Here is a 72,089-nt window from a genome sequence, read left to right as displayed (position 1 = left end):
AAAACGTAAGCTAGTATCTAGTTTAGTCGGGTCGAGCTCGGTCGCGTAAAGTAAAAGTCTAACGAATCTATATATAAAGTTTAACGCATTGTTAAAACTTTACCGGGTCTTCTATGACCAGTTGACCATCCTTGACTTCTGTTGATCGGTGTTGACCCGTGTTGACCAGTTGACCGAACCCGAAACCAAGAGCTGCTGATTTTGACCGAACCAAACTGACTTGTTTGATCTAGAGTAAAACTGACCGACGTGTACCCGAACCACTATCGGAGTCGTGTGCCTGACCCGACACCGAACTGAGTCGCGAACCCGAACCATTCTGTCGACTGTTTTGAACCGTTGACCGAGTCGAAGCTGAGTTGACCCGGTTCGACTGTGTTGACCTGAACTAAACTGACTCGAACCACCCTAAAGTTGATCTGAATCGGACCGTTCACGAACCCAAATCCGTCGTCAAGGGAACCTGAGAGTCGCCGGAAACTGTTCACGGTGACCGGACGTCACCTCCGCCGCCACTATTGCCGTTGATATCCACCAAATCGTCGGCCACACGGTGTTTTATCGAGGACCCGCGGCTGCTGTGACTCGAGAGAGAGTTACCGGAACCACCGCCGTCGTCGACAACGGCACCGGCTCCGCCGGTTCTCCCTCCTTCTTCCGTATCCTCTTCTGCTCGGCCTCTCTCTGTTTCTCTATTAAATCTACCAGGTGTGGAGGGGGGGGGTGTCAGGTGGTTGGACTGAAGCAAAAAGGGTGGGGTTTCACCGGAGAATCGACGCCGGTTTCTTCGATTTAGAGAGAGATCAGAGCTGGGGGTTTTTGGAGAGGAGCTAAAGGTGGGTGTTTGTGTATTTAGGAGTGAATCAACAAAGGATAAGGTTAGGTGCCTGTATGCTTCAATAGAAACCACATTGGTATGGCCCTTGTATTATTTAAATAACTATGCACATTACTTGTACGCATGAACAATATGATGGCCTTTTGTCATGTATTTCTTTTCTTTTTACTATGTGGGATGAAGAAAATGTCTAGAAATTTGTTGACCAAGTAGCTTGATAAAAACTAATGTAATAATACTACACATATTTAAAAAAAATATGAGGATAACATGTGTTAGGAAAGTGGCTGATAAAACCAATCCAACGATTTTTCTTTCTGTGTAAATGAGTATAAGAACTAAAAAGCATGAATAAATTAATTGGTTGGTTGTCCAAATTGTTCACTAGCGAAGACAACTTGTTTTTGTTTTTTTCTTTTTTTTTTGTTTATATTTGCGCCTTATGACATTCAAAAGCACGATAAATTCGCAAAAACCAAATCCGTATGCTTAAATTATACGTATAAAATTCGTTTTTCTTTGCGTTGTCAGTATTCTGTACGGTGTCAGTTCGTTTCCGTTTATCGTTCAGCATATTTCCCCAAAATCACTGTACTCGCATTGTAACGTCGGATAAGCGTCCCTAGGCATTCCAGTAGCCTAATTTACTTAATCCGTGTCTTAAACACTGTTTCTTATCATCTTAAACCTTTGTTAATCGCGTAACTAGAAGCCGTTAATTACCGGTTGTCACAAGATAACCTTTACATAACTTAGAAATAAGTTTTGAAGGCTTTGGTATAGCAAAAACAAGTTAATTCGCTTACAGGGACTAAAATTGACAAACTGCGAAAGTATGCCAATTTGAACTGTAACGAACATTCCGGAACATGTCCATAAGTTAAACATACCATAAATATCCTTTATATAGCTTAGAAATAGGCTTTAAGGGTTTGGTATGCTAAAACAAACTTTTAGGTCATTCAGGGACTAAAAGTGTCAAAAAGTGCACAAGTTTGCACTTTCGCGCACAACTTACGTTCTGAATACATCCGGACATCCAAAAATTTACGTAAGCATCCTAATATTATGCCTTAGTTTTTGGCATGAGAAAATCCATTCGTCGCGTCATTTGGATCGTCTTTCGCGCTTATGCGCATTCCGTCGTAATTAAGCGAACATCGCGATCGTACGGCCAAACGAACCAACATCCGGAACATTTTTGAGCATGTTTCATGTCCACAATGTTTAGGCATCATTTTAGGGCCTTAAAGTTGGCTTTACGGGCCTTAGAAGTGTCGGAAATGGCTTAAACACGCAACAGGGACCAAAACTGCCAATTCTGAAAATATGTGCAGATCAGACGGGGCCAGGCGGCCCGCGTGAGTTTGGCCTGCATATTGAGGCGGGCCGCGTGGGACTGTCAGACAGATTCAATGTATGCATTTAATGCAGTTGGCCTTTCGTTCGATCAAGGGGCAATGCCCTTTCACCCAATCAAGAGCCAAGGGCCATTTTCTGACTTACCACAACATTGTGACACATGTACGCACAAGATCGTGGCACGATATTCGATAAACGACCCTAACGGTTATGCTTTTCCTATAAATACCCCCCCCTTTGTTCCAAAAACTCACAAGAATCTGATCTAAGCTCTAAGTTGGAACCTTTGTTTCATACCTGAGCCATTTTGATCTAGATTAGCATTCGGGGACCCTCCGTAAGTATTCTTTCGCTCTTTTATTCGCTTTTCAAGTCCGAAAGTCAACGTTTTGTTGACTTTCTGCATTGACCAGCCTATGGTCAACACGAAGTTCATGAAACTTCATAACGTGAGCGTGATCACGATGGTTATAGTCCATGGCGACTATACCTACTGATCACCACGTTATCTAGGCTTAGTGACGAGTCGTAGTTTCGGCCAAAATGTGCATTCTTGCATATTTTGTAACCAAACTACTCGTGAGCATCAAAGCCGTTTGTTTTGATGCCAAACCTGTTTTCTAAACTTAGTTAAGCATGTTCTAACATGCTTAGCTCGTCACTTTTAGTTTAGTGCTTATATAGGGTCGTAAGGTAAGCGATCTAAACCATCGCTTATACTTTCGAACCCGACCCATTTGGTCGATCATTAGGATCTGACCAAACACATTAGGTGACCATAGCTATAACCTTCCGAGGTTATACCTTGTGGTCACGATGTTAGGCGTTCCAGACGCGTTCTACGCGAACGACGCGTTAAGGTGGCATAAGCTACCTAAACGGGTCGTAATGGGTCGCAAGCACTTAGTTTAGGTTTCATTTTAGTATGTAGGCTTTGTTAAACCATATTACACGAGTCTCCATACTCGTTTGGTTTACGAACCCGCATACTATCCGATCCTTCCGATTTGGTCCGGTATATTAACATAGCTACCTATTAGGTGCCATTTGATATCCCGTGATCTTTAGCATTATCTGGTTAATATACAAGAACTCAAAGCAATCTCAGGTGAGTACATAGAACCCCATTTTCTACTGTTTTACAAACTGTTTTGGGGTGAAACACATGTGCCTATCTGTTACATTCATGCTTTCCATGTTTTCACATCATATGCCTGCTATGTTGTTAGTACATTATAGTACACGATTTCATTACATTTTATGCTATGTATGCCCATTGTGTGCGTACTTAGTACATTGATTTACATTACATTTCTGTTGCATATGTTTACTCAGCATATGGACACATTGATTTACATGAACATTTCTGTTGCATATGTTTACTCAGCATATGGACACATTGATTTACATGAACATTTCTGTTGCATATGTTTACTCAGCGTATGGACACATTGATTTACATGAACATTTCTGCTTCGTATGTTTACTTAGCATACTTAGTACAATTGTTTACATCACATGTCTTCATTTTGTTATGACATTTGGTTTGTTTAACATGGGACAATACATTCATTAACATTAGCTACGCCATTCATTAGTAGGTAGTGGTACCATAGGAATTGACAACTCCCGTTTCTGAAATCCTGGGTTTGATAGGATTGGAAGGAATGACCGAATTCGATATACATAACTTAGATAAACCTTTAATTCGTTTGAGGGTTTATCGCCACAGTCTCAAGGCTTGGATGTATGCATAGTTTACAATACCGCATAAATGTTAATATCAATAGAGCATGCATTTTTCCACAGAACATAACGTTGATTTAAACCACGTTTTACTTCAACGACTTGTTTTGTGCATCTTACATATGGTTTAAGTTGATACATTTCGCTTACCATACATGATACATTTTGGTATACACATTACATGATTTACATTGAACATAAACACGTTGACATTGACATACACATTTGGTGATTTACATTGAACATAGACATTTGACATGGTTTACACAATAAACAATTGAGTTATACAAGAACAATCTTACATGGTGGATGGTTTGGATAAATGATTAAGTAACGAGGCGTGTGTAATATGATACAAGCATGGTGGATACGCCGCTGGTACTTCCTATATATAAGTGTTTGTATGGTATTACATATCGTAGCGTTATTTGAATCATTTCAATTTGAGACATATGACATTTTATACAAATAATACACTTTTTACGAGACATTGTTTTACAAACGACTTATTTTATACAAACACATTTTACATGGTTATCCGTTTAACCATACAGTGTCTTCTTATTTATACATATCATCTGATTTTATCGTTTTTTTTAAATGATTTACAAGATAAAGCAAATTACAAGGTTCATGACTAAACATTTTCTCAAACATAAGTCATGAATTCCGTTTTCACAAAACCAATGTATCTCGCAGGCATTTTTATGCTGACGTACCTATTTTCACATGTGTTTTCAGGAGATGATGCATAGGACTTATCAAGATATACTTAGGCGGACCTGTGCCTTAGTGACTTAAAACGAGACAAGAACTAGTTAATTTATGTTATGTACTATTTGGTTCTTGTTTGAACAATGTAAACTTTCATGTTTGATCAATAAAACGGAACTTCAATTGCCATGGATTTGAAACAATTAATTCTGTTACAACACTCCCCGACATTTGCGCCACGTTTTGTATGTTCTACGTGGTCGGGGTGTGACAGAAAAGTTGGTATCAGAGCCAATGGTTATAGGGAATTAGGTTATTAGTAATGCTTTGGCCTAGTCTATAACCTTCCTAGGACCCTAACGCGAGTTCACTTGCGTTTAGTCATAAAACAATACCGTCACCTATCCTTAGGCGACGACCACAACAAGAGCGTAAATTTCAAAACCGCTTTAAAAACCAATCATCTGTTCTAGGATGATTTATTACAAGGTTTTGAACCCTCTGTTATAAGGTTTTGAACCCCTTTGAATTTTCAAAACTCTCGTCAAAGTTTTGGGTCCTAAATAGTGTGAACACGTGCGAACTGGAAGAGTGAATGCCTGTACCCTGGGTTTTCTGTCCAAGGTTAGAGTGTTCGTACAAATCCACATAATCGGACCAGTCACTCTTACCTGGGAACTCTTGGGGTGAGTGTCCACTTATAGGCGAGCATGTCTTCGCGATACACTATGAGGATCTATTTACTTTGATTCAACCTTGGTGTTGTTTGTTTGATTCATGATTCAAACAAATGACCATCAACCGTGATTACGGTCGGTGATTGTAACATCTTATTCTTACCCAATACCATTTTATTTGTTTCCTTTCATGTTTTCCTCTTTTAGAATGCCTCCTCGACGCGAACACCAGATAGCAACTGCCGAGCTGGCAGAAATTATTGCGCAGCAGATGGCTGCTCAATTCCCAAATCTCTTTGCTCAATGGAACCAAGCCAACAACAACAACAATGGTACATGCAATTTCAAGAACTTTAACTCGGCTAAACCACTCAAGTTTAGTGGTTCTGAGGGAGCAACTGGGCTTCTTCAATGGTTCGAGAGCATCGAGAATACTTTTCGCCACGTGCAGTGTCCGGATAATCGCAAGGTCGAGTTTTCTTCGAGTGTGTTTCAGAAGAGGGCTCTTACATGGTGGAACGGGGTAATGAGAGACCGTGGTGCAGATGTTGCTCTAGCACAAACATGGGCTGAACTGAGAGCTCTTATGATGAGGGAGTTTTGTCCTCGTCATGAACAACGAGCATTGGAGAAGTAGTTTGATGATTTGAAACAAGATAGTGGCGAACACAGGGCATATACTGATAGGTTTGAGGAGTTGAGTCTACTTTGCCCAACTATGGTCGCCCCACTCGACAAGGCTATCGAAAGGTACATCGACGGCCTGCCTGACTCGATACAAGACATTGTCACTGGTAGCAACCCTACCACACTCCGTCAGGCCATTGAGCTATCTGCAACCTTGACTGAATCGCAGATCAGAAAGCATAAACTTTTTCGAAAGGGTGACAAGAAGCCAATCGAGGAATCAAATACCATGGATGAACAGACTGGATCCCCTGAGAAGTCTAAGAAGCGTAAGGCTTCGCAGAATTTTGCGATTGCTGCTCAACCCAACCAAAACACCCGCAACCAACCAACTCAACCTCCTGCAAAGAAACCTTATGCCGGTACTGCACCGATATGCGACAGATGTAATGCACACCACTTAGCTCACTTACAGTGTCGTTTATGTGCATCGTGTGGGCGACTCGGTCACCTGGCAAATGCTTGTCGATTTACCCCAAACCAAGGTGGTCCAAACCAACCTCAAGTAAATCCTGCTCAAGCTCGTCTTCCACTAGGTCCTTGCTTCAACTGTAACGAAATGGGCCATTTCCGGAGAAATTGCCCAAAGATTGCTAATGCGAATCCAGCGCAAGGATGAGCATCGGACCAACTGGAAGACAATGTTGTTTAGAGATAATCAAACCTTATGTATTATTTTCTTTTGTAGTCAAGGTCCATGAAACAGTTGTTGTTGTTTATAAATAAATATTTTATTCTACATTGCAATGTACAAATGTGATGTCATGTATAGACAACGTATCCTCTACAATACCAACAATCAAGGAACCGTATTCCTTGAAGAACAGACTACCCCGTAATTTCTTCCATTTTATTATCTCTTGTGTTTCCCACGAATACCCAAAGTACCACTATAAATTCTTAATAGGGTACCTAAGGGTATTTCCGTATATTCAAAAATTACTGTACCTTAATTCGAAAATTTGCGTTTTCTTGAAAACGAAATCGAATTTATAGGAGATCTTTCTATCTTCATAGTTAGATTCTTGCTAACGTTTAAAGTACCGAATGAAATCCATGAAATGGATTCCTAGTGTGCTTTAAATGCATGTACGTAATCAACAAAACAAATTAACAAATTTGAGATCTAGATAAACAATTTTGTGTTTATGTGACTATGTGTTTATACATCTTGTCTCTCCATATATGCATTTGTGTTTCTGTATACTCTGGATATTCGTTATCCAAATCCTCGTGGAATCTTTCATATCTTCATACGAGGGATTCGTAGTAGGATATTCAAAAAGGTACTACCTTAAATCCTTAATGGACTTCTACGTTGTAGTTAAGTCCCTTGGATTATAAAGTACTATTCCAAAGTTTAAGGACAATACGCGTCGATATAGTTGAAGAGATTGGTTCGACAATCTAGTTAAAGACATCCTACATCGATGTAGTTAAATATTCCCCGTGGGTAGTTTAGTTAAATATTCCCCGTGGGTAGTTTAATTAAATATTCCCCGTGGGTAGTTTAATTAAATATTCCCCGTGGGTAGTTTAGTTAAATAGATTATTCGTTGATCTAAGTTAAAGAGATTGGTTTGACAATCTAGTTGAATATATCATGCGTTGATATAGTTAAAGAGGCCCTCGGGTGGTCTAGTTAAAGAGATCCTACGTCGATCTAAGTTAAAGAGATTGGTTTGACAATCTAGTTGAATATATCATGCGTTGATATAGAGGCCCTCGGGTGGTCTAGTTAAAGAGATCCTACGTCGATCTAAGTTAAATAGATTGGTTCGACAATCTAGTTAAAGACATCCTACGTTGATGTAGTTAAATATTTCTCTTGGGTAGTTTAGCTGAAGAGATTATTCGTTTGATATTTTTCCCCATACGCATTATGAAATGAACTGTGCGGACTGTGCAAGGAAGTACGTAATTATGGAGGCCTACATAATTATGGAATTCAGTGCACAGAAACCACAGGGAGTTTTGTCATGTGTTAAGACCTACAGTGACAAGAGTAATGATACGGGAAAAGTCTTGGATTTTGACCAATGTCATTTATCCTTACACTCCCCAATTCTGATTTCAAGCACGCACAAGTTTCCTCTAAAACTAAATTTCGGGACGAAATTTCCTAAAGTAGGGGAGACTGTGATACCTGTGTCACTTCAACCATCAAACAAACGCCAAACCAATGAAATATTGTATTTCATACTTTGGACTTGTATAAATATGTGTATCGTTTGCACATATCAACTCTTGATCGATTTCAAACTCTACATCGCTTTCTGGGGAATTATACGCAAACTGGTGCGTAAACGCACTCAGTTTAACGCGAAAAATACTCCGGAACAGCAACATATACTCAACATACCTTAGATAACCTTTACATAACTTAGAAATAAGTTTTGAAGGCTTTGGTATAGCAAAAATAAGTTAATTCGCTTACAGGGACTAAAATTGACAAACTGCGAAAGTATGCCAATTTGAACTGTAACGAACATTCCGGAACATGTCCATAAGTTAAACATACCATAAATATCCTTTATATAGCTTAGAAATAGGCTTTGAGGGGTTTGGTATGCTAAAACAAACTTTTAGGTCATTCAGGGACTAAAAGTGTCAAAAAGTGCACAAGTTTGCACTTTCGCGCACAACTTACGTTCTGAAAACATCCGGACATCCAAAAATTTATGTAAGCATCCTAATATTATGCCTTAGTTTTTGGCATGAGAAAAATCCATTCGTCGCGTCATTTGGATCGTCTTTCGCGCTTATGCGCATTCCGTCGTAATTAAGCGAACATCGCGATCGTACGGCCAAACGAACCAACATCCGGAACACTTTTGAGCATGTTTCATGTCCACAATGTTTAGGCATCATTTTAGGGCCTTAAAGTTGGCTTTACGGGCCTTAGAAGTGTCGGAAATGGCTTAAACACGCAACAGGGACCAAAACTGTCAATTCTGAAAATATGTGCAGATCAGACGGGGCCAGGCGGCCCGCGTGAGTTTGGCCTGCATATTGAGGCGGGCCGCGTGGGACTGTCAGACAGATTCAATGTATGCATTTAATGCAGTTGGCCTTTCGTTCGATCAAGGGGCAATGCCCTTTCACCCAATCAAGAGCCAAGGGCCATTTTCTGACTTACCACAACATTGTGACACATGTACGCACAAGATCGTGGCACGATATTCGATAAACGATCCTAACGGTTATGCTTTTCCTATAAATACCCCCCCCCCCCTTTGTTCCAAAAACTCACAAGAATCTGATCTAAGCTCTAAGTTGGAACCTTTGTTTCATACCTGAGCCATTTTGATCTAGATTAGCATTCGGGGACCCTCCGTAAGTATTCTTTCGCTCTTTTATTCGCTTTTCAAGTCCGAAAGTCAACGTTTTGTTGACTTTCTGCATTGACCAGCCTATGGTCAACACGAAGTTCATGAAACTTCATAACGTGGGCGTGATCACGATGGTTATAGTCCATGGCGACTATACCTACTGATCACCACGTTATCTAGGCTCAGTGACGAGTTGTAGTTTCGGCCAAAATGTGCATTCTTGCATATTTTGTAACCAAACTACTCGTGAGCATCAAAGCCCTTTGGTTTGATGCCAAACCTGTTTTCTAAACTTAGTTAAGCATGTTCTAACATGCTTAGCTCGTCACTTTTAGTTTAGTGCTTATATAGGGTCGTAAGGTAAGCGATCTAAACCATCGCTTATACTTTCGAACCCGACCCATTTGGTCGATCATTAGGATCTGACCAAACACATTAGGTGACCATAGCTATAACCTTCCGAGGTTATACCTTGTGGTCACGATGTTAGGCGTTCCAGACGCGTTCTACGCGAACGACGCGTTAAGGTGGCATAAGCTACCTAAACGGGTCGTAATGGGTCGCAAGCACTTAGGTTAGGTTTCATTTTAGTATGTAGGCTTTGTTAAACCATATTACACGAGTCTCCATACTCGTTTGGTTTACGAACCCGCATACTATCTGATCCTTCCGATTTGGTCCGGTATATTAACATAGCTACCTATTAGGTGCCGTTTGATATCCCGTGATCTTTAGCATTATCAGGTTATTATACAAGAACTCAAAGCAATCTCAGGTGAGTACATAGAACCCCATTTTCTACTGTTTTACAAACTGTTTTGGGGTGAAACACATGTGCCTATCTGTTACATTCATGCTTTCCATGTTTTCACATCATATGCCTGCTATGTTGTTAGTACATTATAGTACACGATTTCATTACATTTTATGCTATGTATGCCCATTGTGTGCGTACTTAGTACATTGATTTACATTACATTTCTGTTGCATATGTTTACTCAGCATATGGACACATTGATTTACATGAACATTTCTGTTGCATATGTTTACTCAGCATATGGACACATTGATTTACATGAACATTTCTGTTGCATATGTTTACTCAGCATATGGACACATTGATTTACATGAACATTTCTGCTTCGTATGTTTACTTAGCATACTTAGTACAATTGTTTACATCACATGTCTTCATTTTGTTATGACATTTGGTTTGTTTAACATGGGATAATACATTCATTAACATTATCTACGCCGTTCGTTAGTAGGTAGTGGTACCATAGGAATTGACAACTCCCGTTTCTGAAATCCTGGGTTTGATAGGATTGGAAGGAATGACCGAATTCGATATACATAACTTAGATAAACCTTTAATTCGTTTGAGGGTTTATCGCCACAGTCTCAAGGCTTGGATGTATGCATAGTTTACAATACCGCATAAATGTTAATATCAATAGAGCATGCATTTTTCCACAGAACATAACGTTGATTTAAACCACGTTTTACTTCAACGACTTGTTTTGTGCATCTTACATATGGTTTAAGTTGATACATTTCGCTTACCATACATGATACATTTTGGTATACACATTACATGATTTACATTGAACATAAACACGTTGACATTGACATACACATTTGGTGATTTACATTGAACATAGACATTTGACATGGTTTACACAATAAACAATTGAGTTATACAAGAACAATCTTACATGGTGGATGGTTTGGGTAAATGATTAAGTAACGAGGCGTGTGTAATATGATACAAGCATGGTGGATACGCCGCTGGTACTTCCTATATATAAGTGTTTGTATGGTATTACATATCGTAGCGTTATTTGAATCATTTCAATTTGAGACATATGACATTTTATACAAATAATACACTTTTTACGAGACATTGTTTTACAAACGACTTATCTTATACAAACACATTTTACATGGTTATCCGTTTAACCATACAGTGTCTTCTTATTTATACATATTATCTGATTTTATCGTTTTTTTTTAAAATGATTTACAAGATAAAGCAAATTACAAGGTTCATGACTAAACATTTTCTCAAACATAAGTCATGAATTCCGTTTTCACAAAACCAATGTATCTCGCAGGCATTTTTATGCTGACGTACCTATTTTCACATGTGTTTTCAGGAGATGATGCATAGGACTTATCAAGATATACTTAGGCGGACCTGTGCCTTAGTGACTTAAAACGAGACAAGAACTAGTTAATTTATGTTATGTACTATTTGGTTCTTGTTTGAACAATGTAAACTTTCATGTTTGATCAATAAAACGGAACTTCAATTGCCATGGATTTGAAACAATTAATTCTGTTACAACACTCCCCGACATTTCCGCCACGTTTTGTATGTTCTACGTGGTCGGGGTGTGACAACTTGGTACCGTACAGGTAGTGTCGCCATATCTTAAGCGCGAAAACAACAGCTCCCAGCTCTAAATCGTGCGTTGTGTAATTTCGTTCGTGAATCTTGAGTTGACGAGAAGCGTAGGCAATAACTTTATCCCGTTGCATCAATACACACCCAAGCCCCTGTATCGATGCGTCACAGTAGACCACAAAATCATCCGTGCCCTCTGGCAACGAGAGAATAGGTGCGCTGCAAAGCCTATCCTTCAAATACTGGAAAGCGGTTTCCTGGGAATCTCCCCAACGGTAGGTGACACCTTTCTGTGTCAGTAGTGTAAGCGGCTGTGCGATCTTCGAGAAGTCTTTGATGAATCGTCTGTAATAACCCGCCAAACCCAAGAATTGGCGTATTTCCGTTGGTGTACGCGGTGCAGGCCAGTTCCGGATCGAATCTACCTTGGATGGATCAACATGAATCTCATCCTTGTTCACCACGTGGCCTAGAAAGTGGACTTCACGAAGCCAGAAGTCGCATTTAGAAAACTTGGCGTACAATTGTTCCTTTCGAAGAAGTTCCAAAATCAATCGTAAGTGCTGCTCGTGCTCCTCCTGACTCTTGGAGTAAATCAGAATGTCGTCGATGAAGACAATCACAAACTTGTCTAAGTACGGCTTGCACACCATGTTCATCAGATCCATAAATACGGCAGGCGCGTTCGTTAACCCGAATGGCATAACAAGAAACTCGTAGTGACCATAGCGAGTTCTGAATGCGGTTTTGGAGACGTCCTCATCCCGGACTCTCAGCTGATGATACCCTCAGGTCTATCTTGGAGTAGTAACTCGACCCTTGCAACTGGTCGAATAAGTCGTATATATGCGGAAGAGGATAACGGTTCTTCACCGTCACCTTGTTGAGTTCCCGGTAATCAATGCACATCCTGAAGGTACCGTCCTTCTTTTTCACGAATAACGCTGGAGCTCCCCAAGGCGAAGAGCTTGAACGAATGAAGCCCTTTTCCAAGAGCTCTTGTAGTTGCTTTGACAGTTCTTCCAGTTCAGTTGGAGCTAAACGATATGGTGCTCGAGCTATGGGTGCTGCTCTAGGAGCTAACTCAATCTAGAATTCGACCTGGCGATGAGGCGGTAGCCCAGGTAAATCTTCAGGAAACACCTGAGGAAAGTCGCGTACTACTGGAATATCCTCCAACTTCTTTTCTTTCGCTGATGCATCAGTAACAAGTGCCAAAATGGCAGTGTGCCCCTTTCGTAAACATTTCTGAGCCTTCAAGAAAGAGATGATGCCAACCACAGTACCACTCTTGTCGCCTTGAACTTCGAGAGGTTCCTTGCCAGAACGAGGAATGCGAACTATCTTTTCCTTGCATAAAATCTCTGCGTGATGTTGGGATAACCAATCCATACCGATGACGATGTCGAAACTACCCAAAACTATGGGTATAAGATCAATCGAGAAGGTCTGACCAGCTAAAACGATGCTACAACCCTTGACTACATGTGCGGCTTCTACACTTTTACCATTTGCTAACTCTACGACATGTTTGGTGTTTAGGGGTGTTGGTGTACGTTTTAACGTTTTACTCACTTTTAACGATATATAACTTGTATCCGCACCCGAATCAAATAAGACAGTAACATAAATATCGTCGAGAAGAAACTTACCCATAACCACGTTGGGATCGTTCATTGCGTCACCTCGGCCCAGCACAAAAGCACGGCCCCGAGCTTCGTTGCCATTGTTGTTGTTGTTTCCCCCATTGTTGTTGTTCCCGTTGCCCTTGTTGTTGTTGTTGTTGCGATTCTGGTTCTGGTTCAATTGGGGGCAATCACGTTTGAAATGACCTTCTGCCCCACACTGGAAACACCCCTGGTTTCCACGCTGTGGCTGCTGCTATTGGTTCTGTGGAGCTGGTAGTTGTAGTTGCTGGTTCTGATTCGCAGGTCGCGCACTCCTGCAGTCTTTAGCTTCATGCCCTAACTTGAGGCATCTCTGACAACGTTCCTTGCGACACCGTCCGCTGTGGTGTCTGTTGCACCTATTACATAGTGGGTGAATTCCCCGATATCCACCCTGCCCCTGATTACCTGAAGAGTGCTGACTGGGACTCTGATAACTGTCAGTCTTTCGCTGCTGAACCTGTGACTGAACTAAAGCCGATCCCTTGCTGGAATCCCCATCCCATTTTCTTTTGTTTTCACTGGGAGTAGCAGAAGTAGTAACGGCAGTAGTGGTAGCACTGATGCGTTTTGGCAGCTTGCTCTGTTCCACTGCCTGATCCGTAATACGATGAGCAAGGCGCTGAATAGCTTGGATATTATCAAGATTAGCTGATGTCACATGGCTCTGAATCTCTAGCGCTAACCCCTTGAGATACAACTCAATGCGCTTGACTGGAGGGTCCACCATAGTTGGACACAGCACGGCCAGCTCGTTTGACCTTTTGGTATAAGCTTCAATTTCTGACCCAGTCATTTTCAAATGGTAAAATTCGTCTTCCAACTTGTGGATGTCTTCCCGTGTGCAGTATTCACGTTTAATCAGTTCCTTGAAATCATTCCAAGGGGTGGCGTTAGCAGCTGCCAACCCTAGGATCTGTACTTGCGCGTTCCACCAAGTTAACGCGATTCCTTCCAAAGTACCAGTGGCGTACTTGACCCTGCGAGCCTCAGGGCATTCACACATCTCGAATACCGACTCTAGCTTCTCAAACCAATGGAGGAGTCCCACTGCCCCCTCGGTGCCACTGAATGTGCTTGGACGACAGTCCATGAAGTTCTTGAATGTGCAGACAGGTTGTGGAGCGTTTTGACCTATTGTGCATAGAATAGGACAATATTAAATACAAAGGTTGATTTAGGAATGTAGGATTCAAAGATCCTAGTGTGTATCCCATCCGCAGGGTATACTACCTGCTTGTGCAGCTGCAAGTGCCGCAGCTACTTGTTCATTGATAAGAGCCGTCAACTGGGCTTGAGTCATGTTCACACGTCCAGACATGATCTTCATAGTAAAAGTAGAGTAAGTGAGAAAGTTTCGCGAGTAGTGCGATGACAGAAGAGTGTAAGCACATAGGTATTCTCAAGTAATAACGAATAGTAAGCAATGTAATCTAGCATACTACGAGCAAAGTTCTATGTAGTTCTAGCAAGCAGGTAATAAACATAAACCTTATTACCTAGGATGTTGAGTCTTGCACGTGGAGCGAAGCGTCGTTGTGGATCGTTGAGAGCACTGTTCTGGTTATAGTCTGGTTTTAATAAAAACGTTTTTCCCATATTAAAACCAAGTTCTCTATAACCAATGGCTCTGATACCAATTTGTCACACCCCCAAAATCCACATGCGGAGTATCACCGCTTGGGAGCGTGACTGACCAGGATCAAGCCACCAATCATATTGAACATGTAATTAATATCAAGTAAAAGTAATTGCAAACCAATCATTCAATACGATAGGTGTTCAAAACATAATTATAGTGTCAAAGTGTAGCGGAAGCATAAGTATGAAAACCCAATGTATAATATAAGTTCAAATGTTTTAAATGTTTTAACATGGCATCCACGATCCATGCTCCACAACGACCTGCTCCTCCCTGTGCAAGCTCCATATGTACCTAAGGTCCTGCAAGGCATGCAGCAGAGAGTCAATAACTAGTTGAGCGAGTTCACAGTTTATAGTTCAGTAATTGTAATAGTATAGTAAGCCTTGTGTTCGTTCATTAAGTTATGTATCGTATTAGTTCGTATCGCGGCCCTCTAGGCATGTATGCGAAGATTAAGGAAAATTCTCAAGTATTATAGACTAGGTATGTTTGTATCGCGGCCACCCTGGAATGTATGCGGAGTTTAGAGTATAGTTCGCGGCCTTCCTAGGCATGTGTGCGAAGATTAGTCATAATATCGCGGCCAACCCCTGGCGTGTGTGCGAAGATCAGTTCTATGAACATCACTAGTCTAGCCGTATCATATCAATAACCCCATCCTCACCCTAGGACCATATAACTAGTTTTCATAAGCTAGGTAGGTACAAGTAAAATATCCAAACCCATTCCCACCCTGGGAACCCCATGCCTTGGCTGTGTGAACTCACCTTGGTTTGCTCGGTATGCTAAGTATGTTCTCACAGTTTATCAATCAAGTCCTAGAGTACGCATGTGTACATGATCAGTTTATATCCAAATTGTTCACGTATAGGTATAATCACAGAAGTACCAAACATGTATTCAATATCATACAAGTCATGCATATCACTTAACAACAATTAATCTATCCAGTTAACTTCTAACAGAGTTAAGTCAGGTTACTGTGCAAAGTATTCAAGTCGGCGAAACACAGATTGGCGAAACATACTCTGTTTCGTCAACTACCCTTTGGCGAAACAGGATTCTGTCTCGTCGACTGCCCTTGGCGAAACACTATCCTGTTTCGTCAATTACCCCTTGGCGAAACACCCTAACTGTTTCGCCAACAAATTCCGTTTCGTGAACCAGTTTCAGTTACGTCTAACATCAGTTACAATATCACAGAAACCCTAATCATTCTAGCAGCCGTCATGCTATCATCGATCATCAATAATCACAGATCATTATTGTGACAACCCGAACTTTAGACTTACTTTGATGTAACGTTATGTGTTTGTGAGAACTGAATTATATGATTTAATGAATGTTTTGTTTTAGGTGTATTATGTGTGCATGTATGTATTGAACCGCACAACACTAGACAACTCGAATCGCACAACACCTTTCGGACCGCACAAGCCTTCTGGGCTCTACACCTTGCATTCGGATTAGTAAGCACCGAGTTGGGCTCGGCCCACTCTCCTTTCACGTGAACAAACAACCTTGGGGGGGGGGGGTTTGTTTCTCATTTGTTACCAAAAAGTCACAACACACAACAACCCTAGACCCTCTCTCTCTCTCTCGTCTTGCTTGGAAACCCGACGGCACACACACCTTTCTAACCGAAGATTCATACTACTCAGATCACCTTTGTTACCTCCTAATCGGTTAGTGTCTGTATTGTTTTGTTTAATTGAATGATTACATGATTTCATTGCTTAGACTTGAATGATTAGGGTTGATAATTGAATGGTGATTTTAGTATTGATGTATGGTTACATGTTCGGTTTGCATGATCGTGATGATGTTGGTATTCTTGTTAAATCGTAATGGTAGTACTCATGATAACCGGCCATGTGTGTGTCTAGATTTAATCGGATTATAGCTGGTTAATGAGCTAGGTAAATCGGGTTAATTGATGTTCTCGGCCATATGGTTATATGAATTGTTAGATGATAATATGATGTTAGGGTTCATGTGAATTGGTAATAAAAGTCCTGTTTGATCGATGGTTTGCTAGGCAGATAATAGGAATTGTGTTAATTGATAGAATGTTGAATTTGGAAACAATTGATTGTTGTAACTGATTGCTTAATTCACGGAAACTTGTAACTGATCGCACAAGACCTCTCAAGCGTACAAGAGGTCCAATCACACAAGTCTGGTCCGGTCGCACAAGGGGTATTGATCGCACAAGATCCCCTAAATCGCACAAGGTTAGCGGATCAGCTTAACTGTTGGGCCGAATGGCCCAAAACCATCCATCGTATAACAGGGCCGATCGCACAAGCCTTCATGGATCGCACAAAGTGTTATGTTCATAAACTGTTGGGCCGAATGACATGTTGGGCTGGGTATTAATCGGATCGCACAAGGCACACGTACACTACTTTATTTGGGCCGAGTATGTAATGTTATTTGTTATGTATTTGGGCCAAGTATGTTAGTGTGCAAGTTATTAAACTGTTGGGCCGGATGGTTTATTGGGCTGGGTTGCCCAATCGCACAACACCAATCCGAAGCGCACAAGACTATGTTAATTTTATTTGGGCCGAGATGTGTTACTTGTTTGTATGATGATGGGCCGGGTACATATGGGTTTATAGTTTGGATCGCACAAGAATGAATATGATATATTCTTGACTGTTAACGTACCCAACGTGTTGCCATGAACTATACGTGCTCGTGACTTGTTAGATTTTGTGTAAACATACGCGTATTACTTAAGTCAAAACCTGACTTGTGTGGTAACCCTGTTAGGACGTGGTTGACCACTTTAGTTCGAGAACCCTCTCTCTTTGTGTATCTGCCGAGCAAACCAAGGTGAGTTCACACAGCCAAGGCATGGGATTCCCGGGTTGGGAATTGGGTTAGAATGTTTGATATGGAATGATTACTCGTACTTACGCAATCACTAGACTATAGACCATCGTCCTCAGGATAGTCAGGACACTTACGTAAAACCTACGTAAACTAGTATCTACCATTGTCTCCCGGGTCGGGAGGACACTTACGTAAATCCTACGTAACCTAATACCCACTACTGTCTTCCGGGTCGGAAGGACACTTACGTAAATCCTACGTAAACCCCACGCGTACCACTGTCCTCGGGGAAGGGCACTCACGTAAATCCTACGTGACCTTGTACGTATTCCTGTTCTCGGATTAAGAAGAACACATGGTTGCAAATAGTCTAGTAAGTACCATAGTGGGAAGCCCCCATTATTAAGGGTAAATGTGGGAATCCCCCACCAGTAGTATATACTTGTATGGGAAGCCCCCACTAGATGAACATACGCATTATTATTACGAACTTACTTTCTGTGAACTCGCTCAACTAGTTGTTGATTGTTTGCTGCATGCCTTGCAGGACCTTAGGTACTTATGGAGCTTGCACAAGGAGGAGCAGGTCGTTGTGGGCAAATGGATCGTGATTACTTATGTTATTTCATACATTAATACTTATGATTGGGTTTTCACATTAATGCTTCCGCTACACTTAAATTATGTTGGTTTGATGAACACCTTTCGTATTGATGGATATTTATTACTATTTATTACATGTTCAATATGATTGGTGGCTTGATCCTGGTCATGTCACGCTCCCAAGCGGTGATACTCCGCGTGTGGATTTTGGGGGTGTGACAGATTGGTATCAGAGCCATTGGTTATAGAGAACTTGGTTTTAATATGGGAAAACGTTTTTATTAAAACCAGACTATAACCAGAACAGTGCTCTCAACGATCCACAACGACGCTTCGCTCCACGTGCAAGACTCGACATCCTAGGTAATAAGGTTTATGTTTATTGCCTGTTTGCTAGAACTGCTTAGAACTTTGCTCGCATTACGCTTAGATACACATGATGCTATTACATGAGAATACCTACGTGCTTACACTTTTCTGTCATCGCCCTACTCGCGAACCACTCTCACTTACGTTACTTTTACTATGAAGATCATGTCTGGACGAATTAACATGACTCAAGCCCAGCTAGAGGCTCTTGTTCAAGCTCAAGTTGCTGCGGCACTTGCAGCTGCTCAAGCAGGTAGTATACCCTGCAGTATAGCACACACTAGGATCTTTAGATCCTACATTCCTAAACTAGCCCTTGTATTTAAACTTTGCCCTATTCGTACACAATAGGTCAACCAGCGCAGCAAGTTTGCACCTTTAAGAACTTCATGGACTGTCGTCCAAGTACCTTCAGCGGCACAGAGGGGGCAGTGGGACTCCTCCACTGGTTCGAGAAGCTAGAGTCAGTTTTCGAAATGTGTGAATGCCCTGAGGCTCGCAGGGTGAAATACGCCACTGGCACGTTAGAAGGAATAGCACTAACTTGGTGGAACGCCCAAGTTCAGATTCTCGGGTTGGCAGCTGCTAACGCCACCCCATGGAATGATTTCAAGGAACTCATCAAGCGTGAGTACTGCACAAGGGATGATATTCACAAGTTGGAGAATGAGTTTTATCATTTGAAGATGACGGGGTCAGAAATAGAAGCATACACGAAGCGATCGAACGAACTGGCTATTTTGTGTCATACCATGGTAGACCCTCCGATCAAGCGCATCGAGTTGTACCTCAAGGGTCTAGCCTCAGAAATTCAGAGCCACGTTACGTCGGCTAACCTCGATAACATCCAAGACATTCAGCGTCTTGCTCATCGCCTCACGGATCAGGCGGTGGATCAAAACAAGTTGCCCAAACGCATCAATGCTACCACTTCAGCCGCTACTCCCACTACACCCAGTGACAACAAAAGAAAGTGGGATGGGGATTCAAGCAAAGGTTCAGCATCCGTTCAGTCTCAAGCTCAGCAACAGAAGACTGACCACTACCAGAGTCCTGGTCAGCAATCCTCTGGTGGTCATAGACAAAGAAGGTATCAAGGGTTTCACCCTAAGTGTCACAACTGCAACATGCATCACAGCGGCCAGTGCAACAAGGGTCGTTGTCAAAGATGTCTCAAGATGGGTCACGAGGCTAAAGACTGTAGGAGCCCACGGCCTGCAAATCAGAACCAGCAACCGCAACAACCAGCTCCACAGAACCCACAGCAGCAGCAGCCACAGCGTGGAAACCGGGGATGTTTCCAGTGTGGGCTGAAGGTCATTTCAAACGCGACTGTCCTCAACTGAACCAGAACCAGAATCGCAACAACAATAACCAGGGCAACGGGAACAACAACGGAGGGAACAACAACACTAATGGCAACGAGGCTAGGGGACGCGCTTTTATGCTAGGTCGAGGTGACGCAGTGAACGATCCCAATGTGGTTATGGGTAAGTTTCTCCTCGACAATATTTACGTTACTGTTTTGTTTGATTCGGGTGCGGATACAAGCTATATGTCTGTGAAAATGTGTCAACTGCTAAAACGTGCACCAACACTTTTACCCACCAAACACGTAGTAGAGTTAGCTAACGGTAAAAGTCTAGAAGCCACGCACGTAGTTCAGGGTTGTAATCTTATCTTAGCCGGTCAAGCTTTCTCTATCGATCTCATTCCCATAGTTTTGGGTAGCTTCGACGTCGTGATTGGGATGGATTGGTTGTCCCAACACCAGACAGAGATCATATGCAGTGAGAAGATCATTCGTATTCCACGTTCTGGTCAAGAACCTCTCGAAGTCCAAGGCGACAAGAGTGGTGCAGTGGTTGGCATCATCTCTTTCTTGAAGGCTCAGAAGTGTCTGCGGAAGGGTCACACCGCAATCTTGGCACTCGTTTCAGATGCATCTGTGAAAGAAAAGAAATTGGAGGATATTCCAATTGTACGTGACTACCCTCAGCTGTTTCCTGAAGACTTACCTGGCTTACCGCCTCACCGTCAGGTCGAATTTCAAATCGAGCTCGCTCCAAGAGCAGCACCCATAGCTCGCGCACCATATCGTCTAGCTCCATCAGAATTGGAGGAACTGTCAAAGCAGCTACAAGAGCTCTTGGAAAAGGGCTTCATTCGTCCAAGCTCTTCGCCTTGGGGAGCTCCAGTACTTTTCGTGAAAAAGAAAGACGGTACGTTCAGGATGTGCATCGACTACCGTGAACTCAACAAGGTGACGGTGAAGAACCGTTATCCTCTTCCGCGCATCGATGACTTATTCGACCTGTTGCAAGGGTCGTGTTACTATTCCAAGATAGATTTGAGGTCGGGGTACCATCAGCTGAGAGTCCGGGATGAGGACGTCTCCAAGACTGCATTCAGAACTCGTTATGGCCACTACGAGTTCCTTGTCATGCCGTTCGGGTTAACGAACGCGCCTGCCGTATTTATGGATCTTATGAACAGGGTGTGCAAACCCTATCTTGACAAGTTCGTCATTGTTTTCATCGACGACATTCTGATCTACTCCAAGAGTCAGGAGGAACACGAGCAGCACCTACGCCTTATTTTGGAACTCCTTCGGAAGGAGCAACTATACGCTAAGTTTTCGAAATGCGACTTCTGGCTTCGTGAAGTCCACTTCTTAGGCCACGTAGTGAACAAGGATAGGATCCATGTTGATCCATCCAAGGTAGACTCAATCAGAAACTGGCCTGCACCGCGTACGCCAACGGAAATACGCCAATTCTTGGGTTTGGCGGGTTATTACAGACGGTTTATCAAGGATTTCTCAAAGATTGCTCAGCCGCTTACGTTACTGACACAGAAGGGTGTCACCTACCGTTGGGGAGACCCCCAGGAGACTGCTTTTCAGCACCTAAAGGATAGGCTTTGCAGTGCACCTATTCTCTCATTGCCAGAGGGCACAGATGACTTCGTGGTTTATTGTGATGCATCCATTCGGGGACTTGGATGTGTGTTAATGCAGCGCGACAAGGTTATTGCTTACGCTTCTCGCCAACTTAAGATTCACGAACGGAACTACACGACGCACGATTTAGAGCTGGGAGCTGTTGTTTTCGCGCTTAAGATATGGCGACACTACCTGTACGGTACCAGGTGCACGATTTACACCGATCACAGGAGTCTCGAGCATATCCTTAAGCAGAAGGATTTGAATATGCGTCAACGGCGATGGGTCGAGTTACTGAACGATTATGAATGCGCTATCAAGTACCATCCAGGCAAAGCCAATGTTGTGGCTGACGCCCTCAGTCGGAAAGACACCTTACCACGGCGCGTGCGAGCGCTACAGCTTACGATTCAGTCTAGTCTTCCAACACAGATACGAAATGCTCAGGTAGAAGCATTGAAACCCGAAAATGTCAAAGCTGAAGCCTTACGCGGCTCACGACAACGAATGGAACAGAAGGCAGACGGCGCCTACTATGTAACGGGGCGTATTTGGGTCCCACTTTATGGCGGTCTACGCGAACTTGTGATGGACGAAGCACACAAGTCTCGCTACTCGGTACACCCAGGGTCGGATAAAATGTACCACGACCTCAGGACTACTTATTGGTGGCCTAGTATGAAGGCCCACATCGCTACTTACGTCGGCAAGTGTTTGACCTGTGCCAGAGTCAAGGTAGAATATCAGAAACCAGCTGGCCTACTTCAGCAGCCTAAGATACCTCAATGGAAATGGGAAGAAATTTCCATGGATTTCGTTACAGGCCTACCTAGATCTCAGCGTGGGAATGATACCATATGGGTGATCATGGATCGACTCACCAAGTCTGCACACTTCCTAGCTATAAAGGAAACGGATAAGTTCTCCACTCTCGCAGACATCTATCTTAAAGAAGTTGTTTCGAGGCACGGGGTGCCCACCTCCATCATTTCGGATCGGGATGCACGATTCACGTCAGAGCTATGGCAAGCGATGCATAAATCTTTCGGCTCACGGTTAGACATGAGCACAGCTTATCACCCTCAGACGGATGGGCAGTCTGAGCGAACGATTCAAACTCTTGAAGACATGCTTCGGGCATGCGTTATCGATTTCGGCAACGGCTGGGAAAAGCACCTCCCTTTGGTGGAGTTTTCATATAATAATAGTTATCACACCAGCATCCAAGCCGCTCCATTCGAGGCATTGTACGGGCGTAAATGCCGGTCACCTCTCTGTTAGGCAGAGGTGGGGGATAGTCAGATCACGGGTCCAGAGATTGTTGTGGACGCCACGGAAAAGATAGCACAGATACGACAACGCATGGCGGCAGCACGCGACCGTCAGAAAGCCTACGCGGACAAGCGTAGAAAGCCATTGGAATTTCAGGTCGGGGACCGGGTTTTACTTAAAGTCTCACCCTGGAAGGGTGTGGTTCGTTTTGGCAAACGGGGCAAACTAAATCCGCGATATGTCGGACCATTCGAGATCGTAGAGAAAATCGGCAAGGTAGCCTACAGATTGAACCTACCAGCTGAACTCGGGGCAGTTCACAATGTCTTTCATGTGTCGAACCTAAAGAAGTGCCTATCAGATGAAACCCTCATCATTCCTTTTAAGGAACTCACTATCGACGAGCGGTTGCAGTTCGTCGAGGAGCCAGTAGAAATCACGGACCGGGATGTGAAGGTCCTCAAAAACAAGAGAATCCCTCTTGTTCGAGTACGTTGGAACTCCAAACGTGGCCCAGAGTACACCTGGGAACGCGAAGACAGGATGACAGAAAAGTACCCCCAGTTATTCGGAACCAATGCAACCACTACTGAGACTGAAGCTACTACTTCGGAATTTCGGGACGAAATTCCAGATCAACGGGGGGAGGATGTGACACCCCAGGAAAACCAGTGAACGATTGAACTTACCTAGCTTCCTCAGTGAGTGCATACCAAATTTCGGGACAAAATTTCTATTTAGTTGGGGATAATGTGACAACCCGAACTTTAGACTTACTTTGATGTAACGTTATGTGTTTATGAGAACTGAATTATATGATTTAATGAATGTTTTGTTTTAGGTGTATTATGTGTGCATGTATGTATTGAACCGCACAACACTAGACAACTCGAATCGCACAACACCTTTCGGACCGCACAAGCCTTCTGGGCTCTACACCTTGCATTCGGATTAGTAAGCACCGAGTTGGGCTCGGCCCACTCTCCTTTCACGTGAACAAACAACCTTGGGGGGGGGTTTGTTTCTCATTTGTTACCAAAAACTCACAACACACAACAACCCTAGACCCTCTCTCTCTCTCTCGTCTTGCTTGGAAACCCGACGGCACACACACCTTTCTAACCGAAGATTCATACTACTCGGATCACCTTTGTTACCTCCTAATCGGTTAGTGTCTGTATTGTTTTGTTTAATTGAATGATTACATGATTTCATTGCTTAGACTTGAATGATTAGGGTTGATAATTGAATGGTGATTTTAGTATTGATGTATGGTTACATGTTCGGTTTGCATGATCGTGATGATGTTGGTATTCTTGTTAAATCGTAATGGTAGTACTCATGATAACCGGCCATGTGTGTGTCTAGATTTAATCGGATTATAGCTGGTTAATGAGCTAGGTAAATCGGGTTAATTGATGTTCTCGGCCATATGGTTATATGAATTGTTAGATGATAATATGATGTTAGGGTTCATGTGAATTGGTAATAAAAGTCCTGTTTGATCGATGGTTTGCTAGGCAGATAATAGGAATTGTGTTAATTGATAGAATGTTGAATTTGGAAACAATTGATTGTTGTAACTGATTTCTTAATTCACGGAAACTTGTAACTGATCGCACAAGACCTCTCAAGCGTACAAGAGGTCCAATCACACAAGTCTGGTCCGGTCGCACAAGGGGTATTGATCGCACAAGATCCCCTAAATCGCACAAGGTTAGCGGATCAGCTTAACTGTTGGGCCGAATGGCCCAAAACCATCCATCGTATAACAGGGCCGATCGCACAAGCCTTCATGGATCGCACAAAGTGTTATGTTCATAAACTGTTGGGCCGAATGACATGTTGGGCTGGGTATTAATCGGATCGCACAAGGCACACGTACACTACTTTATTTGGGCCGAGTATGTAATGTTATTTGTTATGTATTTGGGCCAAGTATGTTAGTGTGCAAGTTATTAAACTGTTGGGCCGGATGGTTTATTGGGCTGGGTTGCCCAATCGCACAACACCAATCCGAAGCGCACAAGACTATGTTAATTTTATTTGGGCCGAGATGTGTTACTTGTTTGTATGATGATGGGCCGGGTACATATGGGTTTATAGTTTGGATCGCACAAGAATGAATATGATATATTCTTGACTGTTAACGTACCCAACGTGTTGCCATGAACTATACGTGCTCGTGACTTGTTAGATTTTGTGTAAACATACGCGTATTACTTAAGTCAAAACCTGACTTGTGTGGTAACCCTGTTAGGACGTGGTTGACCACTTTAGTTCGAGAACCCTCTCTCTTTGTGTATCTGCCGAGCAAACCAAGGTGAGTTCACACAGCCAAGGCATGGGATTCCCGGGTTGGGAATTGGGTTAGAATGTTTGATATGGAATGATTACTCGTACTTACGCAATCACTAGACTATAGACCATCGTCCTCAGGATAGTCAGGACACTTACGTAAAACCTACGTAAACTAGTATCTACCATTGTCTCCCGGGTCGGGAGGACACTTACGTAAATCCTACGTAACCTAATACCCACTACTGTCTTCCGGGTCGGAAGGACACTTACGTAAATCCTACGTAAACCCCACGCGTACCACTGTCCTCGGGGAAGGGCACTCACGTAAATCCTACGTGACCTTGTACGTATTCCTGTTCTCGGATTAAGAAGAACACATGGTTGCAAATAGTCTAGTAAGTACCATAGTGGGAAGCCCCCATTATTAAGGGTAAATGTGGGAATCCCCCACCAGTAGTATATACTTGTATGGGAAGCCCCCACTAGATGAACATACGCATTATTATTACGAACTTACTTTCTGTGAACTCGCTCAACTAGTTGTTGATTGTTTGCTGCATGCCTTGCAGGACCTTAGGTACTTATGGAGCTTGCACAAGGAGGAGCAGGTCGTTGTGGGCAAATGGATCGTGATTACTTATGTTATTTCATACATTAATACTTATGATTGGGTTTTCACATTAATGCTTCCGCTACACTTAAATTATGTTGGTTTGATGAACACCTTTCGTATTGATGGATATTTATTACTATTTATTACATGTTCAATATGATTGGTGGCTTGATCCTGGTCATGTCACGCTCCCAAGCGGTGATACTCCGCGTGTGGATTTTGGGGGTGTGACAATTATGCAAGGATCATAGAGAAATCATTCAACAATAATTATCAAATCAATACAAAATCATCACGGTTCTTAAGTCTAGCATGTACCCTAGTTCTACGAATACCGCAACCCGGTTACCCAAAACACATCAGACCAACGAGTTCTATAAACATGCTAGTATGCATTCAGATTACGCTAGTAACATATACACAAGGCAGTTCCCGATCATAACTAATCCAACATACGAAAACCGTAACCAAATAATAGATTCCATAATACGAATTCATAATTCCACCATGAACACGACAATATTCAACATTGATCCTAATAAACTAGAATCAAAAACAGTTAACGATAGCAAGATCAACCATTCATACAAAGATTTAAACACTAACCACGGTGATCGGAATAGTAATTTGATCGGTTCAAGGCTTCGGGAACACAAGTTTGCCGTCAACAGAGAAGAGGGTGCTCTAGGGTTTTCTTATTTGCCAAAGATGTGAAACAGAAGTCGTTTCACGATAATATACACAAGTTAACGTTTTGGGCCCGTAATGGGCTTTGGCGAGACTGGGCTCGGCGAAACACATATGTTTCGTCGAGATTGGGATGGCGAAACAGGATGGCGAAACAGGCTTTGTTTCGTCGAGTTGGGTCATGGCGAATCACTTGATTCGTCGAGTCGTTTGATGGTGAATCAGTCTAAGTGTTTTATAATAATCCATGTTCTATTTTACAACAGCAATAAATCACATATATGCACAATCGTAACACGTTTCATTAAAACATAACATGTATGGTTACAAGTCAAACAAGTCAACTACTAAACGGTCAAAGTCAACGTGCAATAAATGCGAAAGTGAAAGTCGGAAACTCGAGTTGTCACAGATATGAAGGATCATGATGACCATGAAGGTCATGACCACACCCTATAGCCTAACGTTACAATCTTACTTCCAAATTATTCATCAAAAAATTGACAATGACTCCTGGATCAACTCATTAGGGAGGAGACACATCATGACCTTCTAATGTAGAAATTATGGATTCAAGTCCCATTTAATGTAATCAGGTGGGGCAGGTCTTTACCACATTGGGTCTTAGTACGATGGGTTTCCTCTACAATGATGAGCGAGTCAGGTTATCAGCGTTGTCTGTGTTCGTAGGGCGTTAATGGTCTTTTACCAATGAGTTTAACTGGCTGGCCAGAATTGTATAGTATTTTTGGCCCTTAAAAAATCAAGAAATTTAAATCCTCATTCTCATTTATTAACTTTACTATGTTATAACCTCGTGTATTACACGGGTTAAGTAAATAAAATATCAAATAGTTAATAACGAAGATTTAACAATTATAAAATGATATTTTAAGACACTTTTCCGATATCCGAACAAAATTTTGTTTTATATATGATCAAAACTTGTGATGTTTGTCAAGTTTATAAATATGAAAGCATTTGAACCATCGATTAGAAGACAAACTGTATCATTGACTTTCTCATAATGTGAACCCAAGTTTTATTTAAATAACAGTGGTCTTAATTTATTAGTTCTAAAAATATCATTAAAATGTTTAGATTAGACATATAGCAATTAGCCAATTAGATAAACTTATAGCTACAAAATAATATTTAAATTAATTATATAAGTATATATTATCGGTAATTATTAAGTTATATAACTTTAAAATTTAAATATATGAATTTGAGTTCCATCTTATTATTTATTTTAATTAGAATTTACCATCTTATTTCATATTAGAGCTCATTAACTATCGCAACACATTCAATACTATAATTTAGCAACATGTATGTGCAGTTGTGTGTTGTACGTTGGGCATGAATGGTATTCCGTGCTATAGTGGGTTGTATGGTTGCTTATTTAGTTGGTACGTGTTTCTGCTGTTGCCGCGTGTTTGCCACTAAGTCCATCACCGCCTCATCTCATCAAAAGCACCACCGCCTCCTGAGTTCACCCTTTTCTTCCTCTCTCTTAATAACCCACACCACAACTCAATACATAGATGTGCGATTCAAGATGACCGGACTGCTTGATAAGACGGTGCCGACATTAGATCGGTGGCAGTGGCCGGAGCTATTGTCAGCATACAGGAAAGCGTCAAAGTTGCGATGGGGTTCGTCGTCCAACGGCTATGGAATTGACGCACCGATTGAGTCTTCTTCCACCGATCCAATCCGATCCGATCCAGATGGGGTTCTCCACTTCTCACAACGGAGGCGTCACTTTCACGGATCTGATGGTTCTAATTCATCTTTTAATTTAAACCAATTTAATTCTTTAAAATAAGGTGACCTTTTTTTGCAATTATCTTGCGCAATTATCGATTAAACGTTGGATGCATAACAAAATTTGGTAATATTTTTTTTCTGCATAGTTTATACAGCTTGCTTATTGCTCCTTGCTACTATATTAAATTTCTTTTGGAATGTGTTATTCTGCAATGGAGTTAATGAGTTATGAAATTGGTGATGCACACATGTTGTTCGATCATTTGCCTCAATGAAATGTCGAAATTCAATGGTTGGAGGAAAATGCTTAAGAGCTATGGAAAAGTCTTTACAGATATGATGATTGTTGGAAGATGGTTACTAAAAGCAAATGATATGAAAGCCTTTAACAGAGGAAATTATAAAAGTTGTGTGTATGGTAGATCTATATGTTGTTTTCTTGATTCTTATAGTAAATTTTATGTATATAGGTTTTGGATTGGTTTCAAATAACAAGTACTATACTACCATGGATTCTTTGGTGTTGCAATAAATCTGCCACCAAGTTTTTACTTCAGGAGTAGTACTAGCTTTCTATGTAAGTTTATTTCCTATTCTTTTTCTTTTGCAGATTAATATGGGTTGTAATTTAAGTATGCATGTAAATTAGTACTTCGTATTTGAGTTCAACGACGTACCGTTGTTGCAATCTTGAAGAAATACATGAAACTACGAAGGACAGTGCAGCTAATAGTCGTTAATAGCGAATAGCGAATAGCGACAAGGGACCTATATGCTACATAGTGAATGGCAACAAATAGCGACCGCTATTTTATAAATAGCGATACACTAGAAAAAGAATTTTAAAAATTTTTATATGTATATTACATCAAAATACCCTGGTATATATGCTATTTTACATGTATAAATAACAAAAACCTATAAATCTAGCTATTTTATAGTTATATCTAATTGCTATTTACATAAAAAAAAAGTCGCTATTCACGCTATTGGTCACTATGACCCAAATAGCGACACTTGGTACAAAAGATCCGTGTACAAGTGTAAAATGTGTTTATGTATTTGTGCTTATGGCAGAGAGGTAATAGGATTGAATTAGGTCCTCAATGTTCACTCAAGTAGTAGTTTGAGAAAGATAAAGTATAAGTTTATTTATTTAAGTTTGATACTCAATTGTTGTTTTGATGATTAGTTTTATAGATTGTGGTGGTTGTTTGAGATATGTTTAGGATCAATAGTGTCTCCAGGGCGATCTGATATCATTCTTCCCATACTCGAGCATGGCAAACCCGAGAGCCGTTGGTTCATTCTAAAAGAAGGGTGTTATAACAGCCTCAAGTTCTTCTTTCAAGTTAGCCATAACATTGTTGCAGGCCTCAAATACACCAACAATGTCTGGAAAACCGGTGTGAGAGGTAAGTCAACGGGTTGAGTCATGATCCACTCACTTACTTAATTCCTAAAATAACCCTTTTTTGTATCCACTCACTTATGCAGGCCCAACACCAGTAGCACCCCCCTTTACAGCACCTCCTAATAGACCCCCGACATTTTCAACACAGGCTCAAGGCATGCCTCAACAACAAACTTCTCCTTTTGGGGCTCAACCATGGCAAGTGCAATTTCAACCAGTGAGTATCTTATTTTATTCCAAATTTGAAATTTCATATTTTAGTTGTCACGATATATCATTTTGAGATGTGACCTGTAATGCTTAGGTGTGTGACTCATTTTATGTATAAATTACAAATTATATTTTTTTGCCACATGAAGAAGTCATCAATGACACTTTATTAGAAATCACACATTTTTTTTTGGATTACTAAATTTATTGTTCCACTTAGCAGTTAAGGAATAAAAAATACCTCCAAGTTGTAGGAAATCGCTTTAAGAGCATAAGTTGAGAAAAGAGCCTTAATCTAATATTCTAATTATGCCAATGCTTAGACAGTAAAACATCCCGTTAAGTGGCCTTGACTAACGGACGCCTTATGGGGGTGTTCAATGCATAATGTCTAGGGCTTAGTGGGACGCTAATTTTGATTGTATGGTATACACATATCTTTTTAATTCACGTCATAGCCTAGGTTCCAAGAGTACAAGGGTTTTATCATCCTTAACAAACCCGAATATTAAATATCTGAATATCGATATTTGTGAAATTTTGAGTTGCATAATTGGTACTACGATATATCAGGTAATTTTTTTGTTCTTTATTCTTGAAACATAACTAATGTGTGAAAATAATCCAGCCTTTTTTCTTTCTTTGACAGTTTCAGCGCGTAAACGTCAAATCCCAAATCTCAAGCCGCTGATTCATTTGTAAGAAGATCATTGCTTGATTCCATGTCACCAAGGAAGCGATTAGCTCTTACAATAACACAAGTACATTTAGTTTCCTATGTTCTTTTTTCAGTTTATATTGAAGTTCTAGCACCTAAATTCCTGAAATTAAGTTTGAATAAGACAAACCATAGCACAAGGATTTTACCTGTATGGAAGAGATATAAACCCAAAATAATGTGCACTTATTGTAACAAAGTTTTGAGTACTTTGAAGGTAGACAAACCATTGGAGGGTACAAAGTAGATGTAAGCACATGTTCAGTTCAAGAAGGGTTGTTAATACCAAGGGATGATGAAAAAAAAGATGTAGAAGTTCAATGACATTTGTATTGTCGTAGGTTTTACATGGCTATTGTTTAATGTTATTTAACCTTCTCCGTTGCGATGCAGTTTGGCTTCTATCTAGCATTTGTAGACGTTACGCCTTAATTTGTAAGCCCCCGCCCGCAACGCGGCGGGAGTTCTATCTAGTTATCCTTATTTGGATTCATATATTACGGTAAAATAATGAATCATTCATTTTTCTAAGAGTAAATTGCCATTTAAGTATTTAAATTAAATAATAATTATCTATAATTAATTAATAGTAGATGGTCTAGAATAATGACAAGTGTTCTTTTATTGGTTTCTTTTATTATATAGTATAAATAGATATAGATATAGATAGCTAGACAAAAAACCCTAAAAATTTTAGGAAACTCTGGAAACTCACCCGATTTTTTTTTTTTAAATAACACATGTAATATACATGTTTTTAAGAGTTTTGGACCAAAAAAACAAAAAAGCGCCGAGTACTTTTTTTTTAAAAAAATAAACAAGTTCCAAAAACTTCGTTGACTAACATGTGTTAGACAAAAAATGCTGAAAGGTGCTGAAATTTGTTTTTTTTTTAAAAACCCTTCGTCGTTTTTTTGATTTTTTTTGGCCCAAAACTCTTAAAAACATGTATATTACATGTGTTATTTAAAAAAAAAAAGCCGGGAGCTTTGAGTTTCCCAAGTTTCTTAAATATTTAGGGTTTTCTATATAGCCCAAATATATAGTTTATATAAAAATGGATATATGTTTTTATCATTTCTTTTTCACTTGTCAATGTATTTACTTTTAATTTTAATATCTCCAAGCTCTTAAACACGTACACATAAACACGTGATCAGTTAGTTGTTGACAGATTTTTGATAGTGTTAGGGAAAAAGTTAGGTTTTGTTATCATTGATCCATATATATATTTTTTAATTTATTTATGTTTTAGCGTAAACTTCCGTTTTGCTTCCTGTGGTTTTGTCATTTTAACGGTTTTGCTTCAATAATTTAAAAATAGCCATTTTCGTCCCTGATCTTTCGAGTTTGTCGCCAGTTTCCTCCCTGATGGAGTTAGAGGCTGGGAGCAAAATGAAGATAAGTTTGAAAAATCAGGAAGGAAAATGGCTATTTTTAAACTATTGGAGCAAAACCATTAAAATGACCAAACCACGGGGAGCAAAACAGAAGTTTACTCTATGTTTTAAGTAGATACTTTAATTTTTAAATACTTAAACTTTTAATAATATGTCAAATTAAATGTTGCTTTCACTAAGAGCTATAATTAAATTGTGTAAGCTCCAGCCTCCAAGCACTAGAAAGTTATAACATGATTGTAATCACTAAACACAAGAAACAGATTTTAAGTCAAAGGTTTGTTTGATCAATAATTCATGATATATTTATAGAGGTAGAGGATCCTGTAAAAAGTCCAACTTTTGTGAGAAGTGTGAGAAATAATTTGGGAATGACAAGTGTCCCTTATCTTAATTAATTTAAAAGGGTATATTAGTAATTGTCCATTCTTATCAATTAATTGATTTCCAAAGATAACTGCCAAAAATATCAGGCGATATATTAGGGATGTGATTTGAATTCGATTTGTTCTATACATTTAATTGTTTACGGTAAGTTCTTGTTGTAATGTTATATTCCCGAGTCAATAGTGTTATATTATGTACAAGTATCTTTAATCTTCTTTTCATAGTGTTTTATCCCCATCAATAGTGTTTTATTCTGTATAGTTTCTTACAGTAAACAAATAGTGTTATATCTTTCTATAGTGTTTTATCATGTAATATACTGTTCCTTTTCATAGTGTTTTATCCTCATCAATAATGTTTTATTCTGTATAGTGTCTTACAGTAAACATATAGTATTATATCTTCCTATAGTGTTTTATCATGTAATATACTGTTCATTTTCAAAGTGTTTTATCCCCCATCAACAATGTTTTATTTATGTATAGTGTCTTACAGTAAATAGATAGTGTTATATCTTCCTATAGTGTTTTATCATGTAATATACTGTTCTTTATAGTGTTATAAAAAGTTGTTGTGAAGGAAATCGAAGAATTTATTTCAGTACGAGAAATTCGCTGATTTTTTAGGAGATTGATGGGGGTTTTGAAACGGTTACCATAAATTCGCTGATTTATAGGAGATTGATGGGGATTTTGAAACGGTTACCATATTTGAAACGTTGGAAAAGTCACTATTGCCCTTTAATTTTACATAAGGTCCTTCTAATTAAAACACAATTTACATTTTATACCCTATTGATCTCAACCATTAGATCAAATATCCAATGGTTTAAAACACTTCTTACCCTTCTCACATTTTAGACACTTTTTACCATATCCCTACCCTATTTATAGATCCAATTCAATTATTAACTTTTTATCATTAATTTTTTAATATCTTCATTTTTTAGATAAAGACCTATACAAATCAATTAGTTGGTCACAGAACTTTTATAGTGTTAAGGCAGAAATATTATTGGTTTTATACTTTTAATTTTGTTTGTATCAACCAATATATAGTAATTGGAAAGAATATTGAATAATCCAGTTGTTTAATACGTCTTCCTGAAAATACGAGGGACTCACTATTTGTTTAAATGTTAAACATTTTCTTTCTAATTCTTCAACCTTTAATCTTACTTTTCCCTCACAAACCCTTAAAAACGTTATTTCAACTATAATTCTTCACGTTCTTCGTGTTCATCTCCATTCAATTACTTAAACAAGAAATACTCATGATCTTGTGATCTACTGCTATGGACCTATGGTGTTTGTCTCCTATAAAAATTTTACAAATATAAAATTTAGTAATGTTTAGGTGTAAAAAAAATACTGAGAGAAAACTAAACCTAAAATATTTATTAAATTAAATAATATGTTTTTGTCCCTTTTGTCTTTTACACATTTGGCTCCCTAGCAACAGAAGCTATCCAATTTCTGACCAGGGTCTAACGGGTCATCCACTTGTTCAGCCTCAGGGGGCAGGGTTTCGTATTTGGTAGATTAGAGTTTGTAATTCAGAAAGGGGTGACGGCGCAACTTGTTGTCTGTCTACCTTCTGTTTTGATGTAATTTGGCAAGTATGAATGAGAAAAATAATCTATGACTTTAAAAATTAAACATGCGTTGAGCTATCTTACTCAGTCCTCTAATTATAGGTAACGTACAAAGACACAATGAATCGCAAATATAACACGTCGGAGAAAAAAGACACTATGAATCGCAAAAAATAAATAATGCTAAAAATAAAAAGGCACAATGCCAAATAAAAAGACACAATAAGCTCAAACAAAATTTTTTAAATCTATAAGCTAAAAATTAAAAAAAAAACGAAAAAATAAAATCTAAGATTGTAGAGTTTGACAAGACGGTTCCAATCCACTAAAATAAGTGCAGTCGACGTCATTCGATACCATTCTTACGACTTCCTAATTTACGAGACTATATATCTGAACCCAACCCGGAACAATATACCTATTTTACATTCTACAAAATACTAAATACTCCATAAAGCCCACGACATTATAGTGTAGTGACATCTTAGGGTTGAGATAATACTTAGAGACTATTAGATCATGTGTTCGATTTCTCAAGTCCTAAGGGGTTTTTCCCACATTTATTGTGTATTCTCTTGAATTAGTGTATAGACATTACTAGGTTACAACCCCGTGTATTACACGGGTTGAATAAATGTAATTTTATATATTAAATAATAAAAACTTATATCTTTATGAACCTTGTATATTGTACGGGTTAATTAAATGTAACTTTATATATCAAATAATAAAAAAGTTATATCTTTAAAAACCATGTGTATTACACAGATTAAATAAATGTAATTTTGTATACTAAATACTAAAAAGTCGTATCTTTAAAAAAAAACCCATGTATAATCGGGTTGAATAAATCTAACAAATAATAAAAAATTACATCCTTAAAAACCCCGCATATTCCACGTGTTGAATAGATATAAAAAAGAGTTATATCTTTAAAAACCATGTGTATTACACAGATTAAATAAATGTATTTTTGTATATTAAATACTAAAAACGTCGTATCTTTAAAAAACCCGTGTATAGTCGGGTTGAAAAATCTACCAAATAATAAAAACAATTATATCCTAAATAAATGTAAGTTTGTATATTAAATACTAAAAACGTCGTATCTTTAAAAAAACCCGTGCATAGTCGGGTTGAAAAATCCATCAAATAATAAAAAAATTATATCCTTGAAAACCTCACGTTTTACTCGAGTTGAATAAACATAATTTTGTATGCCAAATAATAAAAAAAAAGTTATGTTTTTAAATAATTAGGATAACATTTAATATTAATTTATTATTTATATATTTAATATAAGATAAGTAGATAAGAAAGGTATTTGTTTTAAAAATATATTAAATTAACAATTTAGATTTGAGGATAATATTTTATTAAAGTATGATAAGATTTAATATTAATTTATTTATTTATTTAGATAAATATAAATTTAAGGATACCTTCAATGAATGACACGTGTCCAAAAGTTGGTTTCTTTTATTATATTAGTTAGATTACCCAGTGGAGATGAATATGATCAGATGATCCCGCTAGTGTAACGATAATACTCTAATGATCCGTTAGTGATCCATGTTTACGATAAAAAAAGTATATAATTAATATCATAACTTTCTTCACGGATGATTCAATTTTATCAAAAAATTTCAATTTAAACTTATCCACAAGTCAACCATGACTTTTTTAAAACATCAATGATAAAAACAAATAAATAAAACCCCCAAAACTCGCAACAAACAACTTATAAATTCATTCAATTTCTATAATTTCATCAATCAAACCTCTAAATTTCACCAAACAAGAACAACAAAAAGATGGCTAAAACCGATGCATTCATTGGATCAATCGATCAAGGAACAACCAGTACCCGTTTCATCATCTATGACAAACACGCCAAAGCCGTTGGATCTCATCAAATCGAATTCACCCAATTCTGCCCCAAAGCAGGGTAAAAAAAAAAAAAAATCATTCAAATTCGTTGATTAATTGACCCAATTTGTTGATAGATTTAATATGTTTTTGTGGGTGTGCAGGTGGGTTGAACATGATCCGATGGAGATTATTGAGAGTGTGAAGGTGTGTATATCGAAGGCGATTGATAAAGCTACAGCGGATGGGTATAATGTGGATAAGGGTCTTAAAGGAATTGGGATTACGAATCAGAGGGAAACGACGGTTGTTTGGAGTAAATCTACTGGTCTTGCTCTTCATAATGCTATTGTTTGGATGGATGTACGGACCACTTCCATTTGCAGGTGAGGTGAATTTTACGTTATTTGTTGTTGATTTGTGTTTGTTGATCTAATTTTATGTTGTTTATGATCGGGATGATCGCTAGGGGCGTGAATTTATGACACACATGAGCCGTTGGGTTTAGTCTAAACAGGTTCGGGTCTGTTTTAGATTGAACCCGCGAAGCTGTTTAGCTAAACGGGTTGAGTTCGGATCAACCCGGTCGGGGTGGCTGGTTGGCCTTTTTTGAGTTAAATGCCATTTTAGTTCATGTGGTTTGGGTCATTTTGCTAGTTTAGTCCAAAGGTTTTATTTTTCGCTTGTGGGTCCAAAAATGTTTCACTGTTGCCATTTTAGTCCACTGGGTTAACTTCATCCATTTATCTGTTAACGAGAAGGGCAATTCGGTCATTTTATATGGCCGAATTGTCCTTCTAGTTAACAGAATTACATATAAAATGACCTAAACCACATGGACTAAAACGATATTTAACTCTTATTTTTTTTACAAGACGCTTTATGTTATAAATGAATTTGGGTGTGTATTTTATGCCATAATTATTATAACTTAAAAAGAGAATTTGACATGAGATTTTATTATTTAAAATAGTTGTAATATATACATTTGTAATTTTTTTTAGGAAGGTTTAATTTCAATATATTATTTTTTTTTTTTGGAAAAAAGGTAAATCAACCCACAAATTCAGATCGGGTTAAACCCGTCAACTCACAAACACGATCTGTTCAGCACCCCTATGATTGCCCCATTTTTAGGGTTAAATCTTGTTGGTAATTGGCTAAAAGTCATGATTTGACTTTCAATGTGCATTATCATAACAAGATCTTGATTTTAACGACTTAACTTTGTTATTGTCGACAAAGTGGGTCGGGCCATAAAGTTTGGTTGACATTAAAAAGATTTTGTATTTATATATTCGGTTTAAAGGGGTGTACATAGTTTGGTTTTTCTGATCGTGTAAACTTTAGCGACCCGTGTCGTTTTTTTTTATGTTCATATGTCGCCTAACTCGCCATCCAAATTTTTGTTTCGAGACGGATTGGGTCACATAACTAATAATAATTTGTTTTTTTAACCGATAAATCTAAAAGCTAAAAGCTAAAAATACTCTGGGTCAGTGTTCAAAAATCTCGAGGGCCACTTGACCCCGCAACCTATACAGTGGGTCCATCCATGATTATGTGTGTATATTGTTATATTTATTATGTACCATCTTTTATCATTTTATTTTTTTTTATTACAAAATAAAATAAAATTAAAAATAAAAATAAAAATAAAATGAAAATCTGTAAAAAAATATAAAATTTGGTTAGCCCGAAAAACGACAGTCAAATGCTAACGGCATCCACCCAACCAGACTAGTTTGGTTTGTCATTTCCCGAAACTATTATTAGTGGTACCCAAAATATTTGTAAAAAAAAATGGTTATAGCAGACTCTCAACAACGATAGAATTTAACACCAATCTGGGTAGGTGGGGTTCGGATAATCAAGTGGAGATGGATATGATCGGGTGGTTCCGCTCATAACAAGTCGTAAAGATTATTTTAAATACTTATTAGATCGTACTGGAAGGCCACCGCATTGTTCAACAACATATGATATTACCACATTTATAAAAAGAGCAAAGTATAAAGATGGTCCCTGTAGTTTACCGAAATTTTGGATTTGGTCCCTAGCTTTTCACAAGTACACGGATAGTCCGGTGGTTTGCACTTTCTAACACATTTAGTCCCCAACTTTGTTAAAAGTCACATTGATGGTCCCTGTGGTTTGCACTTTGTAACGCATTTAGTCCCTAACTTGGACATGCTGAAACTTTAAGATTTGTTGACTAGGGACTAAATACGTTAAAAAGTGCAAACCACAAGAACCATTCGTGTACTTTTGGAAAGCTAGGGACCAAATCCAAAATTTTGGTAAACCACAGGGACCATCCATGTAATTTACTCTATAAAAAAACAGATTGTTGATATGCATTAATCACAAATATATTCACTAACCCATCTTCATATTCTATATTGAGTTAATTACTGTTTTTGTCCCTGTGGTTTGTCAAAAATCACTATTTCGGTCCATTAGTTTAAAAATTGCGATTTCAGTCCCTATGGTTTCACTTTCGTAACCATTTCAGTCCACCTCGTAACCATTTCAGTCCCTGTACTTACAGAATAAATGGATTGAAATGGTTACGAAAGTGAAACCACATGGACTGAAATGGTTACGGAAGTGAAACCACAGGGACCGAAATCGCAATTTTTAAACTAATGGACTGAAATAGTGATTTTTGACAAACCACTGGAACAAAAACAGTAAGAGTAAACTTTCGTTTTGCTCCCTGTGGTTTGGTCACTTTAACGGTTTTGCCCCAAACCTTTAAAAATAGCAATTTTACTCCCTGATCTATGAAGTCCTTCATGATTTTACTCCCCGCCCCAAAACGTCATCCATTTTAAACGTTAGGGTTTTAAAAGGTAATTCATTAATAAGGGTCGGGAAAAGACATAATTGCCCATCAGGTGTTTTGCACGTGACAGGCTTTAACGTTTAAAATGGATGATGTTTAGGGCGGGGAGTAAAATCATGGATGGCTTCATAGATCAGGGAGTAAAATGGCTATTTTTAAAGGTTTGGGGCAAAACCGTTAAAGTGACTAAACCACAGGGAGTAAAACGGAAGTTTACTCAAACAGTAATTAACTCTTCTATATTTCATAGGAAACTAGAGAAAGAATTATCAGGAGGAAAAACTCATTTTCTTGAATCATGTGGGTTGCCAATAAGCACATATTTTAGTGCACTCAAGCTCTTATGGCTACTCGAAAACGTCGACGCCGTTAAACAAGCTGTAAACAAAGGGGATGCTCTTTTCGGAACCATAGACTCATGGCTAATCTGGAACTTAACCGGCGGTGTAAACAACGGTTTACACGTTACTGATGTTTCTAACGCGTCAAGAACCATGCTCATGAATCTAAAAACACTAAACTGGGACGAAAAAACGTTAGAAACGTTAAAGATTCCGAAAAACCTTCTTCCGAAAATCGTAAGCAATGCAGAAGTTATCGGGCATATTGCGAAAGGCTGGGTGATCCCAGGAGTCCCGATTTCGGGTTGTTTAGGTGATCAACACGCAGCCATGTTGGGTCAATCGTGTAAAAAAGGCGAAGCGAAAAGCACGTATGGAACGGGTGCGTTTATCCTGTTGAATACCGGCGAACAGGTGATCAAGTCAACGCATGGTTTGTTGACCACGTTAGCGTTTAAGCTTGGGAAAGACGCGCCTACGAATTACGCGCTCGAGGGGTCGATTGCGATTGCGGGTGCGGCGGTTCAATGGTTAAGGGATAGTTTAGGGATAATTAGTACGGCTAAGGAGATCGAGGAGTTAGCAAATAAGGTTGACTCGACGGGGGGTGTGTATTTTGTTCCCGCTTTTAATGGGCTGTTTGCGCCGTGGTGGCGTGATGACGCGCGTGGCGTGTTGATTGGGATTACGCGGTTTACGAACAAGTCGCATATCGCACGGGCTGTTCTTGAGAGTATGTGTTTTCAGGTGAAGGATGTGTTGGATTCGATGCATAAAGATGCCGGTGAAAAGGGGGAGAAGAAGAATGATAAGGGTCAGTTTTTGCTTAGGGTTGACGGTGGGGCTACTGCTAATAACACTCTTATGCAGATTCAGGTATGGTAAAATGGGCGGGTCGGGCAGGTTGGGTAACGGGTTGAAATGGGTCAGAAATGTTAGGTCTGGTTGGGTTGGGTTGGGTTGACCTGAATCACTTTTTGTATGAAAGTTATGTAAATGATAATCTATTTTTTTTTTTGAGTTAATTGCCCGGGTGGTCCCTGTGGTTTTATGTTTTTTTCACATTTAGTCCCCACCTTTTGAAAATAGCAGGTATGCTCCCTATGGTTTGTCTGGTTGGGTGATCCGAGTAATTACTTGTCAAACCACAGGGACTAAGAGTGTAATTTTGAAAAGTTGAGGACTAAAAGTGAAATTTCAACAAACCACAGGGACTATCCGTGCATTTTACTCTTTAGATGTAATATTAAAAAGATGTTTTTTTTTTCTGCAAAATATAATTAAAAGTCCTAGAACATAATGTTTCAGATACCAAAGACTCTAGACCAAACACATCTAAAAAAAAGACATTAAATATTCGGGTATTTTTTGGGTTTTTCGGGTCGGTTGCTCGGGTTTTTGGCTGGGAAAAAGTGACCCGATAACCGAATCATTTAAGGTTCCGGCTTTTCGGGTATTCTCTAATTCAGGTTAGGGTCGGGTTTCCGGTAAAAATGAAAAGGCCTACTGTCATCCAACGGCTGTAAATTATCTAACCGATGAAGTGATTCGCAGGCTGACTTGTTGGGTAACCCGGTGGTGAGACCAGCAGACATTGAAACCACGGCTCTGGGTGCCGCTTATGCAGCTGGTTTAGCGGTTGGAGTGTGGACAGAAGCCGAGATATTTGCGAACGGCGAGAGGCTGAAGAAAGACACTACTTTTAATCCTGTTTTGAATGAGGATCTGAGGAAGAAGAAGGTGGCATCATGGTGCAAAGCAGTTGAAAGAACTTTTGATTTGGCTGATTTATCACTCTAAACCTGAAACCTGATCAAGTGTTATAGGTTCTCATTTAAATTTCGGTTTCTTTGTTTTTATTTTGTGTAATAAACGTATTGTTCGATTCGTGTTTGTTTGTGTGGCATACGCGTTTTGAATTTGGACAAATGAATAATTTATGTTTATACGGGTTAATGTAAATATTTTGATCCATCGTGTTTTTAACACGACTCGTTTACAGTTACTCTGATAAAAATACAAATTTATGCCAACTTTACAATATATTACATGGTTTTATGATGTTACAATTAGGGTTGCTTGACAATCTGCTCGGGCTTGAAGTTAAACGAGTTTAGATTGATGTAAAACATGGATAAATAAATTAATTAAAAAAATTCAAAAGAAACAAAAAGACTATTTTTTATATATTAAGTTAAAATGTTAATAAAGAAAAATAAATAAATGGTTAAAGATGTTTAATCATTAGGTTATAAATATTAATTATTGAGCATGGGTGTCGCGTTATACCAAGTATTAGGCTAGTAGGTATGGTGATGGTCCATCCTTGGAGGATGATCCGCCACGTAGGCGACACGTCATAGTCCTCCCAAGGATGGATCATCCTCCAAAACTAGAGGGCATGGGAGGATGGTCCTAGCCATAGTCCTCCACCACTTTTATGTTTTTTTATTTTTTTTAATCTTCAACTTTATTTTAATATTTACCAAATAAAGTAACAAAATATTTTCATTAATATTAAAAAACATTACATAAACTTAAAAAAAAAATTAAACTTAAAAAAATAAATTTAAAAAAAAACAAAAACTTAAAAAAAATAAAGTTAAAAAAAATAAACTTAAAAATATCCTAATATATTAAAATAAGCTACTAGTCTTCGTCTTCCATGTCGTGGCCGGGTTCGTTTTGAGCGTTGTTTCAAATGTACTCCACCAAGTCCGCTTGTAGGTTATGATGTGTGTACTCGTTACGTAGAGCGAACATGTTCAAATCTTGTTGTTCCCCACTAACTGGAACAAAATTTCCAGTAGACGCGTTTTCGTCGTACTCTCATATCGCTCTCCCTTCGTCTTCAATGATCATGTTATGAAGGATGATACAAGCGTACATAATGTGTCGTAACCTCTTTGGTGTTTGCGAACGTGCTGGATGTTCAATGATGTGCCATTTTTTTGTAAACATCAAAAGCCCGTTCAATATCTTTTCTCGCACCCTCTTGAAACTTGGAAACTTTTTTCTTTTGTCGTCTGTCGGGTGCGAAATAGTTTTAACGATTGTCGAGTACGTTGGGTATATCCCATCGGCTAGGTAGTAACCTCGCCTGTATTCCACCCCTGAAACCGTAAAGCTTGTGTCTGGACCTGTACCCGCCACTACGTCCTCAAATATCTGTGACTGGTATATGATGTTAAAGTCATTGAGCGAACCACGTAGACCAAAAAAAGCATGCCATATCCAGAGATCCTGTGACGCAACAACCTCTAGAATAATAGTCGGATGTCCATGATCTCCCCTAGTATACTGACCTTGCCAGGCAACTGGGCAGTTCTGCCACGGCCAGTGCATGCAATCAATGCTCCCGAGCATTTCTGGGAAACCATGTCTCTGTTCGTGTGCTTGATATAATTTCTGAACGTCATTTGCGTTCGGTTTCCGCAGGTATCGCTTGCTATACAATTTGACAACCCATTCGCAAAACTTGTGCAAACATCGACGTGCGGTTCTTTCAGACATCCTAATATACTCGTCTAATGCATCAGGTACGTAAGTTGGCGAATGGCCGACGTACATTTGCGTTCGGTTTCCGCAGGTATCGCTTGCTATACAATTTGACAACCGTACGCAAGTTGGCGAATGGCCGACGTACATTTTTGTAAATTACTGAAACCCCTTTGCCCCCTAGCGTCGTTTCGCAATGTAAAAAATGGATCAGACTGGGCCATGTCGCCTGCAATACATAAAAACAGTGGACGACTCATGCGGAACCGACGTCGAAAAATCTCGGCTGGGTATACGGGTTCGTCGGCAAAATAATCGGCTACTAGTTTATCGTGACCGGATATAAATTTAAAACGAAACATAAATGAAATTAATTATAAAATACATTTTCAAATCTATATAAAACATAAGGAAAAAAAAGTAAAATACCTTCTTGGTCTCGGTTATATTTTGCTCGTCTAGTTAGCCGTTAGGACGACCCTTCATCAGCCGCCATGAAGACTTGAGTCGCGTTCATAATCATGTTGTGCATAATACCATCCTCTTCCGAAGATGATGAATACCACGCAGACGAAGACGATGAAGACATAGAAGAAATGGAAGAAATGGGTGAAGCCATGATAATTTTTTAGCGAGAGATGGGGTGGTAGCGGGTAAAAAATGGTACAAAATATGATGAGTTTTTATAAAAAGGGAAGAGTGGTAATAAAATGTGAGAGAGATAGGGTGGTAGAGGGTGAAAAGTTAGGAAAAAAATGGTTAAAGAGGTGAGTATTTATAAAAATGGAAGTGAATTGGGGTGTTTTTTGAATTATGACGGTTATTTAATTAATATAAATTCTGAAATTAATTTTTTTTTTCGGTCAATTGCAGAATGGTCCCCACATTTTTTGTCTTTTGTGCGCGTCGAGAACGTCGGTATATTGCCGTTGAGGACGGGAGGTGGGGGGGGGGGGGGGGGCACGGTGTTCCTTCCGGCGCCGATGCAGGACGGTATGGGGACGACCCCCATACCGAGTAGCCTTATGGTACCTTATTATTGTGGGGGGTACGTTCCATGACAACGATGCACCATGCCGTTTTTCCTTAGGTTAGTTCCCCGTTGGTAGACTCATGAGCGTGAATGAGAACATGGACCGTTGGGGCGTAGGTTTTGAGGCACAATAACGACTAGACAAGGGTATCCTAACCGTATTGGGAGACCTGAAACAAAAATAAAATCCGGGCCCTAGTCCATATATCCATAGATTTTAATCGTTGTAGATTAAATCTGACTACGTTAAAAAGAACAAAGAATCAAATAGTAGCTTTATGATTTTGTCTACTACTATTCAAATTTGGAACTAAGCTTCAATCTATCACTGTCCACTGATTCTTGTACATTTAATTTCACACGTAGATTGTTTACTATAGTTCCCACACTTCCTAGACCAATGCATCAATCTCAAAAAAGGGTGTAAACGAGCTGGGCTGAGCTCGACTAGGCTCGATCTCGGCTCATTATGTTTTTATGAAGTTTGAGCTCGGCTCCAGCCTAATTATTTGAGCTCGAGCTATTTTGAGAACAACCTCAAACGAGCTAAAAACTCGGCTTGAGCCCGCGTGACTAGCGCTTAAACGAGCCAGAGCTCGGCTCGCCAATGTTATCATCAATATTTTTATATTATATATATATATAAAAACTAAAATTTAGTCTGGACTCGTTTAGGCTCGCAAGCCTAAACAAGCTTTATATTTCAAGCTCGAGACAGACCTCGATAACTAAACAAGCTCTATTTTAGACTCCAACTCAGGCTCGTTAAGGCTCAGCTCGTTCAAACTTTTAACCGAGCCAATAACAAGTAGCTCTATTCTCGACTCTCTAGACTTGGTTACAACTTTCATAACTTTAAAATTGTGAGGAATTTTTTGCAGGAATAGGTGGTTTGACCACTAAAAGATCACCTCTAGGTGGGCTTGTATTAAAAAAGTGAAAGTAGGTATATAGTTATTTAATATGGCGATATTCTGACACAAATCTGGGACTTTATTTAATATCGCTATATCATATACATATATACATCAATATCGCTATTTGATATACATATATACATCAATATCGCCAACTCAAACACCTATATATATGAATATCGCTATATGGAACGTATATATATATGAATATCGCTATATGGAACATATATATATGAATATCGCTATATGGAACATATATATAAAAGAATATCGCCATTTGAAATATATATATACCAATATCACCATTTGAAACATATATACATACCAATATCGCCATTTGAAACATATATATTAATATTATATTAATTGGATTCATTGGATGTATATCTCTTTGTCATAGGCTCAGTATTAAAGTTACCTATATATATATATTATACTAGGTTATCACCCGGGAAATGCTTCCCGGGCTAGAGAAAGTTATACATGTCACTTATTATTTAAAAGCAATGCATACTTAAATAAAATGATAAAAAAACTAAGTGACATGATATATGAAATGAAAAAGCAACAGTTTACATCATAAGCTACCAAAGACTTCTTTATAGACTACATTAGACGTCTTATTTGTTGGTTTTCCCTCAGCATCAAATATCAATATTTTAACTCCTTCTCTGGTCTTGACCCTTGATAATGCAACGTACAACTGACCATGAGTGAACACAGGATCTTTCAAATACAGACCAACTTTTGATAAAGATTGTCCTTGACTCTTGTTAATTGTCATGGCAAAACAAACTGATAAAGGAAATTGTCTCCTTTGGAATTCGAATGGTATTTTTTTGTCTGACGGAATCATATTAAGTCTTGGAATAAAAACTCTTGTGCCGATATTACCGCCGGATATCACTTCAGCTTCTATTACCCGTTTGCCTAGAAAAGTAATTCTTAGCCTTGTCCCGTTACATAAACCTTTTTGTTGATCGATGTTTCGTAGAAGCATGACAGGAACACCAACTTTAAGAACTAATCTATGATTAGGCAAGCCTGAAATCTTAAGAGCATTTAAGTTCTCCGTTGAGTATAAACCTTCTTGAAATGAATCAAGCATTTGTTCAGTTTGACATATGCTATCGGAACTCAAATACTCTTTAGCATCACCTGGAAATAACGAAAGCAATCGATCGTTAATTTCATGAACTACATCATTTTTTGGTGCTAGAATTGCTCGCTCAGAAAAAAAACCAGGATTCCGAAATTGTTCCATAATTGAAGGGTAGACGAAGTCAATTAAGCTTTGTATTGGATCAGAATTATCGGTGATTAATAGATCATCTGGTATCTGAATAATTGCTTCACCATCGTTATCATCTCCCAACTTACCTTCACCAATATCAAGCAGCCATTTCGCAAACTCCCTGATAGACTCCATATCAGAACTTTCAGCTCCAATTGTTAGGCGCATGTTTTTAGTCAACCTTAACAATTTGCACTTTGACCATATATATGAAGAGCTTAAAGAAGCACAAACAATTTGTTGTCTAGTACCATTAGGAATAACTGGTAGGATTTGTCTAAAGTCACCGCCGAATACAAAAACTTTCCCTCCAAACGGAACATCAGAACGAATACTCCTACCGTCAGAAAATACGTCAGACATCGTCCTATCTAAAGCTTCAAAGGCATGTTTATGGACCATCGGTGCTTCATCCCATATGATCAATTGAGTTTCCTTTAATAATTTTGCGATATCACTATTTGGCTTAATATGACACATGGAATCTTCAGTCAGATTAATTGGGATATGGAAGCGAGAATGGGCTGTCCTTCCACGAGAAAGTAATAACGAAGCAATGCCACTTGAAGCAACATTTAAAACTATCTCACCTCTACAACGAACTGCTGAAGACAAAGTTTTCCATAAAAACGTTTTTCCAGTTCCACCGTAACCATAGACGAAAAATAACCCTCCTTTACGGCTTGCAACTGCTGACATTATTTCCTCAAAAACAGATCGTTGTTCATCTGTCAAACATTGATGCAAATTATTAAACTCAGCTTGTACTTGATCTACGTCGTGTGATAGCTCTTCATTGATTAGACGATTAGTAGCATCACGTAACGAATCATCATCAGGGAAAGGTATCGTGTTAAATCCTCGTAACGACGAACCATTCGAAAGTAAATACTTTTCAATTTCCAACAAAGTAAGGTTTTTAATTTGATGTTCAGGAAGAAGTAAACCTAAAAAAAATTTAATTGTTATTAATAATGAAACGGAAAAGTGTAATGTAAAATAGAAAGACATGTAAGAACCTTGAATATTTGTTTCTTTTTGACGTCTGTATAAAATATCATCTGCTAAGTATTTCCACGTGTTCTCCCAAACAAACTCTGGCCGTGAAAGTGTATTTGACAACAGCAATGTAGCAAATAACGCTCGCAGATACCCAGCATGTCCTTCAAAACTTGCTTCTTTAATGGCCTCAACATATTCATTGTCATCATCTAAGAGCCCCATTGCGTAGCAAGCATCTCTAAATGTCGGGAATAACTGACCGTTAACAGTACGTATTTCCTCAAAGGATCTGGGACCTCTAACTTTATTCAGAAGTATCCTCAAAAAATAAGGTTCTCCTAATGCAGGAGACACAGAATGTATACGTCCAACAGTTTGGTACGTCTTACGTACCTGCCAAGATCTATCTTGAGGTTTCCAAACAAATTTGGTAGGAAACTCGACATAAGTCAACTTTCTAGCATTTTCATCTGACTCGTTTAATTTCATCCATTCAACAAATATTGAAGAAGCAACAGAAGGCTTGCTTAACACATTATCAATATCGTCATCCGCACCATACACAACATTCTGTTGACCCGGCATGTGAAAGGGAAGCCTCATAACAGCAGGATACCTATAATGAACCTCGTTTGAGAATATTCTCCATGATGCTTCACAAGCTGAAATATATCTGCAATCATAATATTCCTTGATCTCATCTCTTGGCTTATCCTTAATGGTTGGATTTGAAACACCAGAAACAACCACAGTAGCCATATCAGGGCCTTTATTAATGTACTTGAACAAATATTTAACTGAACCAGATTGATTACACCATTCTACATTTATGTGTGCTTGATATCTTTTTAGAAGTCTTTTGTTATATGGAACAACGCTTCTGTTGTCCAAACTAACACCAGATTTTATAACTGTGTGTCCGGAATCGCGTCTTCGGTATACAGGGAAACCACTTGAATCAACAGTTGTATGTGATGAAAATTTCTTTGGAAAGTTTTTTGAACATCTTTTGTCAACCATGCAAGGACAATTCAAATTAGCATTTCCACATGGACCGTGAATCATATAATCACTTACCAAGGAATAAAGTTCCGGATCTTCATTTTTATCAGGAATCTCAGCGGATATGAATGGATCTATGTGATCTACTGTAGGAAGTTTGTGATCGACATTCATAAATAAGCATATATGTGCATGAGGAAGACCACGCTTCTGGAATTCTATAGTATAAACAACTAAAAAAACACATATTGAGTATTTTATAAAAGTAATTGCAAATTATAAACGAAAAAAAGAAAAGTAAAAAAAAAAACTAACATACCAGCATTAATCTCACCGAGATAATTCGAATCCTTCAAATCTTTCAGTATGGAATCAAGCTTAATTTTAAACAATCGACACAATATGTCAGGCCTGTCTTCAGCTTTGATGGAAGAATCTTTTAGAAATCTCTTTACTTCTGGCCATTTTGGATTACAAGTTATAGTTATGAAGAAATCTGGATACCCGAATGACTTACATAAGGCCATTGCATCAAGGTAGTTTTGTTGCATGAATCTTGCACCTCCAGTAAATGAAGAAGGTAGTATAACAGCCTTTCCAGTGTCTTTTAAAGTTTGTTTTCCTTTAGCTTTATGCTTCTGAAGATTTTCAAATGTCTCAGATCGAAGTTTTGTTTGTTGTCTCCGAATGAAATGTAGCCTCTCGCTCTCGATCATAGTATATGCATCAACTAAAAATTGTTGCAACAACCTTCTTCCATTAAGAATTAAGGAAAAACCATAATTTCTATCTTGGATCCTGTATGCAAAAAATTCTCTCATGGTGATCCTGTATGCAAAAAATTCTCTCATGGTGCACTTTGGCTTTATTTTCTTTTGCGTGACAATGAAATCTCTATGGGGAATATCAATTCTATATCCATCATCACCATATGGGAATAGCAACGGATATTGCAAGGCAAGATATGATGGATGTAATTCACTAATACGCTGGAGCATTCCAGACTGAGTCTCCACAAGAATATCACGATGATCTATAGCTTTATCTATGTCTCCGACAACCAAAGCAGCAATTCAGACGTGGTTGGTAAGTTATATATTCTGCCATCTTTTTCTCTTTTATACATAAGACGGAGTTTAAGGTTAGCCTCTGGGGATTCGTGAAAATGGTCTCTGACCATCCTATATGTCTTAACCAACATATTTTCTGAATCTAAAAAATTCCTCAAATACTGTATCATTTCAACATCAAGCTCTTTATCATTAGAGGACGAAGATTTGCTTGTTTTCCTAACAAAATATAAATAAAGTATATAAAGTTAATATAGGATAATAATAATAATAATAGAACATCGTTTTTTTTTAAATAATTATAAGTAAAAAAAGATGGTGCTTATAATGAATCATACCCGAATAATGTCTGTCTGTTTGTTATTTCATTTTCAGTGTCATATATGTATAGCTGACAAAAACTGAGGTTGATTTCCATTAGAAGGTTTAAGACTACCGATGCAATGATAGTTTTGGCCACTTATACGATATACAAATGGAGCGTTTCCCTTGTTAATAGTAGAATCAACCTTTCCACCCATAGATGTAAAAGAGAACATAGAGTTGTATCGTCTAATATTCTTCTGGAAAAACTTGCTTTTTTCATTTATGGAAGAAAACAAATTTTGATAAGACGGATGAGCATCCTTTAAAGGCGGTAGCTCAACTTTACCATACCCACAACACATACCATAACATAGTTTATTCATAGTTATTCGCCCTTTTCCCACCTTCTGATGTCCATAACTTTGCACTACAGATTTGGCATGTAAGAACTTGGTCACCATGGTCCAAATAATCTATTAAAAAAATATTAATGGTTATTTTGCAGTTTCATAATAAAATATATCACATAATAGTAATAAATAGAATTAAACCTTTAGATACCCCTTTGTAAGGGTCGTCCACTCTAACTAAAACAACATCATCTTCATCAGAATCCAAATTGACCATAGGTATAGGAGTGGTATCACGTTTCTTGTGCTCAAGCTTACGTTTACCGGAAGACAACCTTGTAATTGTAGAAGTAGTACCAAATACCGATTGATTGTTACTACTATTGATGCGAGGATAAATGGAATATCTAAGAGTTTCATTTGACGGTGTGGATTTGGTTATGGAGTTATCTAAAGGTTAAATAATTTATCATAAATGTTAGTATAAGCATCTTGATTAGTAAGATGTATTATATAAGAAAGACAAAAGAAACTTAAGAAATACCTGTTATGTTTGAAAGTAATGAACTTGTATGATTTATACTTGTATGAGGAGAAAAGGAGCATACGTTGCGATCAATAGTGTTAGAAGACTGCAGCGAACTTATGTTGTCAGGAAATATGTTAGAAACATTTGTTGATGATGACGATTTCTTTGATCTCTTGGTATTATTAGAAGACTGCAGCGAACTTATGTTCTCAGGCAAAATGTTAGGAACATTTGTTGATGATGACGATTTCTTTGATCTCTTGTTATCAATTATTATTTTCCGAAGCTTACGTCTTTCAGCAGTTGAGTCAACTTAATAATTAAAAAGTTAGAATACATAAGAAACATAAGAATTAGTAGCATTCGAACCATACAATGTAAACATTATACTTTTAATTAGATTTAACAGAATTTACCATTTGAGATATCTGAAAGAGGAGTTCTGATAATAGGACCTAAAAAACACAAACATAAATACAGGTTTAATATAAAAAATTGAAAGTTGTGGTTAGATAAATGAAAACTGAGTAACTTAGTATGTCACTTACTGTTAAATCTTTGTTGTAATGAATTCGGATCCTTTAAAGATGAACGCGAGTTATATGATCTTTTTGACATAGTATATGTGAATAATCACAACTTCATTAACAACAACGACAAATAAAATTATTATAAAACAAAATTGTTCATATTAAAATTGTAGAATAGGTAAAGGAAAAGGAACTAGTGATAATTACATCTTGTATGTAATATGCACTAATGATGAATACATATAGAATTACCTTCAAAAATCTAATGCGGATGAACTGGAACATAAAGAATTGAAATGTGTGTATGAATGTCTTTCAAATTGAGAAGTTGTCTCTTCTGAATTTCATTAAATATTATGCATAACAAATATACTAATGCAAAATGAGAGGCTTAAATAATTGCTTTTATATATTTCGCATTAATTGAGACTAACTATTAGAATTGCTGAATTGATTTTCGATTATATTCAATTATATACTTTCTAAATTTAGTTTAAATGTTCCATTTATACATAGTCAAAGATATTATCACGGAAAACACCAAAATTTCAATAATAAAAATTAGAATCGAGTCTAATACATAAAACAAACTTCAAAAATCAAATCTTTAAACTCGTGTGACTAAACAAAAATAAAAAATAAATTCTTAAATAGTAACTCTGTAGACTTCAATGAAAATCTTTCCCAGTTTTTTCTTCATCAACCCTACGCTTTGTAGAACAACTCGGAAATGCTGGATCAACATCGTACAACTCATACAGATTACGTTTACCTTTTGCGATATTCTCCTCCTGTAAATGCAAAATATTTTTTCTATTAGTTACTTAAATATATATCAGATTTCTAAAATAAGTGATAATACGTATTGCTTATAAGCAATATTTTTACCTGTTTAGTCAAAAGGCTCTTTTTAACATGAGAAATAAGAGAATAATCGCTGCTTATCGCAGTGGTATCATAAACTTCATCAAATTTTTCGATATTTTCATGGGTAACTTGAATCTTATAAGCAAACAACTTCCCAACCAAAGATTTAATCTCCTTTGGAAATGTTGAATATCCATCGATCTGTTAATATTTTACAAATGTTAAAATAAATATTATAGAATAAAAGTATTATAAACTGAAAATATACCGATTCATTATCTTTTGCAATTCAGCAGCAGATTTATTCAAAACCTGTACAGCTTGATCATGAAGTAATATAAGATGAGTTGAATCAGTATCGTCCTCAACTTCAATTTTGATCTTAAATTTCGGTAGAGGTTTTATGATGTGTTCAAAACATTCATAGTTAGAGCAGTGATAAACTTCAAATTTATTAGAATCACAAGAACCATCAAGTGGAAGATATTCCTCAATCTCCATAGTAGCCTCATGCAAACATGTTGGACACGTCATGTAGTACCAACCAAAACCAGTAACAATGTTCTTGATGATACCGAATATGATAAAAGACTTTGGCTAAAAAAATACAAAAAATACAATAAATAATTAAAATAAATAATTGAAAAGTTTAACATAAAATTAGTTACACATACCTTAGTTGTCTCCCATAAAACATCAATGCTACTGAAAGATGCATTGTTAAAAAACTCAGAAGAGACATCATTAGATGTTGAAAACATGATTGCTTCAAAATATATGCCAAAGTTCAATTTGAGATAATAGGTTTAATGTAAAACCAGTTGTATTTATAAGGTTACATAATTCATTAAGTATGAAAAAGATTACGAAATAACAAATGTAATAAATAATATTATTTGGAAAGATTTGAATTGATAAAATATAATGGAAATTTAAATACTTTAATTATATGAATTATTTCAAAAAAATAGATTATCTTTAATATGGAAAGTAATTAAAAATCGTTTATATTTAAAATCAACATAATTCAATTGTTAAAAAAAATAATATACATTTTTTTCTTATTTGTTATTAAATAAAGAAGAGATAAATAATACAAAATGTTAACAAAACTAATTATTATATAGCCGTTGTTTATTATCATAGGTCACCTCAATACCTTCTTTCAATGTAATAACATCATTACTTTTACTTAATCCATTCTAACAAATTCAAAAAATAATATTATCACTTCAACAACAACAACAAACACCATCGGTTAGGGTTTTGAAGTTCCTTTCTTACATGTTCTTGCAGACAATCAAAGTGTACGGAAGAAAGATTGGTGTGTAATTTCAAAGAAAACATAAGAATCGTATCTCCGGTTCCGTTAACCGGTTAGTATTTCTTGGATCATACCTTGATTTATTTAGATATTTAAGTTTAGATCTGATACATAATGAACAGGAAATCGATTAAAACAAAAATTCAGTAGTAATTAAACATTGCATGTTAAGAATATCTTGGATTTAGAGTGTTAACAAACTTGATAGATGCTATAACTCATAAAAGGAATAACTTTATAGTTAAGAAACGAATGAAATGGTTAAGTTAATTAATTATTTTATAAAATTATGTAAATATGATACATGTATGTTAAACATATACCAAATGGAAGATATAACTTTTTCTCATTATAAATAATCATAACATTAAAAATATGAATTTTAGTCAGAATAAGATGTTTGTATCAATTTTGCAAGATGTATGTCTGTTTGATGATTCTTAATTAAACTTTAGAATAAACTTATTTAACTATAAAAAATATGAACTCCAAATAATAAGTATTATGCAATGCAGTGTACAAAATGGTTCTATGGTTTGTTCAACTGATGGAAGATCCTAAAGAGCTTTCGTTGGTATGTGTACTTTCAGTTTCTAAATTGATCAAATATAAGGTTATAACAATATGAATTAATTAAATATGTTACTTTGTACCTAAGACAACCTGTATAATGTAGATGGTACCTGTTGCATTTGTTAAAAAAAAATGGGGCAATGACTGGCAACATATGAACATAGAGGTTCGTCATGAAGACGGTAGACATTGGATGGTAAGACTTAGACACATGGATGATCTACCAGTATTAACAGATGGTTGGAGGGCTGTTGTTAATAATCTTCATTTGTTAAGAAACACATGGCTATTATTTAGAAGCATCGGAGAAAAAGTGTTGGAGGTTTTTCCTTTCATAAACAATGTTCATGGTCAATCATACATAACAAAGAACAACTACACAAAACTCGGTCTTACGGTAAGCATAATGTTTGATAGTAAATACAATGTGAACATTGTAGACAATTGAAATGTAATACATATTTAGTAATTATCATTATTAATATGATTTAATAACTTGCAGGTAATTCCAGATGAATTTATTAACATGTTCTACAAAAACCACGAGCTAAACGGCAGTTACCAAGTATTTGCAGGAGGTAAGTACTGGGATCTAATGGCAGCTAAACTACATGTTACTTATGCTTTTACAGATGGATGGCCGAAACTGTGTGAAAGTTTGAACATATGTGATGGTGACACGCTGGTATTCGATAAGAATGGTAATGTGATATTTCATCTGAGAGCATTCAGGAATGGAATCGAAGTTGCATTGGGTATTCAAAAAGAAGCAGTAGAAAGCGATTTCTGTGAAATAATATCTCAATCAACATATCAACGAAATGCTTATTATGTAAGTATCTTCCAGTTTAAAAATAAAGGTTTAACAAATAGATTTGATTATTAATATTTATAAATTTTATTTACAAAAATTTGTTGATTCTGATAATGGAACGGATACAAGTGGAGATACGTTGATGAATCAGGTTAAAGACGTTGGAAGTGAAACTGAGAAGATGTTGAATACAAGAAAAGGAGTTCAAGGTAGTGACAAGGTAATAATCACTTAATATAAATAGAAACAACATTCAATATGATTAGTATGTATTTGATTTACAAATTCATATGTTTAAAATATGTACTAAATAGATTGAAAAGAAATGCAAAAAGGTTGCACAACTTGTTGATACAAGATCAAAAAAGGGAAAGCAAAATGAAGAAAAATCAGAAGTTGTCAAACCAGATGTTTCAATCTGTCGTAGATCATCAAAAAAAAGAGAGGTAACAATTGATTTAATTAGTGATTGCTATAGAACCAAATTTATAATTACTTATTGGAAATATTATTTATTATTGATATTAACCTTCAAATGTTGTTAACTACTATAATAAGGTATCTAAAGTTGGAGATGAAAGCCAAACCATACAACATAGTGGAAAACGAAAGAAGCCTGAAATTGATGAAGAAAATTATGAGTTTACAAAAAAAGGAGAAAATAGATTGGTATGATAAATTGTATAATTAGTCGTAGTTAAATAATGTATAAATTATAGTGTAAATCTTAATAATAATATGAAACATTATTTATGTAGAGGCTTCCTGTTGAAGTGGCGAGGAGATCTGGTCTTACAAAGAAGCTCCATGCATTGAAGATTAAAACTCTGGATGGAACAATAATGGAGAACGAAGTGGAAACCGAAAAAAATGGGAACGTACCGCGTTACAAAATGGTCAATTGGGGTAACTTTATGTCAGCAAATAGTTTGAAGAATGGTGATATTCTTCACTTCAACTTTGTTACCTCATCACAGGTGATGGAACTAACAAATGTGGATCGAATTTAAGGCATGTAGAAGGATGGTAATACATCTTTTTGTTGGTTTATTGGTGGTTAATAGTTATGGTTGTTTTGGATAGTTATATATTTTGATATGAACATGTTGTTGGTAGTTGGTTTTCTAAAACTTTAGTTAATATTTCAGTATATGTATGATGGGAAGTTTTTGAAACAATATATTATATACCAATACATATGAATGTTAACAATATTGTTTAATGATACTGATAGTTAGCATCATCATAAAGTTGATAGAGAGTATTTTGACCATTCTCAATTATCACCAGCTAATCAAACACCTTTAAATTTGTGTCACTTAACTGTTGATCATGAAACCTATGTTAAAATACGTTAATGCAACCAAAAATTATAGCATAACAGAAAAAGTAACAAAATGACCTTATTCACGTACCATTTCTTCCAAAATCCGATTATACAAATATGGAATTGATTAGTTAACAATATTTTCGAAAATTAACATTTAGAAACTTCATCAACATTTTTGAATTAGATTTCGTTTCTTTTTCTTTTTGGTTTATTCTATTAGGCCCAACTAATTCTACTATATAAAGGATCAACATAGCATCTTCAATTACAGGTTTCAAAACCATTTCATAATGGTTTATATTCCTTTCGATATCATACTGTTTGAAATTTTAATTAGGCTCAGTGGTAGAGACATTGAGCGGTACAAATGTGTATGCAAACAATGGAATGAAGGGCTATCATCATGGCCGTTTGAATGGTTACACGTCAACTATGGTAAACAATATGCGGTAATGTATTATACTTATCTTGTACTTACATTCAATATTTAAATTACTTTTTACAACAATGTCTATTTTTTCTTAAAAATTAATTTCCGATTTATGGACGCAGGAAAGTTTCTGGGAGGATTGCCCAACGCTATATAGAATCATTTATGACGAGTACTTTCCTCCTCAATCAAAACGCCGAAAGTTAATGGAAAAAGATTATGACGCAATGGAATAAGATAAAATGATCGGAGAAAAGAAACATTAGTCTTTTGGAACATTTACCTTATGGCTTGTTTGTTCGTTATAATAAGTGTTTTCTACCTTATGAATAATATTTCCAGTTTTAATTTTGGATGGATTAAATAATATCGTGATATGCAAACGAATGTTTTTTGATTGTTATAATTATTAATCTGTTATATAATAATATGTGTAATATGAAATTTTAATTGTGGTTTTTCATAAAGAAAAAAACAAATCAATAATTAACAACATGAAAATAGGTTAGACATCTAATTTATATGTAAATGGATTTAATAATTTTTTGTATGGGCCTGGTCCAAAACAATGTCACATCTTTTCTGACCCATTACAATTCCCATATTTTACTTTTAAAAAATATACTTTCTATATATAATATATATAATAGATTTTGTCATATTGTTTACATACTTCTTTTTTCTGCCGGGAAAAATATAAAAATATTAACAATTTAAAAAAAATAAATTTAAATTTGATTGATTAACGATATAGGAAATAGATGAAAAAATATAAACCAAAAATAATATTTTCTAAGAAAAATTTTTTATGCAACATTTTAATGTAACCCTATTAATTGGCGATATCAAAATATAGTCACCAACATACAATGTCAAAATTTTTATTCAATATTTCAAACTTTGTTATAGTACCATACTACTATAATATTAATATACTATTAATTGATATTTTTTTTATCAAACTTAACTACGAAAAAATTAAAATGTAACAACTGTAATCAAATTCTAAAATACTGTTAAGGAAAGTTGTCCATTATTGATTCATTCTCAATAATATTTAAAAAAAAGGGTTGACTAATCATGTTAATATATGACAATTAAATATACAACCAATTAATTGTAAACGTTAAATATCATCAAAATTATAGAATTTTTTTGTTAATAAGGTTTTTACGTATCTCAATCAAGATAATGAAATATATTATTTTGTATATAATTCTTAAATACAGTAAAATGTAAAAAACTTTTTAATGATGATTAGAGTAAGACAATATAATTAAATCATTAAATAAGAAGATAAGTCTATTCAATTATAAAATAAAGTGCTATTTATAAAATTAAATACTCATTGATAACACATAAGAAAACAAAATCAATGATTTGAAAGAAAATACGACAATCAAGTCAAATAAAAAACCATTCAAGGATTATCCCACATATAAAATCAAACAATTCAAAATCCATAATAAACGCAAAACCACGTGTTCAAACACAAACCATAATAAAAACCAAACACAAATATTGTTTATAAAAATGTAGGAAATTATTTCTCAGTCTTCGGAATCAATGTCTTAGAAAGACCAACAACTTCATCTTCGACAATCTCATCACTCATGCGGCGCTTTGTAGAAGAACAACGTAATGCATCATCTACTTCATAAACTTCACCTAGATTGCGTTTTACTTCACAAGAAGACGCCTTCTTACTGCTTCCATCTACATTGGAGATAGGCGTAACATTGTCACCGGTGAATGAAGCATCATCCTAAAAAAAAACAATAAGAATAAATATTAAAATAAAATTTAAAGTAAAATAAAAATTTATTAAATTACCTTAGTAACCTCACAAGCATTAGACAGATTGGCGGACAACGGAACACCATACGATTCCGACTGCTCATGCTGCAATTCAAAATAAAAAATACAATAAAGTAAAAGTGGTTATAATTATATACACCGAAGATGAAAAGAATATGAAAAAATAAGAATTACATAATTACAAATTAGACCTGGTTAATGTTGAATTTGGAATAGAGAGCAGCAATAATATCATCATCGTTTGTTGCCATTGCAATACCGTAATTCTCGACTTGATATTCAATGTTATAGTCGCTAATATTTATGACAAACGCATATTTCTTTCCAACCAACGTGTCAAATAACTCAGGATAGGGATTGGGTATCTCACCGGAATTAACAACCTATTATTTTAAACAATTAATTGTTACTGAGTAAGAGTACAAAAATTAATAACATGGAAAATTACTTAGATTACCTGATCTTGGACAGCAAGTAAGTCTTTTGCAGATTTCTTAAATATTTTGAAAGCTTCATAATCAAACAGCGTTAATGAAACAGTACCAGATGAATCTTGGACCCTGATAGGTATCTTGAAACTATTATATTAAAATTAAAAACAAATGAAATTGTTAATATTAGATCATACCAAAGTAATTTCAGTTTAAAATTGTATAAAGAGATAACAAAATTTTCAAACCGCGGAATTGCATAAATGTCCACTCCTTGACATTCGTTGTTGGTGCAAACCAAACCCTTTGTTTCACCAGCATCACATGAACCGTCATCACCCTCTTTGGTTACAAATCTATCCTCGACACGTGATTTGCAGTGGTTACAACCATTGTAATACCAAAGCTTATCCGTACATATGGCCGTGACTGTGCCAATAACCAACACCTTCTTTTTCTAATAAAAATAATTAACAATATTAATCTTAAAATGAAAGTATAATACATACCAATATATAAAATAAGAATTACAAAATAAAAAAAAAACTATACCTCTAATACTGTTCCAAGTAAACCAATGAGCATGAAATCTCCTTTATTGAGGAACTCATCTTCCACAGTTGAAATAAGATAAGAACCACCATTGTCATTCGATGAGGAAGAAGATGAAACTTTGGCAACATACCTATACATAATTATAAGTTAATGAATAAAATTATAACTTAAACTAAATTAATATTGTTAGATTATTATTTCGGTATTACTAAATATACCTCTCTCTGAAAGAAGAAATTTCTTCAATGTCAGCGTTATCAATAAAAAGCCTACTTAGATCAAAACTGTTGGCCACTCCACGCTTTCCTGAAATGAAAAAAGAACAAACAATTAAATCAATATTTACAGCATAAAACATATAAAATATATGTAAATATAATGCTAACTTATAAGATACTAAAAAAATAATAAAATATGAGATGAAGATTTGAAATGTACCCTTGTAAAGATTTACTGTACCAAAGTGGCAAATGATAACAACATATTTCTCGCGTTTTTTGTCATTCATGTAAGTAAACATGTCGACAGCAAAAGAATCCCACAACGTAACAGGACATTTTTGACCTCTAAAAATAACATAAAATTAAATAAATGAACCAAAAACAATTTAATACGAAGATAAAATTGTAAATCTTGTCTAGTAAATCAAATACTAACTCAAGGTCTTCAATTTTCAGATTCAGTCTTTTTCCTTTGCTGCCATCTTTCTTTGTTGTGTCTTCAATGTTGAAACACACTTCCACAAATCCAATGAAATCTAGACAACAAAATAAGTGGTTAAACAAACTTAAAATATATCACAAACAAACTAAAAGAGGATGTAAGACACATACCAATAGCAGTATTAACTTCTACTTTATTCTGCAACATCTTTTAGATTGACAAAATTAAATTTGTATTTCGGACCACACCAGTCAACTACTTTCTCAACAGAAGTGTAAAAATACAAAGATATTTTTTCATTCCTGTTGACCAATTTAGAAGATGACTTATTAGCAGCAAGAGAAGGTTTAGTAATCTGAATACATTCATCAAGCTGTAGGAACTCTTCGAATCTTTCTAACAACTTATGAAGGCAGCTAGCTTGTATCATATTGCCCTAAAAATTGAAACGACAAAATTAGATATATACATTTCATATAAAATTAGATTTTTTAGATTTAACAGAACAAAATTAGTAGAATAAAAACGGTACCATTTCATCCATAAAGATCATATCCAGCCGATATGTTTCATTCTTATTCTGATTCATCATTTTCCTTGATGTGCTAACGATCTTCACTCTAATGGAATAGTTATTTGAATAACTATTTAAATCATTAAGCATAGTAACCTTTGCAACCTCCATTTCACAGCTGAAATATAAAAATTAAAGAGTAAGTGCAAATAGAATTAGCATTAGCAATAATGTAAAGTTAAAAAAAAAACTCTACACTTGGAATTTAATTTACCGAACCAGGTTGAGAGCTAAGATTGAATGAAATGAGAAAAGTGATTTGCAATTGTTGACATAATTCGATTTATATAGGATGCCAATGATTAATGCAAATTTAGAAACGTTATTCATATTAAAGGAAGGTTTCATATTCAAAATAATTAAAAAAATAAAATAATTTTATTACCTTGATAAAAAAATAACAGTTGTATATAGGTTTAGTTTGTATATGAAATCTATTGTTACTATTGTTATTGTTATCTTATTATTAGAAACGGATAAATTAATAGAAATGTTTAGCTAAATTATCGAAATTGCATTTAAAGGTTTCTATCTATGACTGTAATGATTATAAATAGTGCTAAATATCTAACGAATTTTAAATTGAAAATTTATTTTTAGAAGTATATTGAATCGCTAATACAAGCTTCATTATTATTCAGTTATTAAAAAATTTGTAAACGGTTTCCATATTAAAGGAAGATTTCGTATTGGAAGTAAAAAAATAATATATTTTTATTACCGTGATAGACAAAATAACAGTTGTAGTTAGAGTGGTTATGAAATCTAATGTTAATTTTAGAAAAGGATAAATTAAAACAAATCAGTACGTAATTTTTAAAAGTATATTTTTAAAAGTATATTGAATCCTAGTAATGGATGGAGCATTATTAGGCAGGTTTTAATTCTTTAAATTTGATGATTAGTCAACGTTAAGTCGCAAAATTAAAAGACACACATTGTGCATACAAATGGGTGACGTTATATTATATCTTCAAATCATCAGCCAAAACTTAATAACCAAACATGTTGTTCAAAATCATAGATAGGCAAAAGGTTTATATATCAAAAATACTGTTCAAAACAAACCATCCAAACATGTTCGAAAAACAAACTAAAAAGATACTAAAACATGAAATATTGTTCCAAAAGAGTGGATAGTAAAACAATAAAACGAACTACTTCGAAACTTTCTTCAAAATCAACTTATCTGCATCAGGAGAGTATACAAAAGTGCATCTATGAGGTGCATTGATTCCATTAGGCTTTGTGAACTTGGTACGCCATGCATTCGCAACATATCTGAATCCTACGCCATGTTTCTCTGGTCGAAAAGTAACAACAGTATCAACGCCAGCAAGATTTTGAACTGTCATCTTCCCAGATACATCAACACGAGCTAGACTTGCAACTTTGCTATTCAGTCGCTACAAAAAAAATTAGAAAAAAAAATTAAAATACAAAAAAAAAACTAAAATTTAAGAACAATAATCACCAAACAATTATAACAAAATATATACTTAATAAAACTTACGAAATGACGTGGATGATACTCCCATTCAAATTCTAAAGGCTGATAATCGGGCTCCTTTTTGTCATCATCAGATTCACAGGTAGAATCTTCAAAGTCATCATCATCGAAATCATCATCAATCGATAAATCACTGTCAGAACTACCAACAACGGATTCATCAGAATCAGATGGCTCAAATAAAACATCTACCTCCGGATCAAGTTCAGATTTTATATCATCATCATGATGAAAATCATCAACATTGTTTACCAACGGAGTTGAAGATGGAAATCCAGGATGAGAATTAAACTTTAAAGCAACCCTAGGGATAACAACCTCAGATCCATTCACATCAAACAATGTCAACTGAAAGTTGTAATCAAAGATATAGCGTAAAACAACCAGATTTTGAGTACGAACACCTAGATGTTGCACAATGTTGTTCCAACCATTGGTAAAAAAGTAACATTTGCTATCAGAATCTTTCTCTACAAAAACATCTAAAGAGTCCCATGAATTTAGATGAACCTTCATTGGTCTTCTAAGTTTACCAACACCAATAGTGTTTTTAACAACAAACGTAGGAAGAAGCTAAAAAACAAAAAAATATTAAAATTAATAGTGTAAATATAAAATAAAAAGTATACATTATGTACTAAAAATAAGGTTTTAAACATACCAGTGTATTAACACTTTGATCATTGAAAACATGACAGAACGACTCTATGTAATTCCTATTCGGCAAAGATGAGATGGATAGAAACAAAGAGATGCCTGGATCACATAGTGGATAAGGTGTTTCCTTGAAAAAAGGTGTGAGTATATAATTATACGGATTAACTTGCTTGAAAAGAAGTATACAACCATCAGATAAAGAAAGGTCACATACAACCTTTGACCATCCTTCTGTAAAGGCAAAGGTACCATTGTTCTTGGAGAAATTAACATTCCACACCTTTTCGTTGATACTCTTTATGACTACCATATTATCACCAACAGCAGAAGATAACCATATCTTTGAAAAATGAAGAGGTATAACCTTCAGAATACATAAAAATATAAATAAATGTTAAATAAATAAAATAAATATTAAAAAAATAACTGAACATCATTGAAGATGAGAGTACCAAAAAATCTCTGGTAAGTGCAGACATTGACTTGTAAAAAGACATTATTGCGTTTGTAATGTTGATCCTGAAAGAAGCACTATAACATTCATACCAAAAACATCTGATCACAATAAATATCCCTATAGTATGTAAACATATGAAAAGTATGACCAATGTACCAAAAAAAACCCTAAAAGTTAACCATACAACATTCATAGAAAGAGGAAAACTAAAAACCCTAAAATCATAAAAAACAAAAAATCATAATACAAAATAGAGCAAATTATCATTCGGATAAAAAACCCCTATTCTGAAAAAATAAATCGACAAACAGTAAGTCAAAAAATTTTCATTAAACTGAACAACACTAAAACTACAACTTCAAAGAAAATAAGGTCTGTAAAAGAAAACATATATTTGGGATGAAATCAACAAAATATGATTAAAAGATGATATTCAAAAAAAAAAAACACTACTATGAAGAACATGAAGACCAAAAGATAAACATCATATACACTAAATGACTGTAAGTTGAGTACCTTCAAAAACTAAATCTGAATATGATCTAAAGATTGTATCGCCGTTTGAAGATTGGGATGGAAGAGAGTTGATATGAGAGTATCGATGGAAGATTGGACATAAAGGTTATTAGATTACCAAGATTTTTCTGACATATAAAGAAAATAGGGAGAGAAGTAATGATCAAAATCCGGTTGTGAAAAGAAATAAAGAAAAATAAACGGGTTATATAGGATCCGAAAAATCGGGTACCAAATCGATGAATGAAGATCCGCGTGAACCATGTTGACCAAATTTCGTTTTCCCGCCAAAATGAAAATCTAGATGCTCTAATTTACTGCCACATCAGCCCAAATCTTTATGTTTATTATATATAATAGATGTTGTAGGTGGGAATATTAAGAGGTCTAGTTTGAATAGTTGTGTTTCAGAAGCATGCATTGGATTATAGTGCATTGCACTGCACAACTTTTCATAGAGTGTATTGTATTGTAGTGTAATTCAATTAAAAGATGATGATGATATAAGATATATTTGTTATTATATTAATCTCATACCAAGCACTGACTATATTTATTTGTATCATTCAGCAGCATGTTGAAGCATGGACCTTAAGGCTAATACGTCTTAGACAGTCCAAAATTTTAAAAAACCCGTATAAGAAATTGCCTTGGACGGTGTTACCCCCGCAATTTTATGAAGATGTGTGTTACACGAAGGACTGTTTAAGGGCGTTAGACATGGCTGGAAGGAAGGAACCATATCCTCCATTTTGGGATGTTGATTATTTGTATATCCCGTTATGGATGAAGCAAGAGGACTGGTTACTATTTCGTGTCGATATGTTTACCATGGAAATTACTCAATTTTGGACTGATAAAAGATGGGGAAATGAAAAACGACGGCTGGTTGATCACGTTATGGACATTTTTCCGATCTTCTTTAAGCACTTTTTGGACCAGATTAACTATTGGTGAAACTCAAAATACCGCACAAATAAAAAACTTTCCTTTGGTGTAGTTCAAGATGATGTGCCACATGGCTAACGAGTTGTATAAATGGCGTTGTTTATAGCTATTCGACTTTTATTTTTATCCTTGTATTTTGTTTATGATATTTTATTTTGTATTGTCAAAAAACGTCCAACGTGGCCTTTTCCGTGGCCGTTTCCTCACCCGTGTGGCTCCCACCACCGGGTTCGTTTGTCTCTAACTTATAAGGAGGGGTAAATTTGTCCGGGGACCAGGGGCGTCTGGTCGGCGGAAAGCATTTCGGGTCATTCAGAGGGGCCCGAAAGTCGTTAAAACTCATCTTTTTGTCTTGTCAAAAAACGTCCAACGTGGCCTTTTCCTTGGCCGTTTCCTCACCCGTGTGGCTCCCACCACCGGGTTCGTTTGTCTCTAACTTATAAGGAGGGGTAAATTTGTCCGGGGACCAGGGGCGTCTGGTCGGCGGAAAGCATTTCGGCTCATTCAGAGGGGCCCGAAAGTCGTTAAAACTCATTTTTTTGTCTTGTCAAAAAACGTCCAACGTGGCCCAAATAATTTATTAATTTAAACATAATATAAAGGATGATTACAAATAGTTTTTGTTGTATTACACGTTAGCCGGTGAAAACCGTGCTGCATAGAACTCTTTCGCCATCTCTAGTCTATATTTCGTGTAACATTCTTCAAGATCACCATCAATCCGGAGCTGGTCGTTATTAACTAGTTTACTCAATAGCATACAAACTAACACCCCAGAATTAGCACCTGGGTTTTCCTTGTCATGCTGGCAAACTTCAGTATGTGTCACCAATGTCTTCTCCACGTATGGCCGTCCAGATTGTCCCCAGTACGAAATTTGGTCGAAAAACATTTTGAATAGTGATTCAAATTTTAGAAGGATTGGGTACACCTTAACTTGAATCAAGGTGGACCCATCAGAACTGCTTGAACCACATGCTCCAGTGAAGTACAATGTAAGGTGAAGTGTACGCATATCAACACGAACCATGAACCAGTCTCGCATGTCAACACATAGTGGAATATACACCTGAGACAAAAACTAAAAATTTAAGGATATTTTCTTATAAAAATGGATTTTATGTAAGTGTTACCGTATTGATGTCCCAAAACGGAGGATAATGTTCCTTTAATCCAATCGCAAAAGGTAACGCACGGTGGTTCGGATTGTCACCCAGAAGGTCCAGGAATTGCGGTGGCAGAATCGTCCATGGAAACTGTCACGACCCCCGACCCGGTTTGACCCGTTTCAGGAGCCGTGGGACAGGAATCCCGTGGTATTTAATTTAGGCGACAGCGGAAGTCTTTTTAAAACAGGATATATTTAATAACTTAAGCTGCTCGTTTCATAATTTAGGAATAAATTCCCAAAATTTACAATATTGTGATTCCTCAGGGAAATCTTTATTTTCAAAACATGTTCATTTATTTATTTACATTGAGCCACTTTTCTAAGCTGGGAGTGCTCCACGGCACTTTTCTTTGCTCATACCAGATCACCTGAAACATGTTTGAAAAAGGTTTTGTCAGCAGGGAAATACTGAGTGAATCATTCAGTTTACTGAAAACGACACATTTGTTATAATCTACAGTATTAAGGGGAATTACAATGTTTCTGATATCAAACCAACTACCCACAGTATTTGTCACTCGACCATCCATTGGCTAGCCCATTTGTCCAATGGTGTCTGTGACTGTGGTCAGATCACCCCTTGGCCACCCGTTTGTCCAAGTGTGACGGGAAATAAGTAATGTATACAAAACCCCACATACCGGCTGTAATTTGGTGATTACATAGACTTAATCCCTGTAATTATAACTTTGAAAATAATTTGGAGTTTTGTAAAACAGTTGATAAAAAGAGAATGACTCACAAACTGTGAGAAAAGAGTTTATAAAAGAGGAATGACTCACATTGCAGATTTACGAGCAGAGTATAAGCTTTACTGATTAGCCTTTTAACCTAATTTAAATAACAATGCACACACAAACGGGATTAGTAACTAATTCAGCAGTTACGTCAATTCACGAGATTAAACCCTCACAACTATTATTAAGTGCAATACTTAACAATTCAATGGATTCACAACGAATGACAGAGCATAGTCCGAATTCGAACAGCACTCAAACATTCAAGTCGAAATCACAATGAATAATAAAGTACAAGCTCAATTTGAGCAGCACCCGGACAATTGTTGGATAGTTATAATCGATCGGACGTTGAATCGTAATAGCGATCGAGTTATTACCCTGATTGCGGCAGCACCTCGTGATCGTGTGTGTTTAATTGTGGTATAACAGCTATAATTCGACGTCTACAGAAGCTATTCACGTCGTTCTAAGTTCAATAGTTAAGTGCCAATGTCGGCTATTTATAGCAAGTTTTGGGACCTCCTTACGGACCGTAAGCCGGACCCTTTACGGTCCGTAAGCTAAGCAGTCTAAATATAGGCTGCCTAGGCTCGGTTGTAGCTTGGGTGACTCAACTTGTCAACCAATTAGAACAAAGCAACGTTTTAATTAGGATAATTATCAACTAGGGTTTGCCCCCCTCGAGTTTTAGGGGCCCTGATCCTGATTCCGATTGTTCTGAAAATTTTAGGGCTAGTGCAGAATTAATTGGGTGTCTCAATTAGGGTTTTCTTATTGACTAATTATCATCCTAATTATTGATTTTAGTGGCAGTTGTTACATCCTCCCCACCTTGAGAAAAATCTCGTCCTTGAGAAAAATCTCGTCCTCGAGATTTACTGAAATAGATGAGGATACTTTTGCTTCATCTCTGATTCCAGTTCCCAAGTATATTCTGGTCCTCTCTTGGATTCCCATTTGATTTTGACCAACACCAGTCGTTTATGTTTGAGAAACTTAATCTTCCGATCTTCTATTTGTAGTGGTTTCTATACGAATTTCAGTTTTTCATTTACCTCTACATCTTGAAGAGGTACTACCAGGGATTCGTCTGATAGACATTTCTTGAGATTGGATACATGAAACACATCATGTACTCCAGCTAATTCTTCTGGTAGTTGTAAACGATAAGCTACCGGTCCTATTCGTTGGATCACTGGGAATGGTCCAACATATCTAGGACTCAGTTTTCCTTTCTTACCGAATCGTACTACTCCTTTCCAAGGAGATACTTTTAATAGTACTTTGTCTCCGACTTGGAATTCTAATGGCTTACGGCGATTGTCTGCATAGCTCTTCTGACGATCTCTAGCAGTCTTCAGTCTTTCCTTGATTTGCGATATCTTGTCAGTAGTTTCTTGCACAATCTCTGGACCCGATAATTGACTTTCTCCTATCTCTGCCCAACAAACGGGAGTTCTGCACTTGCGTCCATACAGTGCTTCGAATGGAGCAGCTTCGATGCTCGAATGATAACTATTGTTATAAGAGAATTCAATCAATGGTAAATGGCTATCCCAATTACCACCAAAGTCAATTACACATGCTCGGAGCATGTCTTCCAGGGTTTGTATCGTCCTTTCACTTTGTCCGTCTGTTTGAGGATGATATGCGGTACTCAATTTAAGTCGAGTTCCCATTGCTTCTTGGAAACTTGTCCAGAAACGGGAAGTAAAACGACTATCTCTATCTGATACAATGGAGAGTGGGACTCCATGTAAGGATACTACTTCATCTACATACAACTTGGCTAACCTTTCCATGATAAAGGTTTCCTTCATTGGTAGAAAATGAGCTGATTTGGTTAATCGATCCACAATTACCCAAATAGCATCATTACCTTTTCTGGTTCTGGGTAACTTAGTAACAAAATCCATTGTTATGAGTTCCCATTTCCATACAGGCATTTCTAACTGTTGTAGTAGTCCTGAGGGTTTCTGATGTTCGGCTTTAACTTGTGAACAGGTTAAACACTTAGATACGTATTTGGCTATATCCTTTTTCATTCCTATCCACCAAAAATTATTTCTTAAATCCTGGTACATCTTATTATTTCCTGGATGTACAGTATACCTAGATTTATGAGATTCTTCTAAAATTTTATTTCTTAATTCTCCTTGCTTAGGTACCCAAATTCGTTTCTTGTGGAATCTCCAAATTCCATCTTTTCCTTGTTCTAATTCTTTTGGGTAACCTTTCATTCCTTCGGCATCGTCCTTGATTGCCGTTTCATGAATTTTCTTTATTTGTTCCATTAAATCTAATTGTAGATTTAACCTAAGAGCACGGACTCGCTTTTGCTTTTCATGATATTTACGACTTAAAGCGTCTGCTACTACGTTCGCTTTCCCTTCGTGATATTGAATATCACAGTCGTAATCACTTAGGATTTCCATCCACCTTCTTTGCCTCATATTTAACTCTTTTTGCCCACATATATATCTTAAACTCTTATGGTCCGTATAGATAGTAAACTTACTTCCATACAGATAATGTCTCCAAATCTTAAGGGCAAAAATTATGGCTCCCAACTCTAGATCATGAGTTGTATAATTTTCTTCGTGCTTTTTCAATTGCCTAGAGGCATACGCAATTACCTTTTTGCGTTGCATCAACACACCTCCATATCCTAATTTTGAAGCATCACAATATACTTCAAAATCCTCAATTCCTTCGGGTAAAGCTAAAATTGGAGCATTTGTCAATTTGTGCTTTAGAATCCTAAAAGCTTCTTCTTGTCTAGATCCCCATTCAAACTTAACGGCTTTACAGGTTAGCTTAGTTAAAGGTACAGCTATCCTAGAGAAATCTTTAATAAATCGTCTATAATACCCAGCTAAGCCTAGAAAACTTCTGACTTCCATAGCCGTTCGTGGAGCTTTCCAATTCGTGATTGCTTCTATTTTAGCAGGATCTACGTGAATTCCTTCGTGATTCACCATATGACCTAAAAATTGCACTTCTTGTAGCCAGAATTCGCACTTTGAGAATTTGGCATAAAGCTTTTCCTTTCTTAACAAAGTTAAGAGTGTATGCAAGTGCTCACAATGTTCCTCCTGACTTTTGGAATAAATGAGTATATCGTCAATGAAAACGATCACAAATTTATCCAAGTATGGTTTACAGATCCTATTCATCATGTCCATAAATGCAGCTGGAGCATTTGTTAATCCAAAGGGCATGACTGTAAACTCATAATGACCATACCTAGTTCTAAAAGCAGTTTTAGGTATGTCCTCCTCTTGTACTTTCAACTGGTGATATCCAGATCTTAAATCTATCTTAGAGAAATACCTAGCTCCTTGCAATTGATCAAAAAGATCACCAATCCTAGGTAATGGGTATCGGTTCTTAATTGTAACCTTATTCAATTCCCTATAATCGATACACATTCTCATTGATCCATCTTTCTTCTTTACAAACAAAACTGGTGCACCCCAAGGGGATGAACTAGGTTGTATGAATCCTTTGCTTAGTAATTCATCTAATTGCTTTTTCAATTCTAGCATTTCAGTGGGTGCTAATCGATATGGTGTCTTAGCTATTGGTGCAGTACCTGGAATTAAATGAATTCTAAACTCTACTTCCCTATCAGGTGGTAAACCAGGTAATTCTTCAGGAAAAACATCTGGATATTCTAAAACTATAGGGATGTCCTGGAGTTCCTTACTTTTAGTGTTAATGATTACAGAAATCATATACACCATTTCTTGTTTCCTTGAATAACTAGCCAATTTCATTACTGAAATGAATTTCAGTGGCTTCCGAGGTCTATCTCCTATAATTAGAATTACTTCTCCTGTGGGAGTACGGATTTCTACGGAATTCTTATCACACAGGATTCGGGCATGGTTGGCTATTAACCAATCCATTCCTAATACCACATCGAATCCGGCTAAATTCATAGGTAACAGGTTTGCAGAAAACTTATGACCTAACAATTCTATTTTTACTTCTTTCAAAACCTTGTCTATGTTGACAGAATTTCCATCTGCCGTTTCAACAGAAAAGATCTGCCTAATGGTATTTAGAGGTAAGTTAAGAGCTTGACAGAAGGCAGTATTAATGAAACTTTGGTTTGCACCAGAATCAAATAATACTTTTGCATAGACGTTATGCACTAAGAACGTACCCGCTATCACGTCTGGAATGAGTTCGGCTTCTTGAGTGGTCAGCTGGAATGCTCGCGCATTTTTCTTAGTAGTTCCTTCAGTCGTTTTAGCTCTACTGTCTGCTGGTTTAGCTAACTTAGGACATTCAGACTGGAAATGCCCTGTTTCTCTGCAGTTATAACAAACTTTTGTTTTCCTTCTGCAGTCTCCCTCCCGATGTCCTTTCGCCTTGCAGAAGTTGCAAAATATATTGCACTGTCCATAGTGTTTCTTTTTGCAATTTCTGCAGAAAGGAGGTGACGAGTATTGCCCGGTTCCTCTTTTCTTGAATTTATTGCTATTATTACCCACGCGAAGTCCTTGGGTAATCTTCTGAGCCAATTCCTTCTTGCGATCTTCTTCTCTGGTGCGGACTAATTCATCGGTTAAGGTATTAGCTAATTCCACAGCATCGTCAATCGTGCGTGGTCTCGCAGCTTTAACGATGTTACGGATTTCTCCAATTAATCCCCAAATATAATGGGAAATAAGTACCGGTTCTGGCGAAGCCAGGGAAGGTACCACTCTCGCATATTTGAAGAATGTCGAAGTATATCCTCGACAGTCTACACCTAACATACGATGACTCAGGAACTTGTTTGCCATTTGTTCCTTCTCGTATTCCGGACAGAATTTTCTTTCGACAAGACGCTTAAATTCTTCTCAATTCATTGCATAGGCCACCCTTCTTCCTTTTGCTTGTAGCACCGTGTTCCACCATTCTAACGCCCCTTCTTTGAACAAGTTTGATGCATACATCACTTGATCTTCTTCAGCACATTTACTTATTGCAATTACTGCCTCGGTTTTCTCTAACCAACGCAGTGTTGCAGTTGCCCCTTCATTACCTGCAAATTCTGTGGGTTTACAGGCAAGAAATTCTTTGTAAGTGCAACCAGGCGTTGCAGCTTTCATTCTTTTAGGGAGTGGGGCCTGTTGCGGATCATGATCGTCATGATTGCCGCCTTCGTTTATGCTGTTACTGCCATTATCTTCCGGAATACGTTTACTAGGAATTAATTGTGGTTCGGCAGGTTTCTGAACAACAGCCACAATTTTTGGAATAGCATTGGCTATCCCTTGAGCAATAAAGTGTTCAATATCTTGTCTAGTTATATATTGATCTTCCTGATTTTGCTCAGACTGATTTACTTCATTAACTGGTTCACTATTAGCGTTTTCCATCTGCTAATTAGAATTTATTAGTGTCTAATTATTAATATCAAAATCACAGATACATACACAGAAAACACATAGATCAGCATAACATGCAAACATAGTCAAAATTGTCGATGCCTCGACTTCTGTTTTGTTTCATATATTATACCTGCTTCAATACACACTTTTTATCTTACAGTGTTTTATTGCCCATTTTACAGAATCAGTTTTACTATTTTAGTTATAATACAAACAAACTTTTCCAACCCTTTCCTATTTTTTGGTTTGCTGGCAGTTTCAGTAACGACGCTCCCTCTCGTCGTACTTCCAAGAAATCTGCTCCCCCATTTCCCTGATCCTATTCCCGGTGCCTATCAGTTCTTCACCAAACTGACGTAGCTCAGCTAAATTTTCATAGCTCATTGGCGGATTAGGGATAGGTTCTGGATCAAACTGTGGGAGAAAACTATAGGGACTATTAATTATATTTTGGAATTGCCAGTCATTGGTCCACCATTCCTCCATTTGGCCTAATGGTCGGGTGTGAACTAGTGGGTCTGGAATAGCTGGTCC

General features: G+C 36.9%; 5 protein-coding genes across 7 annotated transcripts; 1 reads left to right on the top strand and 4 right to left on the bottom strand.

Annotated features, from left to right (window-relative positions):
- The first annotated feature begins 35,934 nt into the window (after positions 1-35,934).
- LOC110911402 (glycerol kinase) lies at positions 35,935-41,247 on the top strand. The gene is made up of 4 exons (XM_022156013.2): positions 35,935-36,149; positions 36,235-36,456; positions 39,169-40,135; positions 40,814-41,247. Exons 1-4 carry the CDS (start codon positions 36,016-36,018, stop codon positions 41,057-41,059), a joined length of 1,569 nt encoding a protein of 522 aa, XP_022011705.1. The 5' UTR covers positions 35,935-36,015; the 3' UTR covers positions 41,060-41,247.
- Positions 41,248-45,284: 4,037 nt separating this feature from the next.
- Positions 45,285-50,878, bottom strand: LOC110886606. The gene is made up of 9 exons (XM_035980153.1): positions 50,809-50,878; positions 50,677-50,715; positions 50,276-50,572; positions 49,943-50,181; positions 49,472-49,854; positions 49,137-49,294; positions 48,325-49,050; positions 47,021-48,238; positions 45,285-46,948 (listed from the first exon to the last, which is right to left on the bottom strand). The coding sequence occupies exons 1-9, from the start codon at positions 50,876-50,878 to the stop codon at positions 45,285-45,287; spliced, it is 4,794 nt and encodes a 1,597-aa protein (XP_035836046.1).
- Positions 50,879-51,458: 580 nt separating this feature from the next.
- LOC110886595 lies at positions 51,459-52,418 on the bottom strand. The gene is made up of 4 exons (XM_022134412.1): positions 52,332-52,418; positions 51,970-52,254; positions 51,679-51,858; positions 51,459-51,581 (listed from the first exon to the last, which is right to left on the bottom strand). Exons 1-4 carry the CDS (start codon positions 52,416-52,418, stop codon positions 51,459-51,461), a joined length of 675 nt encoding a protein of 224 aa, XP_021990104.1.
- Positions 52,419-57,565: 5,147 nt separating this feature from the next.
- On the bottom strand, positions 57,566-60,283 carry LOC110886584 (replication protein A 70 kDa DNA-binding subunit E-like). The gene is made up of 11 exons (XM_035979106.1): positions 60,128-60,283; positions 59,766-60,031; positions 59,590-59,689; positions 59,371-59,498; positions 59,151-59,238; positions 58,930-59,062; positions 58,626-58,834; positions 58,404-58,524; positions 58,138-58,329; positions 57,962-58,030; positions 57,566-57,893 (listed from the first exon to the last, which is right to left on the bottom strand). The coding sequence occupies exons 2-11, from the start codon at positions 59,800-59,802 to the stop codon at positions 57,672-57,674; spliced, it is 1,299 nt and encodes a 432-aa protein (XP_035834999.1). The 5' UTR covers positions 59,803-60,031; positions 60,128-60,283; the 3' UTR covers positions 57,566-57,671.
- Positions 60,284-61,184: 901 nt separating this feature from the next.
- On the bottom strand, positions 61,185-63,596 carry LOC110902289. 3 transcript variants are annotated; one of them, XM_035979105.1, is made up of 6 exons: positions 63,542-63,573; positions 63,310-63,437; positions 62,789-62,855; positions 62,341-62,700; positions 61,683-62,252; positions 61,185-61,575 (listed from the first exon to the last, which is right to left on the bottom strand). In XM_035979105.1, exons 3-6 carry the CDS (start codon positions 62,831-62,833, stop codon positions 61,327-61,329), a joined length of 1,224 nt encoding a protein of 407 aa, XP_035834998.1. In that variant the 5' UTR covers positions 62,834-62,855; positions 63,310-63,437; positions 63,542-63,573; the 3' UTR covers positions 61,185-61,326. The 3 variants fall into 3 exon arrangements, with proteins under 3 accessions (XP_035834998.1, XP_022004684.1, XP_035834997.1); XM_022148992.2 differs by having other exon boundaries at positions 62,789-62,867; positions 63,310-63,596; XM_035979104.1 differs by having other exon boundaries at positions 63,310-63,596.
- Between the last annotated feature and the right edge of the window lie 8,493 nt (positions 63,597-72,089).

This window comes from Helianthus annuus, chromosome 2, assembly GCF_002127325.2.
Source record: "Helianthus annuus cultivar XRQ/B chromosome 2, HanXRQr2.0-SUNRISE, whole genome shotgun sequence".
Taxonomy (NCBI): Eukaryota; Viridiplantae; Streptophyta; class Magnoliopsida; order Asterales; family Asteraceae; genus Helianthus; species Helianthus annuus.
This window is presented reverse-complemented; position numbering and strand designations above follow the sequence as displayed.

What these genes read in the sequence shown, in the direction of transcription:
- LOC110911402 (XM_022156013.2), top strand. Translation starts at nt 36,016, where the DNA reads ATGGCTAAAACCGATGCATTCATTGGATCAATCGATCAAGGAACAACC. An exon ending in CAATTCTGCCCCAAAGCAGG is followed by an intron (nt 36,150 to 36,234) that starts GTAAAAAAAAAA and finishes GTGGGTGTGCAG; the next exon opens with GTGGGTTGAACATGATCCGA. An exon ending in CGGACCACTTCCATTTGCAG is followed by an intron (nt 36,457 to 39,168) that starts GTGAGGTGAATT and finishes TATATTTCATAG; the next exon opens with GAAACTAGAGAAAGAATTAT.
- LOC110886606 (XM_035980153.1), bottom strand. Translation starts at nt 50,878, where the DNA reads ATGTCAAAAAGATCATATAACTCGCGTTCATCTTTAAAGGATCCGAAT. An exon ending in ATTACAACAAAGATTTAACA is followed by an intron (nt 50,716 to 50,808) that starts GTAAGTGACATA and finishes TGTGTTTTTTAG; the next exon opens with GTCCTATTATCAGAACTCCT. An exon ending in AGAGGCTAACCTTAAACTCC is followed by an intron (nt 49,051 to 49,136) that starts GTCTTATGTATA and finishes TCGGAGACATAG; the next exon opens with ATAAAGCTATAGATCATCGT.
- LOC110886595 (XM_022134412.1), bottom strand. Translation starts at nt 52,418, where the DNA reads ATGTTTTCAACATCTAATGATGTCTCTTCTGAGTTTTTTAACAATGCA. An exon ending in TTCATGATCAAGCTGTACAG is followed by an intron (nt 51,859 to 51,969) that starts GTTTTGAATAAA and finishes AAATATTAACAG; the next exon opens with ATCGATGGATATTCAACATT. An exon ending in AGAGCCTTTTGACTAAACAG is followed by an intron (nt 51,582 to 51,678) that starts GTAAAAATATTG and finishes TTGCATTTACAG; the next exon opens with GAGGAGAATATCGCAAAAGG.
- LOC110886584 (XM_035979106.1), bottom strand. Translation starts at nt 59,802, where the DNA reads ATGTTGCAGAATAAAGTAGAAGTTAATACTGCTATTG. An exon ending in AGAAGTTAATACTGCTATTG is followed by an intron (nt 59,690 to 59,765) that starts GTATGTGTCTTA and finishes TTTGTTGTCTAG; the next exon opens with ATTTCATTGGATTTGTGGAA. An exon ending in GACATTTATGCAATTCCGCG is followed by an intron (nt 58,525 to 58,625) that starts GTTTGAAAATTT and finishes TTAATATAATAG; the next exon opens with TTTCAAGATACCTATCAGGG.
- LOC110902289 (XM_022148992.2), bottom strand. Translation starts at nt 62,833, where the DNA reads ATGTCTTTTTACAAGTCAATGTCTGCACTTACCAGAGATTTTTTG. An exon ending in ATCAAAGTGTTAATACACTG is followed by an intron (nt 62,253 to 62,340) that starts GTATGTTTAAAA and finishes TTTGTTTTTTAG; the next exon opens with CTTCTTCCTACGTTTGTTGT. An exon ending in AGTATCATCCACGTCATTTC is followed by an intron (nt 61,576 to 61,682) that starts GTAAGTTTTATT and finishes TTTTTTTTGTAG; the next exon opens with CGACTGAATAGCAAAGTTGC.